Source organism: Pogona vitticeps, chromosome 4, assembly GCF_051106095.1.
Source record: "Pogona vitticeps strain Pit_001003342236 chromosome 4, PviZW2.1, whole genome shotgun sequence".
NCBI classification, from domain to species: Eukaryota; Metazoa; Chordata; class Lepidosauria; order Squamata; family Agamidae; genus Pogona; species Pogona vitticeps.
The window spans coordinates 24,377,356-24,449,444 of record NC_135786.1 but is presented as its reverse complement, the minus strand read 5'-3'; the positions used below and the strand labels follow the sequence as shown (position 1 = coordinate 24,449,444).

The window sequence follows — 72,089 nt, the reverse complement described above, 5'->3', positions numbered from 1 at the left end:
TCAATCAATAAAAATTAACATCCAATAGATACATTTTCAGTATCCTGGCATGGCAACTCCACATGGTGGTTGGGGAGGATACTGTGTGCGTGTATGTAAAAGAATAAACTATTTATGCTTTGTAGTCACGTTTTGGGGGACATAAGAGTTAAACACGGACTTTGAACGACATAGGGGTCTGGCACCCCTGAGCCCAGTGTTGTTGAAGGGGGAAATGAAGAACTTCCTCAGTTCTAGCTAGCATGTCTTGAACTTCTGCAGAAGGGAACAATCCTCATAAGTAGTTTTTACTGCTGAATATAATAAATATTCTAGTATATATATATTCTACATACCCAGTTTTATAAAGATATCCTGAGTTCCTTTGTACGTGGTCAGCAATCCAGTTAATCTTCATTGTATTTTAGTATAATATAAAAAATCTTCAGATAAAACTCCAAGAGAAAAAGACAGAAACAACCAGGAAGACGTGTGTAAACCTGAAAATGGCTCAGGTTTATTGATAATGTCCGTGTTTCAATCGGGCTTGAAGGTGTATCCTAAATGGAAGTGTAGAATACATTCTCCTCCACAGCTGTCCAGTCTTTCCTCGGTGTTTGTGACACTGTGGAATTGAGGAAGACACGACCAATTGCAGTTGTTTCACAGATTGACTTCCAGACTGTAGGAACTTGTGATGATGACTTCAGTTTAAAAACCACCTCTAGGTATTAGAATGGATTGCTCACTATGAATAAGCACTGGCTCCTGGTGATGAATTTAGTCAGCTGATCCCCACTGATATTTGGTGAACAATTTGAATGTGTTATGCACTTTTGCTTGAGAAAATCAGCATTTAAAAACATAAGGCTTTGTGTGCCGTAGCAATAAGTGTGTGTGTGTGTGTGTGTGTGTGTGTGTGTGTGTGTGTGTGTGTGTGTGTGTGTGTGTGTGTGTGTGTGTGTGTGTGTGTGTGTGTGTGAGAGAGAGAGAGAGAGAGAGAGAGAGAGAGAGAGAGAGAGAGAGAGAGAGAGCTCACAGTGGAATACTTTAACAAGCAACTATGTTTGCTAAAGAACTATGACAACTCTCTAACTGCGTTTACGGTTTTGTTTGCTATATCCCTCCAAAAGGGATTGTAGAGCCAGGTTTGACAGCCTCTACACTGTACAGTTTCTCTGTGTTGTGACCAACTACTAGCCAAAATTTTGGGTGATGGCATTTTAAAAAGGCAGAATATTTCTGTCACCAACATGTCAAGCTACACCTGCTAACACTCTCTTTCCCACACAACTATTAAAGGTAGAAGATCCAGGAGCTCTTTTTCTCTCACATGGCCACCCTACCCCAATTTCAAAGAATACTCATAGACTAGAAGTAGTTTTTGAGCATAGACAGAGAGCTGACTCCCCCACAGGGGTACCTGCAGCACTTGGAGATGTTAGGTTTTTGAACTACAGCTCCCCAAATCCCACGGTCAGTGGGAATGTAAGTCTGGGAAACTATGAAGACGCACTTTTCAAGGTGAAAGTGCTTAAATCAAAATGGGCAAAATTTTGTCTGTCTTTTACATGGAACCCCACAAGCCCCACCCATTGTCACTTTGATTGAAAGATTTTGTGTCTATCAGAATGTTGGACACCTGGATGTTCCTGTGTTGCTCTATTTATTTATTTATTTATTTATTTATTTGTTTGTTTTATATCCTGTCCATCTGGTCTGGTCGACCAGTGTGACTGAGCAGCTGTTAGCAGTATAGGGTTAGACCATAATAATATTTTTTGAGACAAATCAGCTATCATATCATTTGCCTTAATGCTGGGGAATGGACACGTTTCGCCAAATAAATCATAGCTGAGAGGAAACATGGGCAATCATGTACTGTCAAGTCAATTCTGACTTATGGTGATCCTTTCCAGGGTTTTTTTTAAAGCATCCTGGGGCTGTGCAGCTTGTCCGTGGCTTACACAGGCTGACTCTTCTCTCTGGAGGCACAGTGGGGAATTGAACTCCCAGCCTCTGGCTCTGCAGTCAGATACCTAATTCAATGAGTGATCCAGCCGGCGAGTCTATTTAGCTTTTTATCTCTGCCATGGCCACAGCCAAAATCCTCTCTTCCAAAGCTAATACAGTACAGTACGTATTTGCATTTCAAGAGAAGCTCCCACTGATGCCAAGGAAGACTCTCTTTGAAATGCAAACAGCAGGTCTGGAGACAAAAAATTTTTTTGTCATGACCAAAGCAAGAAAAAAAAAAGAATTAAGTTTCTCCTCTCCCTCCACTGTCTAGAAGACTGCCTGTCTATTTAACTCCCCAGAATGGACATGTTAAAATAATATGTAGTTTGGACACTTCGTTTGGCAGCCTGGGCATTAAAAAAACAAAAAAACTAGCTAGTGTTCAAAATCATGCCAGTGGCAACCTTGGATATGAACAGATATTAAAAAACTAGAATTTTTAAAAAATGACTCTGGCATAGCGGGAAAGCATTTACTGTTGTCCATCTGGGCAGGAGCAGCTGTTCCCCCCCCAGGTTATTTTTGTGTGCATTAGGCTGAGATATTCATTCCACCAGTGAGCCAATAACTTGCTTTTAACCCAAAGCCAAAAAGATGAATGACTCAGGAACACATGGAAGAAGTACACAGATAGTCACTGAGTGGGTGGTATTAGTTATCAATACTGCAAGGATGTTACTTGATGCAACCATTACATATTTGGAAACTGGTTCTCCAGAATTGTTGATTTCATTTTACCTCAGCAACCAAAGAGACACCAGAGTTATTTCCTCTTTCTCTGAGTGGAAAGAAAAATAAATTTATTTCTTATTGGGGAAACCTGCTACCTTCTTTTTCTTTAAAAATGTCCTTAAAGAATATATATATAATTGGGTGTGGGAATGGAAGGAATGAAAGGGGATGTGGCTAGTGTTGTGTTTCTAAATGCCTCAACTTCTACATTTATTCAGCTGCCTGTCTCTTGTTAAAAAAAACCATGAGAACATCTGAAGTGTAGTTCTTGTTATACTAGATAGGTCTCTGGGCACCAACTAAAGTCTTGAAGAATTTCTGTGATGCCCTGGTTCTGTAGGCAGAGTTGAGGCAATCACAGAGCAGAGCAAAGAGGCCAGAGGAACATATGGAGTGAACTAGCAACTCATACAGATCCTTATTATTAGATATTGTACTTGTCAGATCAAAAATGTTAAAATTAAAAAGATACCACATGATTAAAAGTGGCGAAAGGGGAATTAAAATTGGAATGCCTCAATCTCAGGCCGAGTAGCACAGAAGAGGGGAAGCTGATTTTTGTCTGTGAGAGATGCCTTTAAAGCTTTTAAATATTTTAATTTTGCCTTTTTAATTATGTAAGATGCCTTGGGGCCTTCTTAGGGAGAAAGACAGAAAAAAATATTATAAACAAGCAAGCAAACAAACAAAGCCTGGACACATATTTCCATCTATTCCCATCAGGCACCAGCGTTTCCTGATTCATCTTGGAGGTATTTTTATGCAATTGCAAAGTTTGGTTTTAGGCAACACCTTTATTGGATCACTAAAAAGAAAAAAAACCTTACACATTCAATCGCACAGAATTCACCATCAAGTGAAACGGTACCAAACTTGCATGCATGCACATGCATGAGCGTGCACACACATGCACGTGCACCCATACACACGTAAGCTGGGTACTCAGTTTACTGACCTCAGAAGGATGGAAGGCTGAGTCATCCTGAGCCAGCTCTCTGAGGTCAGGATCGAACTCAGGTCATGATCTGAGTCTCGACTGCAGTACTGCAATTTAACCAGTGTGCCATGTGATAGAATGGCCACATCTGATGCAGTTATTGTTTTGTGTGTGGTGTTGGTGCACTGTTGGTGCACCCAAAATCAGGGATGATGGAAGGATATAAGGAGGCATCCATTCAGAGAAAGGCACCCAGCAATTCCAGTCCAGGCAGTAGACTCCCACGAGGCAGCTACCAGAGCTGGTAGGGTGCTATGATAAAGGGTGAACCATCACCCTCACCCTGTATAGCCTAGTCCTAAGTTTGCTAAATTTTTATGGCTTATGTATTTTTATGGCTTATGCGTATTAAGTTAATTAAAATTATTCTGCCTACTCTAATGGCCATAACTGTTAGGAGTTGCAGTCCAAAAACACCTGAGTAACCCAAGGTTAAGAACCACTGCTCTACAAGCCTCCTTCCCCTATTCATTCTCTTACCTTGCAGTGGTAGTAAAAAGTCTCAGTGTAAATTTGTGTTGAGGCCTGCCTATCACCTCCTCAATTCAGTTTCCTCAAGGCCTGGGTGCCAGGTACTGCTGTGAATGTAGATTTCCTAGGTGCCCCAAAGCTACAAAAGATAATATGACCTAGGAAAACTGTTGTTATGATGCTGTTGTTGCAATAGTCCAGAAAATATGGGCAGAGCCTTCTTGTAGATCTCTCCAGTGAGAATTTCTCCCTTGTTTATAGCAGATAAATAAGGAAGAAGGAGCTGATGGAGGTTTGCAATAAGAAAGGTGAAGATAATGGCTGTCTTTCTCATTAGAATGGAAAACATGGCTATCCCTATTTAAGCAATTGTTTCTAAATTTGCCTCTGTGTATCTGAAGTAGCATCTACAAATCCATGCTGTTTCCTTCCTTCTTTCCTTCTTTCCTTCTTTCCTTCTTTCCTTCCTTCCTTCCTTCCTTCCTTCCTTCCTTCCTTCCTTCCTTCCTTCCTTCCTCTATTGAAAGAGGGAGGCAAGAAAAGAGAATTAGGCTCTAGCTTCAGTCTGAGCCAATCTATAGACAAATGTTATTATTTGCTATGGCTCTCTTGGGCTTATATCCAATGGTGTCATTGCACTAGTGCAAGGTCCATTGTACTGGTGGACATACGTACGTTTGCAGAGATGATGCAAGAATAGCACCCACTACACTTTTTGTTGTATAAGCATTTGCGCAACAGCGTAAGAGATGTGCCACTATTCACATTTCACTAATCTGACATTGGACGTAAGCTTTAAGAATAAAGGGCATTTCATTCATATAATTTTATGGGATTGCCTATGAAGTACCAAACAGTTGTCTCTTTAACATCAATTCTTCTATCAAATGTGTCTCCTGGCTTTGTGATTTCAAATCCCAGTGGTGCTATATGTTACAAGCGAATTACGGATCACTCATGAGCCTTACTAAATGTGGGGTGGTTTGTGCGTGTGTGTATTCATGACTTGCTATTTTATCTGTTCATATACTTTGCCTAGCTGGTTTGTTCTGAGCACATTCCTTTACAATGTCTTTGGGCATAAATCATCTTCCTCTGCCCTTGCACTGCATCCAGGTAAATATAAGCAAAAAGGTTTGTCAGACAAGACAGGTTGGTGCACCTGAGCCCCAGAGCCTGCTATTAGTGACAGTCCCTGTAACACATGGGGTGACAACCATGAAAAAGAGACTCTTAACATGTACAGAGCATTGTTGTTGTTTAGTCATTTAGTCGCGTCTGACTCTTCATGACCCCATGGACCAGAGCATGCTAGGTCCTCCTGTCTTCCACTGTCTCCCGGATCACGTTAGTAGCTTCGCTGACACTGTTCAACCATCTCAGCCTCTGTCGTCCCCTTCTCCTCTTTCCTTCACACCTTCCTCTTTCCTTCACACATGTTAGCATCAGGGTCTTTTCCAGGGAGATTTCTCTTCTCATGAGATGGCCAAAGTATTGGAGCCTCAGCTTCAGGATCTGCCCTTCCAGTGAGCACTCAGAGTTGATTTCCTTTAGAATGGATAGGTTTGATCTCCTTGGAGCTACTTGTACTTGTCCTCCGCTCTTCCTCAGTAGCATGTTGGACGCCTTCTGACCTGAGGGGCCCATCTTCCAGCATCATATCTTTTAGCCTTTTGTTTCTGTTCATGGAGTTTTCTTGACAAAGATACTGGAGTGGCATTGCCAATTCCTACTCCATGTGGATTACATTTAGCCGGAACTCTCCACTATGACCTGACCATCTTGGGTGTCCCTGCACGGCATAGCCCATAACTTCTCTGAGTGACTGAAGCCCCCTTGCCACAACAAGGCAGCAATCCATGAAGAGGGTACAGATCATGCATGATTCATTACTAGGAAACTATAGATAAGCCCTCCATAGAAGTGAGATTAGAAATGAGGCTATATGATCTTATCACTTTAATTTTTGGGATAGATTTGAATCCCAGACCTCCTCTGATAAGAAATTAACTTATATGGGCAAAACTCAGGCTGTAAGGGTCAACAGCTACAAAATGGCAAAATAAATTGATTTGTACTTTCACTCTCCTTATTACTTTCTCTTTTAAAGGCGGACAACTACTGATGGTTCTCCAACAGATTGCAAAATGTTAATAATTCTGGCAGGGTAAAAGTGCATCATTTTAAGGGAACATTGGAAAAGCATTGGGTCAGCTTGTCCCAGGTCTGGTAATGTGAGTTTCTAGGACGACAATGCTTGCAAGGAAATTCTGAGAATTGTAGCCAGTAAGGTTTTCTGAGCTCCGAGCTTAATGACTGAGAACATACTTTGCATCCGGAAGGTTGCATATTAAATCTCCCCACTCTAACTTAACATCTACTTGAAGGACAGGAGAGAACATGGAACTGCTGCAAGGTTGCTGGCGGTGGCAAGGAGAACTCATCACTCTAGCACTATCTGGCAGTGGCTTGCCAAGGATTCAGGTAGAGATCTCGCTAATGATCCAGAACCTGCCACCTTGTATGTAGAAGACACACCATGCCTTACCACTAAACCACAACCCTCCCCCAGTGATACCGAGCCAGGTGTGCCAATGGTCTGATGGTCCTATATTCCAAGAGTCCATCAAAAAACCTCCAGCATGTGTCATACTGGACCCCACCAGTGTTTCCCCAGCTCACTAGAACAGTAGTTGAAGAGGCACCAGCAGGAGGGAAGGAAGAACTGAATATATCCCCTCTGCTCTTTTCCTTTGGTCAGGGCTGGCTCTGCTGCGAGGCAGAGGGAGGCAGCCTCCCAGTCAGCAGATACTGATGGGCCTGGAATGGCTAGTGCTGTTGTTTACCTTGTAATCTGCTCCGTGCTCCTACTGACAGGCCACCCTTCTGTGCCGAGGTGCTGTGCAAGATGACTTTGTCTGATAAAACAGTGTCAGTGGTCCATCTGGTCAGCTTTCATACACACCCTGAAGCAGTAAAATGTTTGGGACCAGCCCCCTCTCTAGCACAAGAATTCCATGGATCACCACTCTGAATGCACCTAAATATTGTAGATTACATTCAGATTATTTTATTGTTGATCATGCAGCAACAATTCCACACACACACCAGCCAATCATTGCATACTTCACTTTATTGCACCAAGATTATTGTTTCCTCCAAGATCAGGTAAGTGTACTGTAAGGTATCAGGTGTGCAAGCTAAATCAATACGCTCTGTGATAGATGTATTCAGTGCACAAGTCTTCTGCTCTGATGAACTGATGTATTCACACTCCTGGAGATGACTAACATAAAAGTTTGTACAGAAGACATCTAGGGAATTTGGAAGATATTAATCAAGTTTTCCCACTAGGGCCTTTACAGAAAGACACAGAGTACAAAACCTTCCATTTTAATACCCTCCATTTTAATACTGCAACCCTTCCTCTCATAAGGAACCCACAAGCCTTCTGTGACTGATCCCGGCTTTCTGGAATCTCTCGTGCATGTGAATGAATCGTTTATCAACAACAGAATTTATTAACCACCTGTATGAATCTATGCTGACTCCTGGTGGCTAAATGCTGTTATGTCATGCCTGCACCACCTGTTACTGAACGCAATGAAAGAAATCAAGTCAGAATCTAGAAGAAAAGACTTGCAAAGGAATTCCCAAAGGATCTTCCACTCCTGATGCAATGTCTGATAGACACAGGGAGATGGCTCCTTTCAAAGGAATGATTGCTATGGAAATCCAATACTGTGGCAACTATAGACAATGCAGCATGTGAAAGGGGAATTGGGATAATAGAATCATAAATAGTTAAGTTGGAAGGGGCCTATAAGGCCATCAAGCCCAACCCCCTGCTTGATGCAGGAATACAAATCAAAGGATATCTGCCAGGTGGTTGTCTAAGTTTCTCTTGAATGCCTCCAGTGTTGGATCACTTGCCACTTCTCAAGGTAATTGGTTCCATTGTCGTACTGCTCCAACAGTTAGGATGTTTTCCCTGATATTCAATCAAAATGTGGCTTTCTGCAATTTGAGTCCAGGATCAGGCCTGCTCCACAAACAAAAGAATCCATCCACACAGAAGCCTACACGTTTGTATGTTTTTAACAATCACAATCTAAGCCTACCCTCCTTTACTACTCTAAGGGCATTTGCACATTTTTACAATATTCCAGCAGCAAGATCAAGGAGGGAAACAAACAACTGACGAGTATCTAAATAGGGTAGATGAACAAAACCAGATAGGCATTGAAACCTTGCAGCATCCCATTTTTGAAATTAAAATAATAGCTCCTGCTTTCTTTTTTTTTTTCCCCACCTGAGGTCACTTTCAGTGTTAGAATCCTGGATAAAACCATCCAGTTCCACAGAACATGTCATTCAGTCTTCACCTTTTTAACTCAACTTGGCAGAGTGTTTACTTTGTCTGGAACAACATCAAACACATCTGCTCTAGGGATCCTCTGGAAAGTTAAAGACGACTTCTGGGGAAATGACAAAGGTGTTAACTTTACTTGTATTGTGCAACCTGCATTCATTCTCAGTGGTGGAAGCGCCATGATAGAATGTGCTGTACAACAGTGGTCCCCAACCTTGGGCCTCCAGATGTTCTTGGACTTCAACTCCCAGAAATCCTGGCCAGCAGAAGTGGTGGTGAAGGCTTCTGGGAGTTGTATTCTAAGAACATCTGGAGGCCCAAGGTTGGGGACCACTGCTGTACAACACCAAACAGTAATTATCTGTGTGTGCTTTTGGAGTCACGGCAATGATAACAACTGCAAGCTGGCATTTCCATTAAAATGAAACATGTCCATCAGCAAGCACCTTATACAGTCATCTCAAATCGCACCTATGACTATGGGTAAACAAGGCTGAATCTATTACATAAATTTTGGTGCATTTAATAATAACTTTCAGTTGTCCTCACCATAATTCCTAGATTGTAATATTAACAAAAGGACAAGACTTGGTGAGATAACTGTTGCATGTCAAATCCTCTTCCTTGACCTCCTTTTCTCTCTCCCTAATTATGAGGTACTCCAGTAATCATGGGTTTAGTAGATCTAAAGACCCATTCAATTGATTTAGACAGATGAAGTCCCAAGGAAAAACTAACAAGTAGAGCAACAGCAAAAGTAGTTCAAGGGTGTGCTATTGGTGTGCTTATGTTCATTGGCTCAGACTAACACTGCAACAGTACACAATTGCTAATACCACTGTGTAAATGGGCAAGGAGTATTTCCAAAACAGTCCCACTGACAGTTACTATGCAAGAGCAAAATAGGTACCATCATATCTATTTTGCTCTTGTATAGTAACTGTCAGTGGGACTGTTTTGGTACCAAAATAGGTACCAGTAGGCACACCATACAGCTAGTATGATGGTACCTATTTTGCTCTTGTGGCCACAATGAATTCTTAAAACATTTCTCCGAGTTACTCTATAACCACAATGCAATAGGTGCAAGACCCCTGAAACAACAGGTGTGGGAAGCCAAACAAATAGGAATTGCACTGCTACTTCTACTTAATCACAGCATGACAGCTCAAAATTAAGTACACCATTAATTTTCTACTATACATACATTTGTATCTGGAAAAGTTGTACCTATTAAATTTCTGTGTATTAGGCTGTTGTCCAGTGCATACAAGCAGGGCTGGTCAAAGGAATATGATGAGCTTGAATAGTTTAGGCTTGATAATTTGTCCTAAATGAATCTGGCCTTCATTCCAAGAGAAAAATCCACTCACTAGTGGTCCTCCAGAAGCTGCTAGAGAGTTTTCTTTTAAAAGAAAGGCACTTGATGTGTTTAATCTGCCTCTGCCTTTTAAAATAGTTCCTTGCTGATGCTCTGCTGTTTTCTGTGTTATTTTTGTGTTTTATTGGTTGAAATCCTTTTGGAAGGAGTGATCTTTGGACACGAAATGCCTCAAGTTAAGAAATGCCTTTAGGTGTTATCTGTTGTGCAACAGATAACATCTATGGAGTCTTCTTAACTTGAGTCAATTTACTAAGGAGTAATCCTATTACTAATAGGAAGGAGTAATTATCTAGAGAAGAGTTGGCTAGATAGCTTGGTAAAATGGGTATTTGGCTGTGGAGCAAAACGTTTGATTCTCACTGTGCTTCCTGCGAGTAGATCCAGCCTATGCAACCTTAGGCAAGCTGCACAGTCAACAGGATGCCCCAAGAAGAAGGGAATGGTAAACCACTTCTCTCTACCTAGAAATACTTGAAAAAATACAAGTCAGAATTGACTTGGTAGTAGGCAATTACGATTAACTATCCAGAGGGGGCACCAAATTAAGGAAAGCTGTTGTACAGGAAAAGAACAGAATGCAATTTCCTAACAGGTGAGAATCTATCATTCAGAATTCTGTAGCTAGCAGTGGCACTGTCACCCTAATCCAAGAATCTCAATGGTTTTCTGAGCAATCAGCCGAAGTCCATGTTTATCCAGAGGTTTTATAGTCCTTGTGCCCATCATATCTCCACAGAATGGGAACCTAAGTTGATCACTGGGGATATATTTCCATTCAACACAACTGCTTCTTGTTTTATTGTGTCTTTTTCATTCATGTTGGAAGCAATTCAGTAGTGCTTCCAGAACAGAAGGATCAGGCGAAGAGCACTGTTGTTGCCCAGGGGGTATTCAAATGGGTTCACAGTCTTCATTTTCAGGGAGACTTCCTTCACGTCTTCCAGTTCATTGCATGGAAACTAGTGAATCACTCTACTTGTGCAATGACAATATGTGCAAGAGAGGAAACTCAAGTGCCACCCTTTGCCTGTGACTCACATATACGTATAGGACACAACACAGTGCAAATAAGGGTAACGAGTACATTGTATCTTTAGTTGTCACAGCCATTCAAACGGCTTTTCACATTACATAGCTCTGGCTACATTTGCATCAGTGATACAATTTTAATGCTGTTTTCATAGCAATTGAAACTATGAGTAAAAAGAAAGGGAAACAGAGATGTGTTTAATGGCTGTATTTTCCAGGCACACTCCAGGAGCAGATCCTGAATAAGACAAGGTAAGCAGAGAATTACAAAGTCACTGACTTCCTATTTTGCATCATAGCAAAAATCCACTTTCATCTCATCCCCCTAGTATTGTATCTTTCCAAGTATTTTTTCAATTGGAATATCTTCAAATTTTTTATACACATGCATAACGTTAACAAAATCTGAATTACAATGGTGATTACAATCACTGTCCATGTACAAACACTTTCATTGAAAGTACTCAGATAATTTATATGAAAAGAAACTAAAGATTTCACTGCTTTAATAACTGCCATTAATTTTGACTTATTTATTACATTTATTCGCACCTTTCTGAAAATGAGCCCAAGGAGGACCCCACCTGGTCCTCACAACAGCCCTGTGAGGTTGGTTATGCTGAAATACTTATGTCTGTTATCAAAAATCTAGATTTATAAAGTATGCACTGTTAGGATCAACTGGGAAGAGATCTTCTGAGAGTGTGTAATATGATCATTCAACGGTATAATTTTGCACCTCTCTAGGTAAAGGTAAAGGTTCCCCTTGACAATTTTTGTCCAGTCGTGTTCGACTCTAGGGGGCGGTGCTCATCCCCCTTTCTAGGCCATAGAGCCAGCGTTTTGTCCGAAGACAATCTTCCGTGGTCACATAGCCAGTGCGACTTAGACACGGAACGCTGTAACCTTCCCACCGAGGTGGTCCCTATTTATCTACTCGCATTTGCATGCTTTCGAACTGCTAGGTTGGCGGGAGCTGGGACAAGCAATGGGTGCTCACTCCATCATGTGGATTCGATCTTACAGCTGCAGATCTATAGCCCTTACAGCACAGGGGCTTCTGCAGTTTAACCCACAGCGCCACCACTCTAGCCAGTGCTAAAAGCTTTGTACCATAATCTTCCCATCAGCATGTAGGAGTCATCCATCACTTCTCTAACCCTTTATATGTTTACAGTCCTTACATCACTTTTTTTCACAACAACCCTTTGAAGTGGATCACTGTATTCAATGGGCTGAGACAGTGACTTTTCTCAGGCTATTGAGACTGAACACATGGGGCTAATTTGAAAATTTCCTCCTTTCTTTGGTGTGAACATATATTTTCTATGCAGGGCGACATGTTTTGAGTTTCCAGAATGGTTCAGTTTTGAACTTGGGAAAGATTATTGTTGAAGGCACCTCTTGGCTAGCATTCTCATGTACTGAGCTTTGGAAAGTTATCCTTTTGGAACTACAACTCCCATAATCCCTCAGCAAGCATGACTATAGGCTGTCTAGCCATGGCAGCAGGAAGATTTTGGGAAATACAGTCCAAGAAAAAAGATTTCCACCCCCCCCCCAAGTTCTGCTGGTGTCATCCATATACATAATATTCACACATAATCTCTCAAGTACTTCTGCAATAGTTATAAAAGTGTACACTTTTTTAAAAAAAATTGAAGCTTGGATATACATGTCTAAGCAAACCTCCTTTTTAAGAATAAAGCCAATTTTAAACCAGTGGGCCTCCAGATGTTGCTAAACACCATTTCCCACCAGGCTAACAAACATGGCTAATGACCAAAGTATAGTGGTTCCCAGCCATGAGTCCCCAGAAGGTCTTGGACTACAACTCCCAGAAATCCTGGCTAGCACAGCTAGTGGTGAAGGCTTTTGGGAGTTTTTGTCCAAGAACATCTGGGGAGCAAAGGTTGGGAACCATTAGTGTAGTATGATGGGAGCGGCAGCTCCTCAAGAACTGGAAAGCCCTCATATTTGTTGTAAAGTCTGGGTCACCAGGTGAAGGATCAGCTGTGATCACTTAAAAACCACTTAAATTTGTCTTCACTCCCAATGAGTTAACTTCTGAAGATGATTTAAACTCTTTTAAGTCACATACTTGACACACCAGCTGTCAAGTCATCTTCATATTTGAAAAGTTCAAAGCTAGTGAGAATGACTTGCAATAGCAATATCCATACTGTGCTTCAAAACTAGTGGCATATTGGCAAAATTAAAGGGATATTGTCTAAAATAATATCTGTAGCCAGTAAAGGTAAGGCTGAGCTAGATGTATCAATGGTGTTACTCAGCTTGAGGCATCTTCCTATGTTCTATTAAGCTCCTATGTAGTCCCTACTATCTCATACAATATCTTACTGTTTGCATATCGTCTCCTGGGAATCTCACTCAAACAAATTTCTAGGTCACTCAAGAAGTACAAAATTAGGTATGATTTGTCAGCTTGGGAGTTTTATGCCATCCCTCTCCCAGAACACATTCCTGGCCTTCATCCTTCTCCACATCCTCTTTTGTCTTTATATGTTTGTGTGTGATTTTTTTTTATAAAAAAAAACATCATTGGGACACTTCATTCACCTAGCCATCTTGTTAACAACAACTGGTAACAGACACTAAATGATTACCTATTTCATAATCCAATTTCAAGGCCTCCTTTTGTGCCATCTTCTTTGTTCTTAGTAAATTATATAAATAGTCATGGTGCATAGGGATTTGGCCACAATTGTAAACTTTCAGTGCTTATTGAGAACGTCATTAAAAACCCCACCGCATGGCCTGGGGGTGGGGCCTAGGGGGTGGGACTTTCTGCTTTAAAAGAGCGTGTCCCAGAACCACGCGCCTAATGGCGCACGAAGCTCTCAAATTCCCTGACTGTATCTCAGGCCCTAATATGGTAAATAGGAAAGCCAATTAGATTTGCATACACCAGGGAGGCAGGAAAGTTGTAAAGGTTGGATCATACTTCTGCACTATTAAAGAGCAGGCTGGGTAGGTGGGGCTCGTCAGCCATGGAAGGCAGCCCATCTAGGAGAAGGAAAACTCCGATTTCAAACCTCCACTGCCTTGTGGCTATATCCATTCATGGAAAAGGCTTCAGGAGTTAACCTAGAGGCAAAATCCGGAGCTGCAGTCCCGAAGGCAGTTCTTGTCATTCTGCCAACTCCTGCGACGTTGCCGGAACCAGTCGTATTGGCTCTTGCCTTTCCATTGGACCATTTCAGCAACGTGGAGAGGGGGGATCTGCTGCTTGGGTAACAGCCTATCCTCCATATTACTTTACCCAGGCTTCATGCTCTGGAGGGGACACTCCTCAATTCAGAGCATGTTACCATAGTCTTTCGAGACTGAAGGATGCCTATACTTTTTGGAGAAGGATGTGCATCTGATTAAGGAAAATGCACAAAATCAGATTTCTAGCAGCAAAGGAGAAATGTGAAAAATCAACAGGACAAGAGCACTTGTGTGGACATATCCTTAATACTCTGAGCTTCTACTCATTCTGTCACCTATATGGGTGAATCCTGCTTCCCACCCACCCACCTACAAAAGAATACCAGCTGAAACACATCAAGTATTCAAGAGATGAAGCCTAAGAGGTCATAAGACCATTCAGCCGATAGGAACGCTGCTCCGCTCCCAACTGATGTGGCTGCTCGGCTGCTGCATTTTCCAAATTAATCCCCAGGCTTCCACATATTATTTTATAATGCCTAATACCTACTGTATAAATTCCTCTATTTACAAGGCATTTATGAATCTCAAGTAGAGCAAGACCAGGATAAATGTCTAATTGTTACATTTTTATTTCCACTCCCCATACTGCTGCTTCTAAATGCCTTTCATCCTGAAATCTCTCCAAAAAAAGCAGCCACTCACCTTTTAGAGTGTCCATTATGTGTAAGCTTATCAACACAATTTGTTTCAGGATTCTCCTTTCAAAGCAAGGGTAAGGATTCTGCAACTCTGGCCTGTCCCACCCTGCATAGGGGTTATATGAGTTATAGGCTTGTACCTCTGGGAGGCAAAAGATTTCCTATTTCATCTTCTAAGAGCAGCAGATACAGCCAGCCAGCAATCCCCCGGGACTAATGACATTGTTAAGACCTCTTCTTATTTTTGCTTTGTAAACCTGCATTTGGTGAAGGATATGTAACTCACAATGATTACAAGATCTTCTGGTCCAAGAAAAAACATGTTACATTTGCTCATCCTTTTTTTCTATAATGCTTCAATATTTAGATTATTAATCCCTTAGATACAAAAAGGAAGAAAATTCCCTTTGTTTCTACGAAAGAGATGGGAAACAGCCTACCAGGCCCAGCAATTAATGCCACCTTGACTGAAAGACTAAACTTACCCAGAAATGATTGATGGGTGTCTACACAAAGCCTTCGGAGACACAAAATGATTATTATCCAGTGAGCGTTCACCAGTATGTATACAAGTCAAGCAAAAAAGAATGGTCATATGCTGTTGGGTATCAACATTGCCATAACTGTGCATAATTGTACTTTATATCGATCTAATTCAGTGCTCAGATTTCCAGGAAGTTGTCCTCTCTTTGCCAAACAAGGTTGTTATATTCTTAATTTACTCATAATGAGTTCAAGGTGATGTTTTGCACATCTATCAGCAGATCAGTTGTATTTTCAGCATGGATGTTCGCCCAAGCAGGGTAGGTCCCCATCTGAAAGATGCTCATGCCCCATGTGTTGATAGCAAGGCTCAGAAGTAAAACTCCCATCAAATTCATCAGCAGGCCAGTTCTTGCCTGTAGAAGGAAACCAAAGGTTTGAAATATTCTTGATTCAGACAGTGTCTTCTGATTTACTATAGAGTCACACAACTGGAAAGGGACTGTGCATTTACAAAATATTACCTGGTAATGTTAGATGTGGAAGATGGCCTCAAAGGCTAAATCTCATCCTTGTGTCTCAACTACATTGTCACTACAGGCTCCCGACTGACCACTGCTTTCTATGTCCATTGAAACTAGTGAAACCACTCCTTAAATGTCTCATTTACTATAAGTTGCTATAAGTCAGTTCTGACTTGATGGCACATAACAACAAACAAATTAGATTTACAACCATGTGCTTTGCACAAGGCTTCAATTAAAAAGTTTCCAGAAACATCAGCTGTGAAGGGACATTAGGAAGAACAACCTTCAGAACACGGCCAAAGAGCCCGAAAAACCCACCACCATTAGATCCCAGCCGTGAAAGCCTTCACGAATACATCGGACTGGTAAATACTTGTTCTTAGAGCCAGGTCATATGAGGACTACAACATCTGAACTGGCTTCCAATGCATTTTTGATCACAGTGTTGTGTTGTCCATTGTCTTGTCACAGTGGAAGGAGGAGCGCATATTAACATTTCAAATGTAAACAAGCAATCTCAACATAGCAACTAATTTCAGGGCTGTCCAAGCCAAACCAATCCTGTCTGGGAAGGACTCTTGCTCTCACCAGTGGTTTTAGATAAGCAGCATGTAGGATCTGGCTTGAAGGGAAAGCGAGTGATCACAAATCTAATGAGACGCTCAAACACACATTTTCTCTACTTTTTTTTAATAATATCCTCCACATTTTGTCTGAGAGTGAGGGTGCTTCCACACAACACATTCATCTTTCAATTGCTCCACAGAATTTCCCATATTGTCTCCCGCCAGTGTTTTCCCCACTGCTGCTTCCATCTTTTAAATATTGGTGACCCCACCCCCCCCATTTAGGAAGAGAAAATAGCTGATAGGCAGGTAGCACAAGGAAGTCATCAATGTAAAGACACCTTAGGTGGCCAGTATGAACATTTGGAATCCAGGCTGCCCATCAGGCACAGGGCTTTCTGTGTGCTCAGACTGCATCCAACTCTAACATTATTGGAGCAATGGAACCAATCTGGAAGTGCATCCACAACATTCTCACCAGATGAACTACTTTTGCTCCAAGGGTAAGCTCAGTAAGGCTTGGTTCTATGACTCTGCAAACTCTTCACTGCCATAATCCATGAACTGTTTTGAAGAACTGAACTTGCTTCTCAGAGACTGGGAATGTTACCTTTGTTGGACTGCAATTCCCAGAGGCTCTCAGTAAAGTTCTGAGAACTGTTGTCTACCCTGTTGGGACTGCTCCCCATTTCCTCTTAGAAAGTGGACATGTTGGCTGGAGGTTTTGGACATTGTAGTAAAAGAAGTGTTTTCAGCTCTGGTATTACTTCCCACCTACTTTTAGGTGGCCCATTCTGAAGCTCTACAGTCTCCTCTCTTTTAAACCAGCGGTGAGCAACATGCCCATATGCAGCTCCGCAGCATTCCCTTACAACCTAATTTATTTCAAAAATACTGAAAAAGTCGCCTTGCATCCGCAAGACAGTGTGGGAGCAATTCTAACATGTTTTACTCAGTCGCCTTAATGCTGCCCCTACTCCATCCCCGTTTATTTGGTTCAGACATTGGCATAGATATACATAACTATATTACAAGGCACAAGGGCTTTGTTTTTAAAAAATGGTGGGCAGGGGTTGCAGGAACAGATGCAGCTTTCCAGTCTGGAGATGGGCAGCCTCCAGACTTCTGGAGATCACCTACTTGTGTTTAAACTCTTTCTACATGAAAACTGGTACTTACCATTGCTATAATTGCAATATTTTCAATAATTTCTGCCAAATCAGGGAAACTGAGACTATTTTAGTACAAAGACGAAGAATATAATGCTGTTTACAAATTTAATAAAGAAGAGGAGTTTAACCAACAAACGTACAAGTGCAGCATACATTTCATTCGTATCATCATCGATTTAGAACTGCAGAGCTGGAAGGGACTTGGGATCATCCAGTCTAGCCCCTGTCAAGGAGGCACGGTGGGGAATTGAACTCCCAACCAGATGCCTAAACCACTGAGCTATCTAGCAGTTAAGAAGAAGAATTGTTATATAAGCCACCAGGGACCTTTGGGTAGTGTGGGTGTCATATAAGTTGAATGAATGAATGAATGAATGAATGAATGAATGAATGAATGAATGAATGAATGAATGAATGAATGAATAAATAAATAAATAAATAAATAAATAAATAAATAAATAGTGAGGGTTCAAGTGTAACCTCAGGCTGGTTGGACACAAGGACTGGATGCTCAGTTTTTTTGAAAAACAGAACTAGGATTTATTGGAACATCAAACAAAGAAGTATCAACATTAAACTTGTCAGTGTTCTTTTCTTTCGTTGCCAATGGGTCGAACGAGGGTGTCCATAAATCTTGCAGGAAGGGGTTATAACTAGGGTCATACCAGGGACCCTTGGTGAAAGGATTAGTCTCAACCTGGTCTCTACTGTCAATGTCCACCTCAATCAGGGGTAGTGTCTCCTTGTCTCTTCCCTCCTGGTCAAAGGGGTCAACTCCCTCGACATAGGGGTCCCAAGGTCCTGTAAATATCTCCTCTGGCGAGCCTCCTCCAGACACCATACTCGCCTTTTGTGTTCTTCCCTTTCCACCACTTCCTTCTCCTAAGCGCCTCCGCCACTCTCTGGCTTCGGACTCTCCCCAATATGATGGCTTGGGAGGTAACCCCCTTCTTCTCCTATAATCAGCCTCTTCCCGAGGCACTCTCACTCTTTCGCATCTCCCTGTCCAGGGATCCTCGACCCATATCAATTTCCAACCCCCGGGGGGTATGGCGTCTCTTTCTCCCTTTATATCCCCATGTCCCGCCTCTACTAACGGTCTTTCCCTCCCTCCAGTTCCCGCCTTTTCTGTTCCTGTCTGAGTGGCCACCGAGAGTCTCATCAAACCCCGTTCCAATTCACGGGTGTCTATTCCCTGTGCCTGAGCACGACGCGGGGAGCTGTAGTCTCTGTTTGAGTCTCCTTTTCCTTTCTAAGGGAGGACAACACTCCGGCGAGAGCTTCCATCTCCTCACCTCTGGTCTCACATAAATAAATAAGAAGAGAAAGAGCTTTCTTGGATCCTGGAAAGTTCCTTCTGTGGATTCGAATTCTTAGGATCTCATAGTACAACCAACATCCATGCTTGCTGGGAGATTTCAGGAGCCCCAAAAATAACCTTCCCAGACTCTCTCTTTTTTGCAGCATTGGATGTAGTGGAGGAATTCAATTTCAACTTCCAGTAAATTTCTGTTTTCAGCCTCTTTGAAGACAAGGCTGGGATCAGCTTATGTCCTCAGGTCACACAAATTTGCAAACTAACAAGGTTTGACTAGGGTGATGGTGCAATTAGTTCCCTGGTGGCATTCTGTACTTTGGATCAAATAAATATGGATGGTTGCCAACAGGAGGATTAACTTTTCCAGTATTACATGTCTGAGCAAACTTTACTAAACCTGAAAAAGCAACAGTTTCGGCACTGCCTAAAGGCTCAGTTAATCAGCCCCAGTGAATCAAACTACTCTTTGTACTACTGTATAAATAAAACAGGACAGGTGGCTGCATGAGAGAGGGCTTTTCAGTGCTGGCACCCTAATTGTGGAATGTCCTCCTAGAGAGCCTTGGAGGGTGCCTGCATGATGACCTTTTTCACACTAAGAGAAGATGTTTTTATTGTCCCGGACATTCCGGGAGCTTATTTATTTTTAACACTTTGACATTGTCTTGCTTTATTTTGGCTGCTGGTTTTAGTTTCGATTTTGTGACATGCTGCTGCATTTCACTGAACATGTGGTATTATTTTATTCTTACTTTGTACTTTACGTTTTACTGTTTGTACCACTGTAACCAGATGGCTTCAAAATGTAATCAATACATAAACATATGCAGCAAGTACAAGTTTGTGGGCAAATTATTCCTAGGAGATACCACAGTTTATTGTTGTTGAAGCAGAATACAGTAAGTTGTTTGAGGGCAAATTTAAATTTTATTAAATTCTGTCCTCCAGAACATAGACTGTAGAATAAAGTGCACTTGTGTAGAAGAGCATCTCCTTGTGTATTCAGTATAAAGGAATACAATGTTAAGAAATAGCTATTGCCTTTATTCCATTCTTTGGGACAGAGCAGACAGAAAAAACAGAAGTTTATCCCACACAGAGGAATCAAAGTAGTAGTGATATTAATCACGGGGATGCCCTTAATGTGAATATTTTGTTGTTACCAGTGCTGTTATGTAAAAAACAGCCACTGAGAAATCAGAGCCTTTGTGAAGCTGCTACTTGCTCCTCAAGGAAAGCTCGGTTTAATTTTTCTCTCTGTCCATCATGTCCCCTCAGCTACTATTTAGAGAAGAAAAGCTCCCCATTAACCACTTTCACACAATTGAAATCAAGTCCAGATTGGCTCTGACTAGAGATGGCCTGAATTAATTTGTGCAAATTTGTATGAAGCAAGCTGCACAGAACCACAGGTGCTGTGTGGACCCTCCCCTCACTCCCCAGGCTGGCTGGCTGGCTCACTCACCAGCCATTGTGCCCCACCAGGGTCCTCCTCCTCTGGTGGTGCTTCAGTCTGGGCAGGAGCTAATGTTGCCTTTCCCTGCCTCCTCTAGCAGCTGACCATCTTTGGCTGCCCAGGGAGAATCCCTATCCTGAGTCCCAGACAGAGTGGTTGGCTGCTAGAGGAGGCAGAGAAGGACAGCACGAGCTCCTTCCTAGACTGGAGTGCCACCAGAGAAGGAGGCCCCTCATGGTGCACAACAGATGGTGATTGAGCTAGCCAGCTGAGAGGGTGGAAGGTGGGTCTGTGCGGCAACTGCTTGTTTTGTACAAAGCGGCACAAATTAACTTGTGCCCATCTCTAGCCTTGACACAGCAGCGGTCAACACTACAGCTACCCTGCTATTCTTTTTTTAAGTTGGGTGCAAGCAGGCTTCTATGTCCTGCAATGCACATTCACATACCAATCTGGGGAAAATCATGGATCCAATCCAGAAAATGAGGCATATTCAAGTCTTACAGAAATAATTTGTCTCTGCATTATCCTGAATGACAGCGCTTGTCTACCTAATCTCTATCTATTCCCTGGCAGGCACAGGTTTTTCCATTTTGTTGAGTGACTGCATCTCTAAGCAAGGCAGCTCAGCTTCCACCAGAAAACCTCAAATGCAAACAGAAAAATTTGCTGCTTTTGTGTTGAACCAAAGCTTGTTTTTCTTTAAAAATTTGTTAAAAGGAGGCTGGAAAACTTCATACCTGCCCAGAGGAAGGTTCTGATGACCATCCTCAACAAGAAGAAAATGAAAATACCTACTATCTAGAATGGAAATATGAATGAAACCCACCCCAAACTAAAAGACATTCTCACAAAAACAAAAAAAATCCTTCATTAAGTCCTATTTGCACATATCTTTTTGTTCTTGTTATTGTTAAATGCTGTCAAGTTGCCTCTGACTTAAAGCAACCTTATGAAAGAGCGATCTCCAAAATACTGTATCTTGTCCTCAACTGTCCTGCTCAGTTCTTGTAAATCATCCTTAAATTTCCAAAAATATCTGTATGCAAGATCTAGAAAATCTTTTATCACTGCCTACATCCAATTGGTATCATTTTGATTTAGGCAAATTTAACTGTACTGATGTTGTAATGATATTTCATTTGCTCATTGTAAACCATTCTCAATTTTCTATTATGCACAGCATGTAAATGGAATAGGAATAATGGTAATGGGAGATGCTGCAAATGAATTATGCTTCTATGCATAATGTCACTATATATATATGCTTTCTTCTTTTTTGGATAATTAAACTACCAGTAGTGCCTACTGTAAAAAAACCCAGCTTACCATATCTTTCACCATCAAGTGTCCTGAAGCAAAGGCAATTGAATTTGGTGGAGTGGAGACTGGAAGCATGAAAGCAAATGAGCATCCTATAGTTCCTGGTATCATTAAGTAGAGGGGATTCACTTTCAGACGAATAGCCTTAAAAGAACACAAAGAAGACAGGGTGCATGGGAGATTAGGCACTTTGATTTATTAGCTCAGTTGCAGGTGTCTAAGGAGGTTCTTGAAAGACCAGCTTGCAGAGTTTCTGGACATGCTTCCACAAGATGATTTCCCTTGAACCTTTAGCATAGTAAATTGTAACTAGAGTGGGTTTATTTGAATCAACAGAATTTATGGAGGAGTTGACTTACTAAATCCCCACTGATTCAATGGGGCTAAGCACCAGGATTTCACCCAATGTCAACTTCATTTGTACAAACAAAAAATCTGCACTGGTGCAGCGAAGCTACTGCTGTATGGTTGAAAGTAGGCATGTTTATCTTACCAGTTCTGCCAAGACAGGCAAAAAGATGATGATGGTGGCTGTGTTACTTGCGAATTCTGTGAACATGGCAATCACGATTGTGATAAGAATAACAGCAATAGGGGGAGGAAGGTTCTCCAGTGGGTCAAGGCGACCACCAATCCAGACAGATAAGCCAGACTCCTATAAGAGAGAAGAAAATCTAGAAAGTTACACAGAAGATTCTGTCATTGTTAAATCCTGCCTGGTCCCTTTACCTCTTGGAAAATGGGGGATAGACTGCCATGAAATGATTGTACAAGACACAACATGCGCACACTTGCCTCAGTCATCTCATGAGTAAAACAAGCACAAGGATCCTGAACCTTAGCAATAAGCACTCTCTAAAATTTCTCTTCTTTTCAAAGTCTTTCCTAAGAGAATTTATTTTCTACCAAATTGAAGGAGAATGGTTAAAACTCTTGTGACAGAAATTTTCAGCACAAGCACTAATTGACATGTCTCAGCAAACAACAACTACGGAAGTAATTTTCATCAAGACTGTGATGTTAGAGGATGGTTTCTAAAACTCTAGTCCTAATTTGGATTGGATTCTCCTTTGACTACATTTATGCATACCGTGTTGACTAGGCGATTCTGGGCCAAATAGTAAAAACAAAAAACACCAAACATTTCCCAGCTCTATAAAAATGCCAACAATGCTTTCAGAAAATCATTGCCTTTGGAAAACTGGGAACAAGGGACATTCAAACAGGCATACCTCACATCCCTTGGCCATAGCAAAACCCCCTCCAAGCAACAGGATTATATTCCAAGGTACACATTCTTGGGCTTTCCTCCAGGACAACAAGGGTTCATTCTCAGTGTTTGGGGCTAAACAAAGAGAGTTAAGAAAAAGAAGGATTAGCAATATTTGTGATAATAGTTTAAGAGCTGAACTCTTATGTTATTTTTCAACTAAGTACATTCATAATTGTTAGTTTGGTTTTAATCCATTGTATTGGTTTTGGAACAACTCATTGGACAGCCTAATACAAACTACCAAATGTTTTTTTTTTTATAAAAGTCAGTCTCACAAATTCCATTTTTTTCATATTTGTACATGAAGAGGTAAATATGGCTAATAAGAGCCACATTTGAGGATTTAGTATTTTTTAAATATATCAAATTAAAATTTGGATAAACCGAACAAATTCACTGGCTAATAAGACATTCTTGTGCAAGAGTATATCTTCCACTGCAGAAATTTACGACTTTTTGTTATGGGGTCCAGAAGCATGAACATGAAAATACAGAAGAGCATAGGTGCAGCACTCTGAGAGTTTATAGCTTGTTAAAAATGATCATGTTAACACCCAACAATTTTTTAAAAAATGAAGACAGAGATGTAAGTGCATAAGTGCATACATATGTTTAGAAAGCCACTAAGAAAGACAACAGATGAGGATCATGTAAGGTTCTAGGTTGGGGTTGCACATGTGTGAGCATACACACAAAAAAAACATTTCCCTCCATTCACTGACATATCTGCATAAACATCTTTGTGCATTGACATGGAATGGGTGGGATAGGAAGATTTAAGCCTCCTTACCTCCAGTGATTTAAAAAAATCACTACAAGGACAGGTTAGCACCTCCACCCCTCTTTGCAAACCCCTCCAAAATCTCTGGTTGGAGGCTGCTAATGGCAGTAGCCAGGGAACTTTCTTTTCCCTACCAACCAGCTGATGGCATGCTGGGCTGCAGGGGAAAGTGGGTGGCCCTCGTTGAAGTGCATGAATATCAGCCAGTGGCCAAATGCTAACCACACATCTTAAAACAGGGATCCTCAAACCCCGATCCACGGCCCGGTACCGGTCCGTGGGCTGCCTTGAACTGGGCCACGGACAGGGATCACCACCACACAGGGGGCGTGTCATGCTTGCTGGTGGGCGTGTTGAGCTTGTGCGCATGTGCGCAAGTGTGACATGCCCCTCATGCTCGCGCGTGACACACCTCTTGGGTGAGCCCGGCCTTGAGCGGAGGGAAGGCGGCTTCACCATGGCAGCCCGCTCGAGCCTGGAGGACCTCGAGCGGACTGGTGGAGCGCCAAAGCCAGGCCTTCTGGGACGAGGGCTTCTGTGCCTTCTTGGCCGAGTATGCAGCCAAGGTGGTGGTCCTGGAGCACCAGCGGGTGCTACAGACAAGCCAGGCCAGCCTCCACTGCTGCTACCTCAATCTCTGCAACCCTTCCACCTTGATCAAAGAGATCTGGTGGCAGTGGTCACCAGATCTCCCTGCAACCAGCAGCGTCTCAGCTCTCACAAAGCAGTGGTCCCTGCCACACTGCCTGGCCCCCAGCCGTGAAGAGCTGAGCCGCTGCTGGTTGCAGGGAAGGCGAGGAGGCGGTGGTGGTCATGAGCCTGGACTCATGAGGACACATCCACCTCTTGGTTGCCCAAGAGGTGGGTGTGTCACTCACGAGCACAAGGGGCATGTCACACATGCGCACAAGCTCAACATGCCCCTCCGCAAGTGCAACACGCCCACCTGTAAGCATGGGGGTGCCCCCACCCTCAACCAGGCCACGCAGGAAGCCAGCACCCCCTAACCGGTCCGCATTCCGAAAAAAGTTGGGGAATGCTGTCTTAAAATGAGACACTAATACAGAAAGACCCTGGCACAACTCCAAAGGATTAGCCCCTTGTAAAGCACAGCTGGACAACATACAAATGCAGGCCACCTGCACCCTATCCATCCCCTCTGCCATGTTTAAATTCTTTGATTCCTGCCTCAAAAGTAGCTTCATTTCACTATTAATGGCACAATTTTCTCCTCTGAACAAAGGTACATGCTCCCTGTGCACCATGGTCACCAGCATATTCATGCTCTAAGAAGCCTCAGAAACACTAGTCGACCAGTAAATAAGGTGCATGGGGAATATGCTCCTTGTTTTAAAGGTAAAATCTCTCTCTCTCTCTCTCTCTCTCTCTCTCTCTCTCTCTCTCTCTCTCTCTCTCTCTCTCTCTCTCTCTCTCTCTCTATCTATCCATCCATCCATCCATCCATCCATCCATCCATCCATCCATCCATCCATCCATCCATCCATCCATCCATCCATCCATCTATCTATCTATCTATCTATCTATCTATCTATCTATCTATCTATCTATCTATCTATCTATCTATCTATCTATCTATCTATCTATCTATCTATCAGTACATATTTGATAGCTGCAGGCAGTATGCAGCTCCCCAGTCCTAGGAAGTTGCTCATCTCTGATGTAAAGCATTGAAAAAAAGGACATGGAAATACGATGTATTAGAGCTTCGGCTACATAAAAAAACCAAATATCTATAAAACTATGGGTTGTAGCATATGAATTAACTGCCTACTGCAAAGGTAGAAAGAGAACTTTAACTGATTTGATATAACTAGTCTAGGAATGAAGAAAATGGGTATGTGTGTGTCTTGCCTGAACCCTTATAAGAGGTCTATAGTGACCCTGACAATAAAGCCTGCAGAACTGGTTTCTCACTAGTTTATGTATCTGCTTTTTGTCAAGTGTGTCAAACAACTCAGTATCTGTGAACATGTGTCACTTGAACATCGATCTGCTGACATTAGGTGGGCATTTCCCCCACACCTTTGCTTGGACTTTGGATCTGCAGTGTTAATTTTCTACCGACAGTTCAAAGATTGTAAGATTTATGGCAAAAAAAAGGGCTGAGATCTTATCCGTTAAAAAGCTCATAAATGGGTTTTTGCAAAGCAAGATATCCTATTGTGCAAGAGAGGTCCTATTAACAGGCAAAGGGAAGGACAGCATTGAACCTTGGCATTACTGAAGTCAGCAAGCTTTGTTGACCAAGGAACATGGAACATCATCTTGTAGGAATTAGACTCCATTATGTCATCTCTATACAAAAGTTCTGTCCAGTCAATTGCAAAGGGCCTGAGGGGAAGCTTTCCACTCTCATTATGAAAAATCCAAGCCAAACATTACCCAAAGTCCTCCCCCCCCCCCAATTCTTCATTGGACAGGGAGCTTGGGATAGGAGATATGGGTTTCTGCACCTCATTTGATTACCAGACCACAGTTCCTGGAGGCTTTGAGGAACTGAACATTACCTTTTCGACGATAAAAAATTCATTGCTTACTCCTGTCCGAAATCAAAGCATATGACTCCTGATTTGGTTTCTTTTTCCAAGCAAAGCCAGGATCAAAATCTTTGCTCTGCTTATGATATTTTACAAAGCATTACTCCTCTGCTTTAGGATCTTTTTGTAAGCCCTCTGCCTCATTTTGTAGGATATCAGAGGCTGCAAAACTAACCTTGGAAGACATTATATCGCCCCTGGGCTACAGCTGGCCCACTCTGATCTAGCTGTATGTGAGCACGTTGATCCATGTTGTACCCCAAAGTACTTTATAGCACTTGCAAAGAGGTACCATTAAGAAGTTACCACCAGAAAGGAATGACAGAGGAGGAGGTTACAAACTGTTAGAGCATCTGTGACCTTTGACGAGGGAGAAAACACTCCCAAAAAGATCTGTTTCCAAGGTAGAAATCTGAAGAGAAACTGTACCTTAAACAGATCTTGAAAAGGTTGTTGTTTAAAATAGAATTGTCATCCCTGAATTTCCCAGCAAGCATGGCCGCTGATCCCGAGATTGGCTGGTACTGTAAAAAATGATCTTTCTAAAGCTCTGCCAGTGCACAGTCGTGGTTCCCATCAGAGAAGCATCATCCAGCAGATCAACCCCTTTCTCCTCTGCTATCCCCCCATGTTTTCTGTTGAAAAATTCTTAGCCACCCCTAGGGGTGAATGGACCAGGAACTGCAACCTTGTCAGCTCATCCACAGTGTTTGTTGAAGCCTAGTTTTTGATTATCAGTTCCACAGAAACAGAAAACAAGAACTGAGTCCAAAGTTTGGTAGACCAGCAACTTACCTTTGAGGTCAAACCACCATTTAAGAGACGGCCTTTTTGATGGGAAAAAGAACAACACTGTCACAATTGACACCCCAGTAACAGCATCCGTCACAAACCTACCAGGAAAGAAAAAAGAATCCTGTGTAAGTGGTGGAAGGGAATAATGTTTTGTCAAAGGACATTATAATTGTACACCAAGCCACAGGAACACTTACTGAGAATGTTCTTAAATGTTTCCTGTAAATTAATAAATAATAATTGCCTGCCATCAAGTAGATTTAGACTTATGGCGATGTTTTTCAGGGTTTTCTAGTTAGAGACAACACAGAAGTGATTTGCCATTCCCTTCTTCTGGGGGCTTGCTTGTACTGTGCAGCTTGCCCAAGGCCTCACAGGCTGGCTCTACTTGCAGGAGGCTCAGTGGAGAATAGAACTCATGACCTCTGGCTCCTTAACCACATTTGCCCCAAGCCGAGAGGATCCACGAGTTACTCATAAAGAACTTAGAAGACAGTGAGCCTAACTGTAAAATGTTAATGGTGCAGACACATACAAATATTTGATTGAATTAGTGTAGATAGATATATGATGTGCCTTCTAGATAATCCTTGGTTTTCATTAAGCAAAAACATGTAAACACACTCTTATGGCTGTGCCAATGATTCATTCAAGTGCTGTTGCTTTCAGTTTTTGATACCAATTATGACCAAGAATGTCCCCCAAGGAATTGGGGGAGGCACAGAGCCACAAGGAAACTACACAACGGCATGCTAGCTTACTTTGTGTGCACATTGCACTCCAGCAGACACAATGGCAGGAGTCCTGCTGCTTAGCATTATGCAAATTTAGCCAGTAACAGGACTGGGACCAACAGTGGTGATTTTCAGGCCCTAAACAGTTCCCTCATCTGTTCCCTCATCTGTTTCCAAAAGCAGGATTATGGGGTTGTTTCTGGGAGTTCCATGAATACATGTGAACTGGAAGGCCATACACATTACCACTATGTCAGAATTGCCTTCGCTTGGCAGATAACCAATTAAAATGCCAAGAATGTCTGAACAGATGTGAAAGCATCTAATCTGATGGCTTCAACCTAGAGATTTTAGTCTAGTGGTTTCATCAATGCTGGGGAACACTGTGAAACAGTGTAAGTAATTAAATGTAGGCACCGGAAAAATACACCAGAAGAAAATTCTTACCCTGGAGTGAATAAACTTGCCCAGCCTGTAATGAATTTAGGGTCCCTGGAGAATAGCAGGATGGCAAATAAGCAGAAAAGAACAAATACTGCCTGTTCAGCAAACCTGCAGTGGAAAGAAATGCAGTGAGCCATTGAAATGTATATATTATTTTGTTCAGTAATGCTTGTGGGTAAGTTCAAGTTCAATCAATAGAAGCATGAGAAGATGAATAAAATTGAAGGTACTATGAATTGTGAATGGAAACTGACTGCATCAAACCAAAACACAGTCTTTGTCTTCTTCTTAAAGGAAGAGATGAGGAAAAGACACTCTATTTTTCTGTGTATAAAACAACATTTTTTTCCTTATATAATTAGACAAAAAATTGAGGGTCGTTTTATACACGGAAGGCAGCCGCTTTACTAAGCCCCGTAGTCATGAAAGGGCTTCAGGATCAAAGGTATGTGATCGTGCAGCCCTTTCATGGATGCATTACCCGAAGGGAGCCTTCCCTTCCTTTTTGCTAAGCCCCGTGGCTTCACGAAAGACAAGGAAAAGCGGCGGTCAAAGGGAGCCCTTTGATCCCTGCTTTTCCCTTCCTTTTGCTAAGCTCTGTGAGGATCAAACTTTCTAATTTTGGGTTAGAAAAGTTGGGTCGTCTTATACATTGGGTCGTCTTATAAATGGAAAAATACAGTACATGTTTTACAACTGAATAATACCATCTCTTCTATTATCAAAGGAGGAAATGTGGGCAGACATTGCCATGATGATCCTATTCAAGCTCCAGTGGGAATGGGGAAAATTTGTTTTACAATATCTCAGCATCAATGAAGGCAGAGTCTGGAGAAGTTACTTTTGCACAGTACAGATCCCAGAATCCCTGAGCCAAAGCTATAGCGCTAGCTGGGGGATTATGAGAGCTGTAGCTTAAAATGTTCTCCACAAACAATTACAACTTGAGCAAAATATATACTGCTACAGCATGCAATAGGAATATACACAAGGTTTACCAATAAATGTTTGTATATTTATTGCATTTTAAATGAATGCAATAAAAATGATCTATTGCTCAGGGCTAGTTTATGGACTGACACAGTAGAGAGCATCATCCTCAGATTTCTGAAGACTGATCCCCCTGCTCTAGTTTCAAACTGTCTATGGCAACAGCTACTGTTTTTCAGGCTCAAATCTGTATATGAACACAGTGAGCAGACAGGCCCTAAAGTTAACAAGAGTGAGAAAAATGCCTTGGGGGACAGATTTCAGACAACACCAGCATGTAGCTATAGAAACCCCTGGCTGTTCTACCTGAGATCTCAAGCCAACCCCCTTGTTTTGAGAACAGAAGTTGTATGTGCCAGATGGCCAGTTCTGTGTCCTATAAGCTAATGTGCCATCTTTGAGTGCGAGGAAAGATATTATCTCACCGGCAGATTAAAGTAAGATTTAACTGACCATCCAGCTGTTTCCTTATATGGAATTCAGAGGTACATCATCGTATTCTGTGCTTCAGGTGACAGAATGTGTTGACCTAGCACCAGCACTGAGAGTTTGTGAGGTAGAGCCTCCTCTCCTGATCTATGCTTCTTTATCTGAACCAAGCCCCCACTTGTACACAATTGGCACACAGAAGTTAATTTTATGCCATAAAGACAATTCCAACGTATGTTGACCCTTTGCAAGGGTTTTTTTAGGTATAAAATATTCAGACATAGTTTACCACTCCCTTCTCCTAGGGGTGTTCTGGGTCTCTGTTGTTTGCCCAAGGCCACACAGGCTGACTTTTTCCCCAGGAGGTACTCCAAACTTCTGATTCCACAGCCAGATACCTAACTCACTGAGCTGTTCAGCCAGCTCTACATCTGGCATATACAGGGTACCTAACTTCATGGACAGAATCGGTGTAGCAGAACACACAGGGGCTCTGTTCAGGCATTCAAGTAAATCTGTCCCCATGATTCATTGTACATGGGGGGAAATACCTGGAAATGGGTACTGTATATTTAGAGCATCCTCACTGATCTTGTCCCCAGCCTCCATGTGTTCATCAGCTGGGTGGATAACGAGCCTCTTGAAATGTAGTCAGAGATCCTGCATTTTATTGGTTTTCTATTTCCATGTGTAATCCTATACACTTATAGTATATAGCAGTCAGGCATTAGAAAGTGGGCTCAGCTCCCTTCCCCTTTCTCCATATTTAAACTCATCATTTCCAAAGGTGGAAAACGACATTTAACATGACTTTATTTATTTATTTATTTGATTTATACCCCGCCCATCTGGCCTATAAGACCACTCTAGGCAGCTTTAGAGTCTTCTGAAAACAAATTGGAATTCATATCAAGAATCATTGAAAATTTTAGTCTTTCAATATTGAAGAAAGGACCAGATGAGGAAATGCCTTGCAAGTGAATGCATTATGCTGTACTCTTCCCAAGCATTTGCATCTTGCAAAGATTGAGAGCATGTCACAGGCAAAGCCCCATCTCTGGATTTAAGGGAAGAGCGATACAAAAACCATTTGATAGAAATCTGGACCTTCTAATCAAATTGGCAGCAGCTGGGTTAATGGATTTTCTTTGCTCTTGGAATGAAAAAAGTCTTGGATTCTTCCAGCAACTATTTGCAGATTCCTGGGGTGTAATGACTGAAAGGGATAAGCAGCAAACTAATTTGTTTTATAACAATCTATGAACACTGATTTCCTTTAGAATTGATAGGTTTGTTCTCCTTGCAGTCCAGGGGACTCTCAAGAGCCTCCTCCAGCACCACAATTCAAAGGCATCAATTCTTCGGCGGTCTGCTTTCTTTATGGTCCAGCTCTCACTTCCATACATCACAACAGGAAAAACCATAGCTTTGACTATGCGGACTTTTGTTGGCAAGGTGACGTCTCTGCTTTTCACGATGCTGTCAAGATTTGTCATCGCTTTCCTCCCAAGAAGAAGGCGTCTTTTAATTTCGGGGCTGCTGTCTCCATCTGCAGTGATCATGGAGCCCAGGAAGATAAAATCTGACACTGCCTCCATATCTTCCCCTTCTATTTCCCAGGAGGTGATGGGACCAGTGGCCATGATCTTAGTTTTTTTGATGTTGAGTTTCAGACTGTTTTTTGCACTTTCCTCTTTCACCCTCATTGCAAGGTTCTTTAATTCCTCCTCACTTTCTGCCATCAGAGTGGTATCATCTGCATATCGGAGGTTGTTGATATTTCTTCCGGCAATCTTAATTCCGGTTTGGGATTGCTCCAGTCCAGCCTTCCGCATGATGTATTCTGCATATAAGTTAAATAAGCAGGGAGACAATATACAGCTGAGGCGCCAGTACTTTGGCCATCTCATGAGAAGAGAAGACTTCTTGGAAAAAACCTTGATGTTAGGAAAGTGCGACGGCAAGAGGAGAAGGGGACGACCGAAGATGAGATGGCTGGACAGTGTCTGCGAAGCAACCAACATGAATTTGACACAACTCCGGGAGGCAGTGGAAGATAGGAGGGCCTGGCGTGCTCTGGTCCATGGGGTCACGAAGAGTCGGACACGACTAAACGACGATGAACACTCAAAGCTTTATAAGTTGTTTTGTGGATATGTTCAGGCCCCACTGATTTTCTAGTTTCCCCCTCTTTATATCATCCTTCTTATATTACGTTTAAAATAAAGTCCAAAAGATAGGAATGTAAGCTAGAGCAATGTTTAAAATAGTACGCATGTGAAACCCAATTTATTTTATTCATTTCTGCACCACTGTCGCTGCAAACTGCACCACAGAATAACCAGCAGAAGTGATAGAAGAGGCAGCAGGAAGGAAGGAAGGAGGGAATGTGTGCTGGCAAAGTTGTTTGCAAAAAGCTTGGCTACTTCTGTCCCTTTAAGAATGCTTTTGCTGGCCTCTGAGAAGTGGAGAGAAGGGCAAGATTGATCAGCAAACAACAGTGATGGGCAGTGAGAAAAGGGAAGCCAAGCACTTTCTCCAGGCTCCTCAGGCAGGAGTGTGTGTGCACACACATGTGTACAGGTGTATCTGTGTGTGTGTGTGTGAGAGAGAGAGAGAGACAGAGAGAGACTGAAGGGGCATGAAGAGGAGGACAAGGGAGAGGAAAAGATGGGGGGAGAAGCACATCCCAACCAGAATGTCCCCTAGGATGCACCCTGTTTAGTATTTATTACTGACCTTTCTCTATGGTTTTTTCTGGGGGGGGTTTAGGGGGGATGAGACGCAAACACACAACCTCACACAGAGGCCACTGTTGCTGGCCATCTCCCAGGTGGAAATGCAAACAGCATTTCAAATAGTCATGGGATTTTAAATTGAATCCATTTAGAACAGAGCCTATGGGAGGACGTGCAAATGTAAATTTAGATAAGCCCTAATAGTTATGCAAGTGTTAGTGTTCATTGTGCTAAGACAATTTGTGCCCATTGCCAGTTGCAACTACTACTATTCCAGCCCATGTAATTTATCATGACAAGAAACTGCCCATTTCCTTTTCCCACTGAGAAGCAAAAATGACACACTCCAGATGTCATTAAGTTGGTGCCATTTGTGGAGTAGGCATTGGAATTCTCAGTGGGTTCAAGAAATGCAATGCATGTAACATCAAACTCTCCTTATAATTCTAAACCCCATCCCTCTGCTGGACCTACTGCTAACCCTTTATATACTGAAATTCTCATGGGTTTAGAAAAATCCCCCACAATTTACCTAATACAAGGTTTTTGTTTGTTCACTCTGGTTGAATGAAGACTAATGAAAACACTAGCTACCCACAACCACTGTTAATGAGAGTACAGATTTAATATGGAGCCTTTTCAGCATGTCTTTGCCAACCTACATTTTGGTGTGTACTGACAAATACATATTCTCAAATATAAAAAGGGAACTACTAGCTGTTGAAGGTGTATTTTTAAGAATTCGGCTAACTATGAAAGGAAAAGGCCTGATCTACAATGAATAATTTATGAAGCCAAATCCTCTTAATTTCTGTACAAAACTTTTTTTTCTGGCTCTCATAATCATACAATTATTCATGAAGTTCTGTGGCCGTCATTTACTTGTCTGCAGGACGCTTCAGGAGCACACTGCACTTACACATTTTCAAAACTCAGTGGACTGGCTAATTAGAGAATGATTCTGCTCCTTGCTTAAATAATTTACGAAAGGTAATTAGACGACACACAGTAAACTGCAAAGTTACAACTTGATGTAGCAGTTTGAAATCTGCTCCAAGGGTATACTTTGAGCTAAATTTTCTTGAGTTGTATTCGAGCAACTGTGTAGCATTTTTTAAAAAATGAAAGAAGGAATTCAACTAGAATTTGGAAAAATTACTGTCTTCAGGCTACAATTCCCTGAATGCCTCAGAGTTTAAATCCAAAATAGTAATATTTCTAAGCTCTACACTGGAGGTTGTGATGATTCTCGTTCTACAGAGGCAAACTCACCCAGGTAACAATTGCAGTTCTCCCTCCCTCCCCCACCACACCAATTATTTCTGCATTGTGATATCCAGTTTGTTGTTATGTTGCATTATTACACTATGTCATGTGGTATATTGAATGTATGATCATGCTCCTGGTCTGCCCTGCCCCCCTGCTTCAAGATAAAAACATTTTAGCCTTTCTCATTGGTTTCCTATACAATATTCAGTCTAAAAGACCTGTGCTACTACTTGTGCCTGAAATATATATATATATATATTTATTTAATTAACAATTTAGGATAAGGTAGGGGATACAGAAGGTAAAGGGGGTATATGGGGGGGGGAAATAGGGGGAGGAGAACACAAACTGTACTGCCATCCAATCTATTCATATTGCCACATCAACTCAACATTCCACTTTTCTACTATATGATTGCCCTCCAGGTTATAACTTACATTTACATGCTAGTTTTAATCTATGTTATTCAAGTACTATCTGGTGCTTCAAGCCATTTATATAATAAACCCCATCAATCAGTTGCCTTTTGTATTGGACAGTCCTTCACCACTTCTGATAAGATATCCATTTCTGCCGCTTCCCGTATCTTCTCAATAAGTTCCTCTTGTTCCGGTATCACCGATTTCTGCCAATTCTTGGCATAAAGAATTCTGGCTGCAGTGACTATGTATATAACTAAGTATTTCTTTGTCTTATCTATATTGTCTGGTATAATACTCAATAGAATTGTGCCTGAAATATTAGCCTTCACAGGATGTTTGAATCTTTTTACTGCTCTTGCTGACTTAAGGCTCTTACTCTGGTCAATTTCAACACCACCAACTGAAAGGGACCAACGTAAGAAACTGAAATTGACAAAAGCAACAAAGAGACACAAAGATCATTTGATGCATAATACTTCCAACACAATCAGCTCTGGACTTTCAAACTGAATATTGTGCAGGAATCAAAAAGGAGAATGGCTCAGGATTTTTCTCTTCCTATTAGAAAGAGCTAGAAACATCCCAAGCCCATCTAAGAAATACTTGAAAGGGATTTAACCATCTGCCAGTGATATAGTTACATCCAGGCTGCTTTTCTTTGGCCAATTTACAGTGATTATTTTGTTCCTAAGCCTGAGGAACGGAGTAATAAATGGCACAAATTAATATCTGAAATTGAAGAAAAAACAATTTACATGTGGGGGAAACTAAGTACTGTATTAGAATCAAACTTTTTCAAGGCTTCTCATCCTTTTCTTGACAGAGGGCAAAGTGAAATGGGCTTCTGGTCTCACTTAGGTTGACCAGTCTTATATTACTAAGTGCAATGGAAGAATACACTAAAACTCTATCTTCTTGATAGAGTGTTGCTTCTTCCCTCCCTGATATTTTTATCTCTCTTGTTTGTTTCTTGCATTCTTGCATTCTTTTCACTATGACTTACTTTATTGGTCCCAGTTTCCGATAGTCCTCTGTTATTACTGCCTTGGCTCTGGCTTCTGCATCAGCTCTGATTTCTGGTTTCTTCTTTCTCCAGCTGTTTTGACAACATGAAAAGGGAGAGAAAATGTTTTGTTCACACGTTACCAAGTTCACATGCTTCCCTATCAAATAGTGTTGGCTCATTCACAATTTTGACTGAAACAGATTCCCTTGCCGAATTGTTTAGGAATGATAAACAGTATCTTATCAGTAGGATAAGGTCATTATTTTTAAGAGAAACGTTGACCTTGCAGTTCTTGATAGATGTGGTCCCTATGTTCTGTTTTCACAGATGTTTAAAGTTTTAAGGTTGATTGTATTGTTTTCATGAAATTACATTTTTGTTTTTATCTTTAGGAGCCACTGGTTAGGAAGTGAGATATACTGTATAGCTAAGGTTTCAAAAGGCTCTATGGTTGTTGATTAATTCGGAAAATTCTAGAAATATCCTAAATAAATTAATGAAATGAAATGAATACATAACAAACCAAAGGTAAATGGCTGAATCCAATGTTAGTCCCCACTAGACAGACCTACTAGCTGCAATACTGTTTCTTATCATAGTATCAACTATTGTTTAATTGAATCAGTGGGAAATAGTTGAGTCAACTCATCCATAAGTTCCAGTGATTCAAAGGGCCTACTCTAGTCGCAACATATTACACTAAGCAACAGGATTTCTGCCACTGAAATGTATGGACCATGATAGGCACAAATAGCATATGTTCCATTGATTTCAATAGTTCTACTTTTGTTGAACTAACATTAGATTTAGCCCAAGGATGAAAATAAATCCAAAGAGTTCAAAGACAGAAAAACATGACTTTTAAAATGAATGCAGATGCAATACAAATCCCTACAAATCCAATTTCTGTTTCTATCATATACTGCCTTATAGTGTTTAAAGCTCTTTTTGAGCGGTTTACAATTATGTAGGTTACACATTGTCCCCTCCTAGTGAGCTTGTACCAACCTTGGAGGAATGGAAGACTGAGTCAGCCTTGAGCCGGCTACATGAATGAGCTCATGTTGTGAGCAGTCTTCACTGCAGCACTGCAGTTTAATCACTATGCCACAAAGCTTGGCTATCTAAAGGGCCACCTGATTCACAAAATCTGTCCAAGAATCTTAGAGAATAACATAATCATCTTGAGAATGACATTGCCTGGCATGGACTGCTTGATGAGCACATAAGGATGCATTATTCTGCTATGATCTAGATTGCAGCCTTGAAGTTGTGATTAGTTCAAATGGTAGGAAAAAGTAAGGATTTCTATATGATCACACATTTGCTCATATTGATATTGTTTTGCAAATTTGAAAGGAGGTTTCAGAATGTCAGAGATATGTATTAACAAAATAAGAGGCTAATGTGCACATAGAAACAAATTATCTATGTCTATAAACTAAAACAAACAAACAAAACTGGCTGTACAAGTCTAACAGTTAATCGGCAGTGCCTCTGATTACAACAAAAGAATCCACAGAGACTAAGAGGACGTAAGTATGCACATTAGCAATATATTTACAATAAAACAATGTTACAGCTCAGTTACCAATTAACACATTGTGTAATGAGATCACTGAAGTGTGATCCTTGTCAAATGTAACATGTTCCAAAATAAATTTCCAAAACACATTTACAACTCAAACTGTAAAAGAAATGCAGCATGAACACAATCCCTGGAAAGCAATAAACACTGTGCCTTCCCCGGAACATTTGATTCTACAGTTGCCTGCTTGCAAGGAACTTCTGTGAGAATAACATATGCAGTTCAAATAGACAACGAGTGCTTTTAAAAAAGGAAACCTTATCTTCGAACACATCTTATTGCAGGAAATTGGTTAAATTCTGAAGACTACTGCAGAATACTTGTGGGGTAGTGTAATAAAAATCAACCAAATTTCAGGAAGAATGTCTGTTTTGTAGATAAGATTGAAAAGATTCATGAAAACGTCTAAGTCATCATTTTATATTAGATTTGATTCTTCTGCAAAAACACCACTGAGTTCAGGAGCTTTGCTGTATTTGACAGCCAGATTGCCTTTCAGATTTCCAGCTCAGTATTGACATTTAGTACAATGCACTCTGTTACTTCTAAAGAGCAATCTTCTGCAGTAATTCCACACTATGGCTTACCCTTGAAGTCAACTATCAGGGAATTACTACCATTTATCAGCAGCAGGCATTGCCATTTTTAATATGCCTGGTACCTCCTTGATTTCTTATGCACATCAAAGGTTTTGCAAATATTTTCTATTTCTGCAGAAATACTTTTTCTATTTCTGCACAATTTACAGACTATTATTTTCCTTTGGCTTCCCTAATTTTTGCTCCCACATGTTTATTCTTATAGAGGTTGAAATCCACACAGCAAGTAAGTCAGAAATAAAAGTACCTTAAGCTAATGCATCCATAAAGGAAGGAGATCCAGAGCCAGCCAACAAAAAGGAAGAGCACCATCAAAGGACATGCAAACACGAACCAAGATCCAAAATTCACAACATCACATCCTGGAAAAAAGCTTCAAGAAAGAGAAAGGTTCCTGATTAATCATGTAAGACAGGGAAATGATCTAGACATCCAAACAACAACCAAGGGCAACATGTCACACAATCATTCCAGATATACTGTCGAGAAGCTCTTAATATGTATCAGCAAAAATGATGAAATAAACTGTAATTAATTAAAAAAATTAATAGGAATTTTTCCCAAATCTGAGCAAGTTTGCAGGGAAACTTTATTATATACACACATGTTTGTGTATGAAAAAACCCTACTGTACTATATAAATGAATTATCAATGTCATTTTACTTTCCTTCCTGTTCTTAGTCCTACCTTCTTGCTCCTGTTTAGACCATTAAATTGCTAATTTCCTCCACTCACAGATTCCTAGACATATTGGAAAATAATAAAACTACAATAAGATTCTGTTGAGTCCTTAGCATACATAAGCTTCAGGCCTTATATGCCTGAACGGCACCTTCCAGATGCCTTGGGCTACAAATTCCACAATTATTGGCTAGATATGATTTGAGATACAGTCAAACACACCTGGAAAATATTGCCCTAAACAATAATCTAAGAACTGAAAAGGTTAATAAAGAAAGGAATGTTTAGTTAGCTAGAGCACTGGTTCTTAACCTTTGTTACTCAGATGTTTTTGGACTGCAGCTCCCAGAAGCCTTGACCATCAGCTCTGCTGGCTGGGGTTTCTGGGAGTTGCAGTTCAAAAACACCTGAGTAACAAAGGTTAAGAACCACTGAGCTAGAGGACTTGAGAGCGACAATTGATGGCTGGTAAATCAAGCACGGAGAACCTTTAATCAGAAATATTTTGATTGCATCTGACCACATGGAGACCTTTTTTCTGCTCTACCTCATAAATGCATCTCCACCCACTTAAAATCAAGAAGTATGACACACAGAGATCAACAGAAGAGTACATATTTTGCATACAGGAGCCACAAATCCCAAGCTGAATCTTGCACATGCTTGAATGCATGCGTGCATGCACACACAGGGAGAGACAGAGACAGACACACACTGAATAAGTATGAACAATCATGAAAAAACATATCTTAAGACTATGTTGCTATAATCTGTTCTTCCTCTTCTCCTTATTCTGGCTGCTCTGATTTTTTGGATGCCTAATTAATAAAAATGCTTTAAATTTAAAAGTGTTTAAACTTAAATAAACTTTAAACTTTAATACATTAATTAGGATCTAATTAAACTAAGTTGCTATTATATTTGCACTTGGCCCTTTTACAAAATTAATCTAATAATTTTTTTAACTGTATATTGCAAAGTCTGATTAAAATCCCCACTGGTTACTTCCTCCATACCTCTTTAGCTGTCCTAAGAGAATGAGATTGGGTGCAGTTCCAGTTAGTGTTGCTGTTCCACCAATACTGGCAGCGTAAGGAATTGAAATGAGGAATCCTTTCCACACATTTGTCTTATATTCTTCCTCCTTCTTTGTGTCTGAGGATACTTCAATTGTGACTTCTTTCTCTTCAGTCAAGTCTTTCCTTTAGAACATTCCAGAAAAGGGCAACTATGACAGTGACTGTCTACAAATCGCATAGGTTTCGTTTCTTTACATTCAGTTCTATAGCTAAGTACATCTCGTGTCACTTTAAACACAAAACAGAAGCCTGGACTTGGACATGAGTCAGTAGCAAAGCACATGTTTGACTTGCAAAGGGTCCCATGTTCAGTCCCAGATTTTGGTTAAAAACAAGAAGGCTTGGCAGAAGACTTCAATACATTGGCTGGAACTCTGTCGCACAGATCAGCATGCACAATGGGATGAAATCATTATCAGAGAAAAAATGCAGATGTCAAAATATGGTTTTGGATGCATACAACTTGTATACAATATAACAAAATCAATTTCTGGGTGCATGAAACTTTGTTGCATTGTATACAAGTTAATCAGAGTGATTTGCAGCTACCAATGACATAATCACTGTTGCACACTAGGATCTGCACAACAGGATTTCAGTGACTGAATGACAAAAGCAGGAAGTTCAATAAAACATATTCGTTGGTATAGCTTAGACGTGTGAGTTACAACTTCCACTTGTGCAGTACAGTGCAAAACGTAATTCTCCTGGCTCTGTTCCCAAATCAACAGCCTTAGTTTCACATTCCTGATAGAAAGAAAGTATAATCTTTGATTATCACTCTCCTTATTTTCCAAATCTTCAATAGAAATGTTAGGGTTTACTTACTCATCAACATTTGCTAGAAGTTGCATATCAGTTGGCACCATATGAAGTTTATTCTGTTGCACAGAAGCTAGAAAAAAGAGATTTTCACAGAATTTAAATGTACGGGGGAACTATCTAAACCATATTTTCAGATGGTCAGGCTGCTTTTCGAAAACAATGCAATTAAATGTCCAGCTACATGTAATTTGTTGTTTTGTGCTGTCAAGTTGAAATTGACGTATAGTGAGCGTAATAGGGTTTTCAATGTAAGCAAGATATTTAAGGAGCGGGTTTTACCAGGTTCACTTCTCCCAATAAGTTTCCATGACTGAGTGAGGATTTGAACCCTAGTCTCCAGAGTCCTAGTTTGTCACTCTATCCACTACACCACACTTCTGTGACAAAATGAAACAGGTAGCAAAGTATAACATGTTGAGGATGTTGATGTTTGCCAATGTCCAGAATAAATAAATACATGGCTTTTTTCAAATTGCTACAGTTAGAGAAACAATACATGCTTCCCTAACTGCAGTTTCAAGATATCTTAATTGTCTTCGCTCGATAACAGTCAAGAAAAACACTTAAGGCTACAACTGCATAGATGTGAAAAAGTCTTCTGTCTCCTTCTATACTATTTTTCCCCATTTACCTCTGCCTATTTGAGAATGTGGAGCTGGAACACTTTCACAAAATCTCCAAAGCAATTTGCTGGTCTAGTTTTTTTAAAAGTCTTGTTTAATGTGATTTATTTACCAGATGATATCAAAAGCTCTATCAGTTTAAAAGTGTTGAACTACATTGAAAGCTAAGGCTGTAAAGACAAGATAAAGCAGTAGAGTGGATTCAAAAGCAACAGAGTGATAAATCAATCCAAATGTTATTAAGCTATGGGTATGGCTCATATTGGAGAAATTGCCAGGTGGATCGGCCGCTGAGTCTGCTAGAACATCCAACACTGACAGCTGCCATGTTCTCTTGAGAAAATAGCATCTGAGCCTACAAAAAAGAAAAGAATCAACAGGACATGTGCATCCCAATGGTGTCCTCAATTCCATGAATGTCGAAATTTGTCTGTATCAATGAACTAAGAAAGATTTTGCCACTGCCCCCAAACCTACCAAGACATACCAACAAATAAGGTAAAGGTTCCCTTTGACATTTAGTCCAGTCGGGTCTGACTCTAGGGGGCAGTGCTCATCCCCATTTTCCAAGCCGTAGAGCCAGCGTTTGTCCGTAGACAGTTTCCGTGGTCACATGGCCAGTGTGACTAGATGCGGAACACCGTTATCTTCCCACCATGGTGGTACCTATTTATCTACTTGCATTTACATGCTTTCGAACTGCTAGGTTGGCACAAGCTGGGACAAACTACGGGAGCTCACTCCGTTGTGTGGATTCGATCTTACAACTGCTGGTCTTCCGACCTTGCAGCACAGAGGCTTCTGCGGTTTAACCGGCAGTGCCACCACGTTATACCAACAAGTATTTGACATCTAAATGTAATTTTCAGATATCACGAGTACACATCCAAAAGTTAAGGAAGACACATGTGTTTTCAGTAAGGTAGCCACTTACATCTTACTGAAAAGAAGCACAAAAAACACTTCTTGTTCTTCTCCTACTAGAGGTCCAACATCATCATGACTCATTTGACTTTGGACATGGCATTCCTAAACAATAATGTTATGCTCCATTTAAGACAGCCTCCCAATAAATATTTCACCTTCCTCTACCTTTATCCCTCATTTAGTTTTACTCTGAATGCACAACTGTAATAATTGGCACTTTTGGTTTCTTATTACATGACTGATGTATTCCAGCTTTATGCACTTTATTCATTTTATGACTTGTTAGTCTTTATTCATTTGGTTTAGTTGTTTGTCATTGTCCACTCTCTTAATTCTGAGGACTGTTATAAATCCACATTTCAAGCACATCTGTCTTTTCTTATCCTCAGCTGCCTGTGTAATAGTTCATGATTCCATTCCATACAAAACAAATGAGAATACACAGCCTACACAATGTGCCTTATCAAAGCCAATGTTATATTCTTGTTGTATATTACATTTTTTTACCTTAAGAAAGCTGCTCCAGACCATCTCTATTATGATGTTTATTGTATAGTCTGATTTCACTGTTAGTTCAAATTTGTAAATACACTCTTCAAATCTGAATATTTAACTAAAATTTTGGGGTTGCTTGCTATTTACTGATTGCCATGAACTCAATTTTATTAAGGTTCATTTTTAGACCATGTTAATTATTTACTTCACTGACTTTACTGAGCCACCTTTACAGGCATCAACACCATATTATCTCCATATAGGATATTGTTGATAATTTATTCACTGACTAAAATACCATAACTGAAACATTTTCACCTTTCTTCCATTATATTTCTTCTATCACCTCCTTCTTTTTAAAAAAACTTAAATTAACATGTTTACTTTTAAAGCTGTTCTTGGTAGCATCTATTAATATCTCTATCATTTTACAGCAAGTAGTACTGACATTTGAGCTGAGCAGATAATCTTTTTGATGCCTTCATGAATCCCCTCCTGAATTTATGATTGGATAATGTAGTTGCTTCATTTCTATGCTGTTTCTGCTTTTTGCTCTTTTAACAGGATTGTGATATGAATTTATGCCAGCTCTGGGATAAATTTTTACAGACTTAACACTTTTTTGGTACCTCAAATTAACTAAGCTATAACTAGTTCCATTCTATTCGGCACTGTAGGTCTCATCTTGAGTACTGTGTTCATTTATGGACACTATACTTCAAGAGGGATGCTGACAAATTGGAACAAGTTCAGAGAAAGGCAACAAGAATGATCAGGGGGCTGGAAACCAAGCCTGATGAGGAAAGACTGAAAGAACTGGGCATGTTTAGCCTTGAGAAAAAAGGACTGAGGGGAGATATGATAGCACTTTTCAAATACTTGAAGGACTGTCATACAGGATCTGTTCTTGATAATTCCAGAGTGCAGGACACATAACAATGGGCTCAAATTACAGGAAGGCAGATTTCGGTTGAATATCAGGAAAAACACCTTATATATATCAGGGTTTTTAAAACTTATGTAAAATGTCTCTCAGGTCCTTCCCTTTCTGTGTATATACACACAGAACAAGCACAGAAGGAGTTCCTAATTATTAGGAAAGATGAAAACATCCACTTAGTGCAATGGATTCTTAAATAAAGCAGCATTTGTGGTGATTCCCAGAATTGCACATATTGCAAAGTAGTGTAAAATAATGGCAGATTTTGTGCAAAAATTGCATTTTTTTCACATCATCTTTCACCATTATGGGATCTCTATCAAGAGTTCCAGGAAACTCTTTGGCATACTTGCTACCAAAGAACACTGGAACTCCTTGCATTTGTAAGGGAGGGTAAAATAAGCAAGGATATGCATTGTTACAGGGCAGATATTTTAAAAAAAGTCATATCTGCCATAAATAAAGGTATGTGTGTGGGGGGGAATTAAAGGATGTTTCTGAGAAGCTTCTAAAGAAATAACCTATTTCCTTGACTATTTTGTTCACAAGGGAATAATTCTCCAGCTACGGTGAAATTGAGATACCTGGGACATGAGATTTCTTCTATGAAACTCCCACATCAACAGTGATTTCAGCAAAATGGTAAATATTTCAGGTTTCAAAATTAGTAGACATTGTAGAGTTTTTCTCCCTTTGCACCCAGAAAATTACCAAGTTTCATTTACAGATGTCATGTCTTACTGAAATGTTTTGCCTCCACCAACCTCCTATTATTGCATTTTAGTTGAGAGCCAGGATTAGGATAATTAAACACTGGAATGCCCTTTTGGTCCTTGATCTAAATTAAATGACTGCTCTTGAATGACTGTGACCGTGGATGTCACAGTATAAATTTTTCCATTCGCAAAAGTTGCCTACTCTGTCCATTTCCCCACATTAAGACAAGTCAGAACATTACAAGGAAAAGCAAGTTCACTGCGGCCAAAGTCTACTCCGCTGCAGAAGGCATGTAAGTCTGTAACTGCTCAGCGAACCAGTGACTTTTGCAATGTCATATTTTACACTTCACTAACCCAGTAAGACTGACCTCATTTCTCATTGAAGAAATGTGAATCTGATTCAGTTCTGCGACACCAATAATAAAATGGAAAGAAGTGAAAGGGGGGAAAAAAGAATATGGACATATATAGATTCAGTCTTCTCTTTCATGCATGTCTCAGGTTCTACACAAGTGGGTACAATATAGTCACTGTTGCTCATTCTTAATTTCCAGTGGGTTTTCTGCTGAAACAGAGAGACAAAATACAGTACCATCCATTCACCCTTAATGCTATTCGGAAGCCACTGAAATTCTAATGAATGAGATACAGAATGAGCAAATCACTGGTCCTAATGTGAGAGGGGAAAACAGCCACAGGGTGCTGGATGCCTACAAAATGTCCCTCAATTCAAATAACCTGAACAGACTCACTAACAGCCTCCTGTCCTGCCTAAGTTTAAAATGTTCTTGCATAATGTCAGGTCAGTGAATGGGAAAGTAACCACCTTCTAGGATTCGATCATGCACTCTCAGTAGCTGGGAGTACATTTGCACAGTTAAACAAAGTGTGCCGGCTGTGCCCATTCCTACAAAATCTAGTAGGGACACCTGCTTTGTAATATCCTGTTTGGATTACTTTAACACTATGTAGGAAATTGTTGGAAACTCCAGCAGGTCCAAATGCTGCAGCCAGACTGTTGATTGCAGCCAGTTATAGTCAGGACAGAAATCATTTGCCCCCAAACCTTCCGTGATCTATTTCTAGGCTTTGTTCAAAGTGCTGATTGACATGCAAAGCCTTGTATGGCTCCACTCCAGGCTATATGAAAGACTCTCTGCCATCAAGTACAAAGGTACATTTGACAAGGATATAAGAGTGCACCTTCTCCATCACTGCTCTCAGGCAACTGGATCCCTTCTCAGCTCTCCTTCTATTGGCAGGCTAAGAGATTTGTTTATCATTCAAGCCTTTGGCTTCTCTTTGGCTAAGGAGGAGGGATGTTTTAATTATGGGTATTGTACACCTTCGTTTGTTTTAAAATGGCTTTTAAATCATGCTAATTCAGTACTTTTTAATTTGGTAATTTATTATGGTTTCTTTCTGTTGTATTCACTGTCATTGACTGAAATCCCGTTACTTAGCAAAGTAAGTCACACAAAAGTAGGCCTAGTGACTCAATGGAGATTTGGTGAATCAAGCCCATTGTATGTTTCACTGATTCAAATGTGCTTACTCTAGTGGTGACTTACTACACCAAGCAACAGGATTTCAGCTTCCGTTTTTTTTTTTAAATATTAATGATTAAGCCATTTTAGTCCTGCAAGGGAGAAAGCTGGGTTTTAACTAAATGAACAGCCACTATTGCATGACCTTGGGGAAACAACTGTTCCTAGTATGTTGATATCTATTTTATTGTCCACTTCTTTAGGAACCCTGGTGTTCAAAAACATTGGTTAATTAATACTTTAAATAAATAGTTTCTGCAGTACTTCAGAAATCTGCCTTACCATATCCCTAAATATTCAAAACTTCTGCATGTGAATGCATGCAGTTGCCCCAGCTCACAGAAAGCATTTTGCTTGAAGTTATATATTTAAGGAATATTATGGTGGAGAAAAAGCTCACTCATCTGTCTCCTGCTAAATACTAGAAATGGGGTGGGGCTGTGCTATGTGGTCATCCAGAAATTGCCAGACCCCTAATTACATCAGCCCCACTCAGCATTGGGCTTGCAGAGAGATTATTTATTTATTTATTTTACTCATTTATTTTATTTATATCCCGCCTATCTAGTCGGTTAAGACCACTCTAGGCAGCTTACAACATAGAAATACACAATGAATATATATATATATAATGGTTTTTACATAATAAAAACATGTCGACAAAATAGGGGCAAACAATATGGTGATAAGTCTTAGGATCTGCAAGACCACAACTTGGAGACTATCAACTCTCCACTCCCATGTTACAGAATATGTTTCCTGATCCTGTGCCTTTTACTAAGACTTACAAAAGCAGATTTAATAGCCAAGTTTTCAATCAGAGTAGTCGTATTAACAGCATCCACCCAAATATACAATTCACCATGGAAAAAGAAATAGAGGGCCAAATCACTTTCTTAGATGTTATGGTCATACACAAACCTGACTTCCTACTGGGACACAAGGTCTACAGAAAACCCATCCACACAGACTGGTACCTACCCAAAAACTCCAACCACCACCCACAACAGAAAAAAGGCATAATCAAAACACTGGTAGACCATGCAAATCGGAACTGTGAAGCTCAATTTCTCAGCACTGAACTCAACCATCTGAACTGGGTCCTACAGGCAAATGGCTATTCCAAGAATGAAATCACAAGAGCCATCAAACCAAGAAAATAACACCAAACTAAAGAGGAAAAACAGCCACACACAAATAAAGTATTTCTTCCATACATCAAAGTGGTCACGGACCGCATGGAAAAGAATTTGAAAAAACACAACCTACAAACAGGATTCAGGCCCACCACAAAAATGCAACAAATGTTATGGTCAGCAAAGGACAAAAGTGACCCCCTCACCACTGCCGGAGTATACCTTGCAGTTGTGGCCAGGTATATTTTGGAACCACAAAACACAGCATCCATACCAGAATCAAAGAACATGAGAGACACTGCAGACTAAAACAACCGAAAAAATCAGCAGTAGCTGAACATGCCCTGAAACAAGCTGGACATGAAATTCTATTTCAAAACACAGAAGTACTGGACAACACCAAATCATTATTATGTTAGACTGCACAGGGATGCCATTAAAATCCACAAACACCAGCAGAGCTTCAACAAAAAAGAAGAAAGTCTAAAACTCAACAAAGCCTGGCTCCGAGCGCTGAAAAATACAGCCTGCAAAAGGTCAACAAACTCTACCCAGCCACAAGGACCGGTGATCACTGCACAAAAAAGACCAGCTGACAACACCCATCAATCACACTGACAGATCATCTCTCCCCCTTATCACAACAATACACCCACAACAAAAAACATGCTGATCACCATAATCACCCAATCTCCTGAAAAAGACAAAAGCTGATCCCACAGCTATAAATACTCAAGTATCCCACAAAACTGCACCAGAGCACAGAGTTCTGACTCCTGTCCACTGAAGATGCCGGCCACAGAGACTGCCGAAACGTTAGGAAGAACAACCTTTAGGACATGGCCAAACAGCCCGAAAAACCTACAACAACCACACATTATATTAACAGTTTATTATCATATCCATCAATACAAGAATATATGTGCTACATCAGAGTGGTTCGCTCAGAGGAAGGTGACTCTTGGATCTGGATGACCAGATCCCCAAGCATGCTCCCTTTGTTCCCCAACATCTCACCCCAGCCCTTGTGGCCCCTCCCTTTCTGTCTATGTTCTCTATCGTACCTCCCCATTTACCCTCCTCCCTGGTTTCAACAACCATCATACACTGTCAGTGTCACAACATCATAAAAGCTACTTTTCTACCTATTTCACTGTATCCCAGTCCTCCAGAAAACACATGGGAGGGGGAAGTATTGCTGTTATTGATTCTCAGTTTTCCACCATGTGTCAAAAAGAAGGAGGTAAAAGGGGGGAAAGGAGAAACAGATTTTTTTTAGTTATAGATGCCAACCAGAATCGTACTGGTGTTCACCTTAGGTTTGTATAATTTGCTCCAGCGAATCATGATTAGCTGGAGTGAATTATATGAATCTTATGTTATGCTTTATCTCATGATCAATAGTACAAAAGAGATAAGCCCCAATATTGTACCTTATCAATTAGTGACAATTAGCCATTGGATGTTATACAAACCTTACATAAACACCAATAATATGTCAGCAACCATCCCTTTAAAAAAAAACCCTCTCGAACTATAAAGATGCCTAGCACAGAATTCTTTCTACTTTGGTGGGTTAATACACAGTATTTTTCAGTTTTTAAGAGAACTGGGTTGAATTTGCAAACCTAATAGCCTCTTTCGTATGAACGAAACCTGCCTCAGTTCAGACAAACAAATGATGTGTAGGCACATGTGGATGTGGCCTTCTGAAATCTCGGGAGTGTGTGGTGCCCATATCTCTGGAAGTTCTCCATATCTGCTTTCTTGATTTGTATTTGGGGGTTCATATAAAGCAAAATAAATAATGCAAAATCACCATATGTCTATCAAGAAAATGCAATTTTCCAGGAGTACATGCTTTTACAAGTGGAATGTCCTTAGAATCTTTTATTAAACCCTTAAGAACCAATCAGTTTTTATATTTGCCTAGATAGATAGATAGATAGACAGATAGACAGATAGACAGACAGACAGGCAGGCAGGCAGACAGACAGGCAGGCAGGCAGGCAGGCAGGCAGGCAGGCAGGCAGGCAGACAGATAGACAGATAGACAGATAGATAGATAGATCGATAGATCGATAGATCGATAGATCGATAGATAGATAGATAGATAGATAGATAGATAGATAGATAGATAGATAGATAGATAGATAGATAGATAGATAGATAGATAGATAGATAGATAGATAGATAGATAGATAGATGATAGATAGATAGATAGATAGATAGATAGATAGATAGATAAACCTTACTAGTGAACTTAGAATAAGCCAAGGAGGCCTACCTTTGTTTTCCTCTTTTTCCCTGCTGAGATCCCGGGATGCTTCTTTCTCTCCAAAGAGATTCTTCAGAACAGCCATTGCAATAGGTAACATCATTGCTGTAGAGGCTGTGTTACTCAGCCACATAGAAAGGAATGAGGTTGTCAGCATCATTCCTAGAATAAGCCTATTAAGAAAGAAAGAAAGAAAGAAAGAAAGAAAGAAAGAAAGAAAGAAAGAAAGAAAGAAAGAAAGAAAGAAAGAAAGAAGGAAGGAAGGAAGGAAGGAAGGAAGGAAGGAAGGAAGGAAGGAAGGAAGAAGAAAGAAAGAAAGAAAGAAAGAAAGAAAGAAAGAAAGAAAGAAAGAAAGAAAGAAAGAAAGAAAGAAAGAAAGAAAGAAAGAAAGAAAGAAAGAGTTTTTTACAGGGTCAGTTTTTGTTCTTGTTCGAACTAACCAGGGTCTCAGAAGATTAATAAGGACAAAGCTATCTCAGTCATATTGTTTAAGAAATCCAAATCTGTACAACTGGGATAAATGTTAATCTGAAACAGTTTTCATTTATCTCTTAGTAACTAAGGGGAAAAAGTTAGAAACTTTCCACATGCTTTTAAAGAAAGCTTAGAAAAGTACTTTTTTTGCACTACGGTGCCAGAATCTTCCACACAAGGTGACTGATAGCCATAGTGGGCTAGAAGATTTTGGAAGCTGTAGCCAAAAATAAGTTACTTGTCCAAGTCCCCAGTCATCTCTGTGGTTTAGTATTTGAAATGTTATGCTTAATGATCTCCAATAATTTTTCTGTTTTACTACCAGAAGTCAGTTAAGAATAAAGATGCTTTCAGAGCCAGCCTGTGTGGCTTTGGGCAAACTACATGGTCTCAGCGTGCCCCTAGAAGAAAAGAATGGTAAATTACTTCTGTGACTATCTGCCTAGAAACCCCTGAAAAGGGTCACCTAAGTTAGAATTGACTTGACAGCACACAAATATAATTATGAGTAACTCAATTAGATAAGCTCTGCTTTTTTAATATACTGTATATATATTTCTCCCCTTACCACTCTATTTGCATTACTCTTGACCTCCATTAGAAACACTAACCTCTGGAAAGATTATACAATTACAACGAATTATTGTGTGTTTTTATATATATAGAAAACTCAAAAATTGATGTGGAGGTAGCATAATGTTAGGCCTGTGATCAGCCATATGTCTATTTCTGGCTTTGTAGATGAACAGTGATTTTTAAAATATTATTATTATTTTTAACAGTTACAGTAAAGCTTGCTGTTACTTCTGCAGTACTGTATAACCCTCCTACAACTCTTCTGTAAATCAGACTAATTTAGTGAGAAAGGGAAGATTTGGCCTTCATGTTCAACAGAGGTGAGCAGCTCTGCTTTACAGCCTGGGAAGAACTTTTCAACTCAGTAAGCTATTGCAGTAGGACTTATCCCTGTGATGACATGCACATAACTGAAGTCTGCTGTGCAAAAATCAAATATTAAAATTTGTAAAAAAAATTACATTTGGCATAAACTGCCTCATAGCAAAGCTGCCTACTGTTGGAATGTGGCCTCTGAAACTCTTCCTTAATTGGAATTCAAGCCCGCAAGCTAAAATAATTTCCTCATTGTTAGTGACAAAGTCAAATTAACCCAATTAATTTGTCTTCTTGAAGAAATGCTGATTCCCAGGAATCTTCTTCCCATTTTCAGAAAGAAGAGAAATGGTTCATACTAAGTGCTGAAAATGAATTGGCATGACCCCTTGAAGTTTGCCTGCTTATATATTTTTAGCAATTTGCTTCAATAGCAGTCTATGACTTTACTGTACATTTATGCTGTACCACCATTCAATAATGTAACAGAGATACAAAAATGTCCTTGTAGACCAGTGGTTCCCAACCTTGGTTAACCCATGTGTTCTTGGACTGCAATTCCCAGAAGCCTTCACCACCAGCTGTGCTCTCTGTGGTTTCTGGGAACTGCAATCCAAGAACACTTGGGTTAACTAAGGTTGGGAACCACTGTAAAGTCACAACTCTTTCTACAGTTTTTCATTGAGAAAAAGGAAACAGTAACATCCTCCCCTTCTCATAGGTTGAGGTGTATGTATACTGTATGTTCTTTCTCTTAGAGCAGTGGTCCCCAACCTTGGGCCTCCAGATGTTCTTTGACTACAACTCCCAGGAGCCTTCACCACCACCTCTGCTGGCCACGATTTCTGGGAGTTGAAGTACAAGAACATCTGGAGGCTCAAGGTTGGGGACCACTGTCTTAGAGAACTCATAAATATCCTATATCATCAGGATGGGAATTAATTCATCAACAAGGTGACCATTCCATAGTGTCAAATTTTCCCAGAAGTTTCTTTATCAAATTAAATATGTGTAGGACTCAACTTGTCTAACTTGTAGGCCTCAGACCAATATAAGCCATACTACTAGTTTGCACATGGTCACTAAAACTACCAGATCATGGAATGTTAGCAACAGCTTTGCTTTCCTGTGTCTCCCTGTAGAGAGAGGATTTCTCAAATCCTTCTTAGATACATATTATACTCATTTGCCTTGTTGTCTATTTTGTTAATACAAAGCCAAGCGCAAGCTTACTTGTTTGATCAGTTACCTTGCTGGCTGGACTCCCACAAACATAAGGATTCTCAGTGCAATCCTGCGATGCAGATTCCACTCTTCAATGGCGGCTGCCATGATTAGGCCACTCAAGAAGAGGAAATTGGTGTCTAAAAAGTACTGAGGACAAACCTTGCTTGCTGGAAGGACCCCAAGGAAGGGAAAGAGAACAATGGGAAGGAGGGCAGTCACAGATAATGGCAGGGCTTCGGTACACCAGTACATGGCCATCAACAGAATGACATAGAGACATTTTCCTTCCTGCAACAAAATCAAAGAAGGAAAAAAGTGAAAGAAAAATATTATAAATGATTTGTACTTGGGGGCAAACAAAGTCCTTTATCATCATTGTTGTCATTTAGCAATCTTATTACAACATCAATCCTACAGAGAAGATTGTCAATTTTATTTTTATTGTTTTAACAGACAGAGATGGGGTTGGCACAATGTACTTGTTCAAGCATCATTCCGCTTATTTATTTGAATTTGCAATCAGCTTACATCTAGGGATTAAGATAAGTTTTTTAAAAAATTGAAAGTAGATATGAAGATATTCAGCTATCAGAGGACAAGGGAATTCTCTTATTGGCAGGTAGCCAGAACATCCAATTGAGAGCTTGGAAAAGTTAGGGTTTTTTGGTCTATAATGCCCATGCTAGCTGGTTGGCTGGATGATCCCAAGAGCTATTATTATTAGGCTCTAAACCAGGCTTGTCCAACCTGTGGCCTGAGGGCCACATGCGTCCCAGGTCGGCTCATAATGCGTCCCAGTGCAATTTTTTATTTTTAAAGAAATTCCAAAGTTTCAAGTTACACTGCCGGCACTTGCGGCTGGAATGCGGCTGGGGCATATCACAATGGTAGAGGGGGAGAGAGGGAAGGAAGGAAGGAGTGGGAGGGGAGGGGGGCTGCGTGACTGCATTGCGCCATCCCCGTCAATAGGTGGAGCCCCTCCCGGCCCTATAAAGCCACCAGAGTCGAAGCTGGCAGCCTCTGCTGTCTGAGATCGTAGCTGCCGGTAAGCACGCTTGGAGTGGGGCTGCAGAGGATGGCTAGGGCTGCCCCCCCATGCGGCCCAAACCAAATTTATGTGCGGCCCAAACCAAATTTTCATCTTCTAATGTGGCCCAGGGAAGGTGAAAGGTTGGACACCCCTGCTCTAAACTATCTTTATCAATTCACACAACCAGAAATGCAGACCCTAGAATATATAAGCAAGAGAATCAAACCCAATGCCTCATGTGTCAGAACTTCCTACTTTTCCAGAGGCCTACAGGAATAACCTAATAGGTACAAGCAAGCTACCAGTGATTTATTAAGTCTGCAATCTCCATCTTGTGGATGACTGCAGAATTCACAGCCACAACATCTGGTCAAGTTTTGAGGGTTTTACAATTTCTTCTGCCTTTTCCCCTTGTACAACCAAACCTGATGAAATACTCTGAATAACTTAAAACCCTGAAGATATTTATGGCATCGTAACCCAGTTTTGATATTGTAACTGAAAATTTGGACTACTCTTTATAACCAGACAGTGTTCTCCATTGCTATTAGCAATTTCTAAGAATACCCATGTTGCGTTTAGGGGCTTACAGAAAATATTAATGGGTTACGGATCACATTTAGTTTCCTCAAACATGGGACAGAGAGTATCTGAGCACACATTATCTGGTCTAAATATATGCTAGGTGCAAACTGGATCAGAAGCTAGGGAGACGCAACAGAATAACTATTTTTGTACTTAAAAAAAAACCAAATGCTGTTTTTTACACTATATTGGAACTAATACAGATACTCACATCTTTTCTTCTGTTAATTGAGATACATGGTTTTATATGAAAAAAATTATATGAATTTATATTCATATAAAATTTTATATGAAAAGATTGATTTTATATGAAAAATTTCATGCAAAGAAAATGTAAATACCTCTACCTGTCCTCTTTTCCTTACGGAAATTTCCAATCTAGACTTGAGCTTTCTGCAGCTGCTTTGTTAAAATAAAAAACAAAACAAAACCTCCATAATATCTGTGCAACGGACAGTGCAAAACTATGTCTGCTTACTCAGAGGTAAACCCATGTAGACTTGCAGACTACAGCATTATGAATAGTTTGTCACTTGGAACTGTTGACTATCTTTACAACGTCACCAGTTGTAAAGACTAGCTTTTTACAACAAGCCTCTGTAAAGCAAGGCTCTGACTCTCATGCTCAACTACACCAGATGGGATATTAAACTTCGCAATGTCCAATAAAATACTTCATGCCACATTGCCACATGCAAACAACATAGGTGAAGCACTATAAACATTTAAAAAAACATAAAAGTCATGTGCTATTCAGATCCGAGTGATCCATATAATTCTGTGATTACTCAACAAGCTTCTTTCTTTGGACTAAGGCAATCCTAAAACCTTTAAATCCAAGCTCTAGCTCAGGCATATGAAACTGATTTCTTAATCAACCATGAAAAACCATGAATTAGAGAGTCAAACTAGATGCTTAGCATCTTCCTAAAAAAGGTACCACCTTGAGAGGCGACAGACACCACTTTGCCACAGCATGAGATCTTGTTCAGTTACATGTCTTACATTTAGTATGATTTGCTTTAAGGTTGATTACCAGAAGTTAAAAACAGGCTTAATGCGCAAATGTGATTGGTGAGTCACACATCTCTGATTAAATCCTGTTGTTGGAGGGAATGACAGCAGGCAGGAAATTAGAGGGAAGCATTACAAGACAGAAGAAAATCTCTCTTTAGAGCTCTTGCATATGCATGTTGGAAATAACGTAGCTGAGAAACTAAACGTGCAGAGGAAAGCTATGTAGCAAATAGGAACAAACTCTTTCTTCGCTATTTGATGCCATTTTGTAGACTATATTAATAAAGATGGACAAAACAGATCAAAATCAAAGATGGACAGCACAGAAAATCAAAAGGTATCATTTGCCATGTGAATTTGAAGGTCTTTAAATAGAAGGCCTCCAAATTCATGTAGCAAGCTATAGAAAGGCTACATTTTGAGCAGAACGTTGGATCAAATAAACTTTTCTGTCTGATTCAGCAGATCTCCTCTAATGATACCAAACTGATAGGTGGCAAGAAAAGAATTCCATGGAATAATCTATGCAAAATTAAAGACATAGAAATTGGGCTGGCCATGGGATTTGGAGGAGGCTATATTTCCCTTAGCAACATTGCTTTGGTATGTAGCAACACTTTTCAAATTCAAATGATATCACATACTCTGCAGGAAAGTGAAATTTATTTATTTCTAATATTTTTATCCGGCTTTTCTCCTTAAAAAGAACCCTTAAACCATCAATATCGATATTCAAATGTAGATGTGAGAGATCCCTCAAACCATCAGCTTATATAGGTGAAACAAAATATGCCCTATCCATACCCAACTTTTACAGGGCTAGCTATACAGACATATCCCAGGCAATCCAAACAATGGATTTTTGGAGCAATTTAAACAAAACCCCACTGATGTAGATTCCTGTCTTGATCCAGCTTTGGATTTTCAAATATAGATCTATCAAAGCCACCTGATTTTTCATCACTCATTTTGAAAGTGAGGCTCTAGATAAGCAAAGTCCATTTTCTATGTGTGTATATGGTGAATATGGTCAAAGTGCACCAGCTCCCAGGGCAATGAAAGAAAGATGTAGAAATAGTATCTTTGACCACCCCTCCCTTCTTCCCTCTGTCCTGAGAAATCAGGTTCTACATTTACTTAACTTGGATCCATGGCAGCTATCAATCAATTTCAATCCAGTCTCTAAATTTCTGCAAGCAATTTATTGGAAAATAAATTATTATCTTGCTTGCTTAAAGTTCAGATCATTTTTGGTCAAAAATTCAGACTTTCTAATGAGTCTTGTGATTGAGTTAATTTTCTAACTGTGTAATGAGTGCCGCAAGAAGTTTTTCCTCAGTTACACAAGGCATTCTTTATGCCCTCACCATCATTACAACACAGAAGAAAGAAAACCTGGATATTATAGTTTCATCATGGACATGAAGCAATACTAGGAGAATTGCTTCCATAGCTTTAAATGTCTAAAGAACAAAGTGAAAATAAGGCTTCCTTTGTAGCTGACAACTATTGGGTAACGCCTACTTACGGGAACCACTGCCTGAAGGATAGTAAAATACCAATGACACAAAGAGCAGATTCTCTAAAGTACAGGATCCCCACAGAAATGAAAGGGAATCATGTAAGACAACAGTTGTACAGCTTCACCACAATTGATATACCTCAGACTAGTAGTTGTTGGCTTAGTACTCAGCAGGCCCCAAACTGGCTAAGTGTACCTACAAAGGATACAACACAAAACTATTTAGAGGGGGAAAAGTCCACAACTTTATTGGTTGCAACAGCCCCCCCCCACCTAGTATGGGGTGACTGGATCCACTGCATCAACAGACCCAAATGTCACCCCTGATAACCACCACCAACCACTTTAGGAGCCACTGTAGCTTCTACCAGGAGAGGGAGTTCTCTGGAGGCCATGTGGGTATATGCCACTCCATGACTCCTTGCCACCTGAAGGCAGTGCCAAGTCAACAGAGTCCCAAGCTAGGCTAGACCATGTCATTGCCCCATCTTCCCTTAAAGATATTCCTTTAACAACCCAGGTGAGCAGAGCCCAGCATGCCAGCCTCATACTGTCTGCATCCAACCCCAATGCCCCAAACTCATTTCACACCAAAGAACAGCAGCCACAAATCATCTGCTCTAGCCACACTGACATCTTCTAGCCATATATTTTGCCCCAGTTTGATAAGTTAACCCCCTCTGTCCAAAAGAGGTACATCCATTTAAATGAAATATTTAGGTGCTTAATCCAGCTGCCACCCCATGATACCATAATCTGACTACCCTGGTCACTGTTTGCCTTGCAACATCCACCTTGCAATGTCTGACCACATAATCTGAATGGTGGGGCAGCAGCTATGGCTCAGTTCCGTGCCCCCGTTGATACAAAGGGTTAGATCCAGTCCCTAGGATGTGGGCAAGTCAGTGCACCAACTCCCAGGGAAATGAAAGAAAGATGTAGAAATAGCACCCTTTCTCGACTATTCCTCCTTGTCTCCCATCTGAGAAAGCAGGTCCCACATTAAATTAACTTGAATCTATGGTAACTATCAATCAGTTTCAATCTAGCCTCTAAGTTATTGCAAGCAATTTATTGGAAAATAAATTATTTTCTTGCCTGATTAAAGTTCAGATCATTTTTGGTCACAAATTCAGACTTTCTAATGAACCTTGTGATTGAGTTAATTTTCCTACTGTGTAACAATTGTCAACACAAGATGTTTTTCCTGAGTTACATAAGACATTCTTTATGCAGTCACCCCCATTACAACGCAGAAGAGAGAATACCTAGCTATTATAGTTTCATCACGGACATTAAGCAATGTTAAGTGGATTTCTTCCATAGCTTGAAATGTCTAAAAAATAGTGTGATTGAGTGATTACCAGAAAGGGAACAATAAGAGGAAAGCACTAGTAAGCTAATATAAATAGCACATATACTTCTTTCCCATCACTTTTACCAGGCTACAGGGTCTATTGTTGTTTATAATACATATTAAACTTACCATGAAGAAACATGTCAAAAGTAATGATTGATTCTCTTAGCAGCTCATTTTTAAATTGCTTATTATTTGTTGTATTTTAAAAGTTTGCTTCTAATTGTATTTTAGGAATATATTTCTTTGTTTGAGGAATTCATCCTCCATCTTTTAGTAAAACTCCCAGAGAAGAAAAAGTGTGACACTAAGTTATTTTGCTGCAAACCAATCTGAGTGTGATTGGTTTCTCTAACAGTGAGATCAGATATGATAAGCTGCTGTATAATTTCAACATTTATAATTCCAGAAATTTATAAATAAATACTCCTCCCTCCCCTTGCAAATGTCCTTGTGAGGTACTTTGAGTCCAAATACTTCTGTAGGAGAAAATATCTACCATATTTTTCGCTCCATAAGATGCACCTTTCCATAAGATGCACCAATTTTTTAGGAGAAGAAAACAGGAAAATACAATCTGTTTTCTTCGCTCCATAAGACGCACAGACTTTCCACCCCCCTGTTTTGTGGGGAAAAAGTGTGTCTTATGGTGCGAAAAATACGGTAGTTAAGTTACACCTTAACATGCTTTAATCAACACATTTGCATTGCTCAATAACTGTTAAAATTGAAATTTATAATATGTAAGGTGTAAACTTATCCTCAAAGTATGCAATGTTTTTCCTAATACTTTAGAGTACAGTGGGGTCTCTACTTAAGAACGTCCCTACTTAAGAACAATTCCACTTAAGAACAGCTCCATTTGCTAAATTTTGCTTCTACTTGAGAACAAAAATCCAGATAAGAACAGGAAAAAAAAACTTTCCTGCTCTTTTTTTAACCTTAGGTCATCTTAGGTTAAAAAAAGTTCTCCCCCTAGTGGTAGAGTACATATTAACCAGCTTTGCATTAGTTCGTATAGGAACTAATGCTTCAATGTACGAACGCACCTCTGCATTAAAAAAACAGCCAGAACGGATTAATTGGTTTTCAGTCCATTGCTTCAAAATTAGCTTCGTCAGAAGTGCTTTTAACACTGTTCCCTGACCTAAGGGGAAAAAAAGAAAAAATCCCCCTCTAGTGGTAGAAGGCGGAATAGCAGCTTCCCATTAGTTTCTATGGACGGAAAAGAGCAGATACGGATTAAATGGTTTTCAATGCATTCCTATGGGAAATGCAGATTCTACATAAGAACTTTTCCACTTGAAAACCACCTTCCGATACGGATTAAGTTCTTAAGTAGAGACCCCACTGTAGCTCTTTTATTGAACTTGAATCCTTTAGCTAGCTGGCCTGTGTAAGCACTATCCACCCGGATCCTCAGAAGAGTATTTTTTAGAAACACATCTTCCAGAATCCTCCAGTCATCAAAGTCATTGCCCATAACATTTGAGAGATTCTCAAAGTGGTAATCAGAAAAGCTGTTTTTCCAAACTGCTGGATAGCTCAGTATGGTTGGAAGTCAGATTCCTCACTGTGCCTCCTTGACAGGGGCTGGACTCGATGGTCCATAGTGTCCCTTCCAGTTCTGCAGTTCTAAGATGAATCAAACTCTAGATGCATTTGTAGGGAAGAACTGCCTACAACACTCTCCTGCCAATTTTGAACTTCGGTACCAGTGACGGAGAGTTCATTAAAATCTGTAGTAACAAGCTTTTTGCACACCTCATTAAAAATGTCCTTGTGACCCTTCCAAGAACGCAACGGGTACCTGCCTCCTGCAAAGCCTCCTCCTCTTGCAATCATTTGCCACATACCGGAAGGGGCTAAAGGCTCCTTCTGCTCCAAAGTTAAGCATTCAACACTTTCTTACAGAGCCATGGGACAAAGCAAAGGTGTAAAACTGGCTAAAAGGGAAGACAAAGACACAATACACTTCTAAAAGAAGCTCTGAATTGCAGCATTTTATAAGAGAATGATATAGGAGCATAAATGACATAGGCCATGCTCCTATGGAGCTGATGCAACTGGTTGACATTCAAAACTAACGCAAGTCATTTTGCTGCCTGAGGTAAAGAACAAGATTGTGGCTCCCACATCCCCATTCTACATACAGCCCATCAAGTAGTTTAGTTATTTATTTACACAAAAGCATATACCCTGCTCTTTTACTATTTACACACCATTCAAATACAATAAAATACCAACAGAGTATACTAGTGATGAAAACAAACAAATATTATTGAGAAAATATTAAATAACATCTAATTAGGAAAAAAACACGTAACAGAGTTCTGAATAGGCACAAAACAAACCACAAAGCAAGCAAACAAAAAGCAAATTGGGCCATTTCACAATTTATTTCAGGGCACTTTAGTACAGTCCTCACATCCAAATGACATCTAGTAAAGATAAAGGCTCCCCTTGACATTTAGTCCAGTTGTGTCCGACTCTAGGGTGTGGTGCTCATCCCCGTTTCCAGGCCGTAGAGCCAGCGTATGTCCGTAAACAGTTTCTGTGGTCATGTGGCCAGCACGACTAGACACAGAATACCCTTATCTTCCCACTGTGGTGATATCTATTTATCTATTCACTTTTTTACATGCTTTTGAACTGCTAGGTTGGCAGGAGCTGGGACAAGCGACGGGAACTCGCTCCATCACATGGATTTGATCTTACAACTGCTGGTCTTCCGACCTTGCAGCACAGAAGCTTCTGCAGTTTAACCCATAGCGCCACCATGTCCCCCAAATGAAATATAGACCCCAAGCACCTCTAATTTATCCACTTTTTAAAAGTGTATATTAGATATGTATATTATGAGCGCTCTTGAAGAGAAGTGTATTAGGTAATACACCTCTTAAAGATCTGGTTGAGAGCCTGTGCCTGATGCAATCTAATAAACATGCCTAGTATTCAAATACACTTCTTTCTCTTGTCTTCAAAGGCTAGTCAAGAAACTGCCATGGTAGCATGTGGGCAGTTTCTTGACTAGCCCTGTTAATTAGCCAATATCCTGAATTGGCTCTTCAGGATACTGGCTAATAAATTCAGCCACTTCACAATATTGCCAAATCAAAAAAGGAAAACCTTTGGTTCATTCCCAGAGATCACATGCACTGGAAACAGACCAAAAGAGAGTAATCCAACCTGCACCTAAAAAGTAGAAGTTCCTGACAGAGGCCAGAAAATGTGAGTACGACTGCTCTGGGAGTGGGCTGGCTGGCTCCAGAAAATATGTTATCTGACCAGAGTCGTTAGAAAGCAAGCCAGCTTGTCCCTCCAGAAGACCAAACAACAGGCCAAATAGCAGACAAAATGCCAGCTTAGTCAGCCCCTCTGTTAGAGAATGCTTTAGCACTATGGGGCAATATACAAGTCAAAACAACAAGTAAAACCTATGTAAGTCTAATTTATTCAATACCAAAGCTGAGAAACATTACTTTAGGCCAATGGACCCAACACTGGGTTCTTCACTCTTCTTGGACTAAAGCTCCCCAAAGCATTTTCTACTAGCTGTGGTGGCCAGAATTTCTGAGAGTTGTAGTCCAAGAACAACTGTGGACTCAAGGTTGTGAACTGCTTTTATGCTATGCAGCTGGAGGAGATTCTGGGAGTTATAGCCCCCAAAAGTCAAATTTCAAAACCTTCATCAATGAATCTGCTCCAGTTGGTGCTCTGATCTCGTAAGATTGGGAGATACATTCTAATCCACGCCACCAGACGTTAAATTTGAAACCTATACCTCTGACCTGTGTTTGCAGCTCCCAATTTGCTTTTAACAAAGGAGCCTGACACATCCATTTGGCCATGATTTTTGAAACTTTTAGGGTTTTTTTGTGGCAAGCTCTGTGGTGCCCAGTCTGATAAAGAACTATATGGGATAGAAAGCTAGCTTACATTTCTGATTTTTGTGTGTATATCACTCATCATTGCCTTTAAATTACATGATCTAATTGAGAGTAACAACTGGGATGCAAAGTTTAAAAAGTTAAAGTTGAGCAGGGTTCTAATTCTAGCCAGCATGGCCTGAGACCACGTTGGCCAAATTTGGGGAATTGTAGCCCAGTAACAGCTTTTCCAAGCTCTGCACAAGATGTACCTTAATCATAAGAATTATGTGCCGTTAAGTCAATAGAAACCCTTTTCAGGGTTTTCTATGTAGAGATATACTAAGAAGTGGTTTGCCATTCCCTTCTTCTGGGGGCACTCTTGGACTGTGCAGCTTGCCCAAGATCACACAGGTTGGTTTCACTTACAAGAGTCACAGTATGGAATTAAATTTGCAACCTCTGGCTCTGCAGCCAGATACCTAAACCACTGAGCTATCCAGCCAGATCAGATGTGCCTTCGATGGAATTTAAACTCATTTAGATAAATCAATGGGCAGTCAGTTTTGCAATGGGTACCAGTCATGATAGCTATATGTATGTATATAACCTCCAGTTTTAGAAGCTGTCTCTGAATTGTTTATTGTTGGAAACAACATCATGACAAATCTATTATCTGCTTGTGGGCTACCTCCAGAGCCAGACAAGATAGCCTTTAGCCTGACTCTCCATGGCTGTTTTCAATTCCCCCCCCAAAAAAAATATACCCCAACTACCAATATAGATAGACACAGTAGTCCTGGATGTTTGGGGGGGTGGGGCTGCAATTCAAATAGCTTAATATTTCATACACAGAGTGAGAAAACCAGGACTTGCACATCTATTGGACAAAGTATGTTCTCTTTTTGTTTTTACTCCCACTGTGAAGTGGTCTTAGAACTCTGTTAGTTAATGGAAATTTTAGTATCCCATTTCTAACCAGACTTTGTTAAAACTCAGATATGCGTGCACGCAGCATAAACTTTTCTCCCTGTTGGTATGCGGCCTAGTATCCAACAACCGCATGAACCTCCTCTGCCCGCTGTGACTTCCCCTCTCCCAACCCCTTGGCATTTTCAGGACACAGTTAAAAATGTAACCTGTCCCGTCTGTTTTTACAGCAGCAGCAACCTGCTGGTTACAGCCAAGCAGAACAAACTCAAGCACAACTTCCAACATCAGAACTCAGCTGCACAAGGGCATAACACAACAAACATCTCTGGCAACACCAAATTCCCCAGTCAAAAGAAACCGGCTTATTCAGAGCACAAACAAAATTCTAGGCAAGCATGGGGCTCTGCTAAACAGTCTTCCACATTCTTGGCATGGCTGGACAACAGGCTCTTAGGGTCACCTGAATGCCAAAGCTCAACACAGAACCCAGATGCAAAAGGGGTAGGTGGGGGATTGAAACAAAATGTTACTACAAAGGACATAGCCAATAACTACGGTAGCAGTATATCATAAGCCCTACAAGACAACCTATACTGTATATGCTAGTTCAGATTTAGAACTGAGTTGCTAAAGGTCAGAGATTCCAGCACCCAGACTTAAGGATGCAAGGAAAAGCCATTTACTCACTTTCTCCATTTTCTGTTTGACCAGTTTCAAGTACATAACAGGACTTTTCCTCCAATTTCATTTATTATTATTATTATTATTATTATTATTATTATTATTATTATTATTATTATTATTATTATTATTATTATTATTATTATTATTATTATTATTATTATTATTATTATTATTATTAATTTATTTTACAAGATTTGTTTTTTTTTTAGCCACGCCATTACCAATGGTCTATGCCACATTTGCTCAGGGGTCTTTGAGGAGACACCTTGTCAAATGAATTTTACAGTTTCAGGTAAACAGCAGGTCGTCTCAACACCGTATGTAATGATATACATGTATAATTCATGGGGCTAAATCCTGTTGCTTGTCCTACCTAGAAGAGATCCATGAAATCAATTGAATTTATACAAATGTTGACTTCAGAAATTCCACTCTTGTAGTGGGTGTCCTCTAGATCAGTGGTCCCCAACCTTGGGCCTCCAGATGTTCTTGGACCACAACTCCCAGAAGCCTTCACCACCACCTCTGCTGGCCAGGATTTCTGGGAGTTGAAGTCCAAGAACAACTGGTGGCCCAAGATTGGGGACCACTGCTCTAGATGGAGAGCCAGTCTTTAAAACAGGAATGGATAAAGTGCATCCCACACATAGCCCACTCCCCACATCCCTCATGTGGACGGCCGGAAGCATTACAGCATAAAAGTGGGTTTTTCCACCAAAGTAGCTTTTGTTTAATCAGGTTTGGGTAGGGCACTAAGGCACCCTCAGAACAAAAAAATCAAAACAGAATTGGGCAAGCAGTTCTATTTTAGACATTACAACCCTGCATTTGAGGTTATTTTCTCCATGTCCATGATGCATACCTTTGCAAAAGCCATACTGATTTGTTTTTTAGCATAACCCACCCTTCTATATTGCTGATGATTTTATCTTCATCATTTTTACATCAACGTACATGGAACAGATGGTCAGCTAAGTAGGTTGCTGTTTCCTAAACTCTGCCAGTTTCCAAACTGTTGTTATATTAACCACTCTCCAGTCCACTGGTACAGAGGAATATGCTTCATTGTTTTTCTGAAATGTTCATATTTGAGATTTTTAAGAATTCTCAGTTATGACTTTACTGACACTGTCAACAGGATTTCAGCCTGTGATGAAGAAGAATGACAGAATACTGTAACATCTGAAAAAGTAAAAATTTAACAATAAATTTTGAAAACAACTAGGTATTACACCCAAATAATTTACATCTCAAAAGTAACAATTTTATTTATATTGTACTCTACACCAAAGTGCATTCCAATAAAATCAATAATGTATGAACAGGCAGCACATTTAACAACAATCTTAATTGTCTCTGTGTGTGCCTGTATATCAATACAAAACTCTTTAGAAAAAGCAATGATCAAGAACAATTAACCAACTGTTAAAAAAACAGCTAAAAACTTCAAATAAAATACCAATTGTCCATTATTCAAAAAAGTTATATTACAAGTAACAGTCACTACTACTAATTTTCAAACTCTGATCCTCAGATAAGAGTTATCTGGGGCAAAGTGATTTGTTCCTTTGCAATTACTCAATAGGTCTAAAATTTCATCACCTGTTACCATGATTTGCTCCAGACTTCCTGAATCATGATGCCACTTCAGGCATGGGTATCTATCACCTACATTTTCTGCAATGAAGACCAGATGGAAATAATTCATTCACCTTCTTTAACTCAAGTTGTTGTCCAACTGCCATCCCAGCTGGCTCCTGTATTTATGGCATTCTTCATTGCTGGTGTTACTAGTGGCATATTCCTCAAAAAAATAAAAATAAAATAATAAAAATAAGAATTTTACATCCTTAATTGGCTCTTTGCATTTTTAATGCAAATTTGTATTCCATTATGTCTACTTCATTCAGAGAAGATTTTACATCTCTGAAGTCTTCTTCTCCCCTCTGATAGCTTTCTTCCCACTACCTGTTAACCACGCTGCTGAAATTTTAGCCTCTGCAGCTTTCCTGATGTATGACATACATTTCAGTTGGTTTTTTTTATTCTGGTTTTGAGTAACCCCATTAAATTCTGTACTTGACTCTCTTGACATTTCTTTTTAACTTTCTTTTTGCTGTGTCTTTGATTCCGGGCTGGTTTATTTCTTTGTGAAATGAAAATGTGACTGTGTTGCAAATGTCGTAGTGTGACTCCTCTTTACATATATGTAAAATTTAACAGCACTACTGGTTTAATGAAATTAACACTTTGTGCTAAGGTGATTGAGCAGTTGCACAGCTTGCCTCTACAGCTCAGCTGCACTGCTATAACAACAACAACAACAACAACAACAACAACAACAACAACAACAACAACAACAACAACAACAACATGCTGTCAAGTCAATTATGAGTTATGGCAACTCCTTTTTTCAGGGTTTTCTAGGCAGACAATATGTAGAAGTGGTTTACCATTCTCTTCTTCTTGGGGGACCCTGGGACTATGCAGCTGGCCCAAGGTCAAACAGACTGGCTGTACTTTGGAAGAGGCATGGTGGGGAATCAAACTGCCAACTTGTGGCTCCAAACCACTTAATCTGGTCAAAATTTACACAGAAGTCTCCTTGTCTTTTGATACTTGTCTTTCATGAACAATTCTATTTGAACATGAATAAAATAATCCTGGTATTCACACTGTAATGAGAAATATTGTGGTGATTGTGAAGAACTACATAAGACTTAACAACTTTCCTGGACAAAAACCTATAGAGGAGTCTAGGAAAGAAATATATCTAACTCAAAGGCTGAAGAACAAACACATGCAAGGAAAGAAGAGGGGCCCATATTCTTTACAACAAAGCTAGAAAGTCAATAAATCCATAACCAATGACACTGAACAAAGTCCAGAGGCAAGAACACCCTTCCTGGAAACCTTTCTTCCAGCAGCCCCTTCTTAATAAAACCATGAGCCAACAAATACCTAGACTTAAATGCATGTCTTTTCATGCAGTATATAGGGATTTGATTTTTAAAAAATGCAATCTGCATCAACTGGATTCCATTACTTGACAGCTGGATTCTATTAATTAACAGTCATAGAGAAGAACATTAACATCTTCCTACCCTGTTGCAATCCTAAGATCTCTTTGAAAGAGATGTGTTCACTGGCACAAAGGGGACATTTCTCCCCAAAGCAAAAATCAGCATCATAAGAAGGATTTTAAAAAGGGTAGAATCATGTCTACTCTGATCCTACTGATTATTTTTCTTCATGCAGATATGCTATGTGGATTTTTTTAAAAAAACCTGCATACTAGAGGTAGTGGTGCATCCAGTCTAATTTGGCTCTGAGAACTGAATATAGATCAAGTAACCTACATTGCATCAATCACAGTGCTAAGGAATCATTATCATCATTATCTTAGAACTACACAGCTGGAAGGGGCTCTATAGATCAAGTCTAGCTCATGTCAAGGAGGCACAGTGGGGAATCGAACTCCTAACCTTTCTCTCTCCACAGCCAGATACCTAAACCACTGATCTAGAATAGGAATGCAAGATTTCATAAACAACACTGGAGAAAATGTAACACACTGCATTATTGGACAGGGCACGTGCAACCTTCAGGCATCCATGAACTGCAACTCCTATCATCCCTAACCAAGACAGCCAATAGTGAGGGATGGGGGAGCTGCAATCCTGCAATGCATGAGATCTAGCATTGGTCTTGGAGGCAGATCAGTCAGATTCAAACCCCACTTATATTCAAAAACATTATTTCTCTGGATGTTTTGAGGATTACATGAGTAAATAGCATAAGTTTGGAGGTTAGTTGTAGCACAAACATCAGAGACCTATAGCACTTTAAGGGTTAGTACAGTAATTTTTTCATTACACCGGGATTCATGGATTCTAGTGTATTCAACTTCTTGAAGTGTTATTCAGAATTTCAGGTACTATAGAAAGTGAGATCAGACAGAAAAAGCCAAAACTACCAATAGTGCAACTACATTAGTAGCATTGGCCATTCACCAAATTGTAGCTGATAATGCAAATGCTGGCCTCTGGTTAAACCAATTAACACATGTTGTGTGATATGAATCCATTTTCCCAATTCATCCTTCCGGCAATAGACTGAAACTTCCTAATGAATCTCCTAATGAAAGATTCAGCAGAGTTTGTTTCTAAACAGCATTGTGTAATTTTTCCTAATTTCGGACTACAGTATTGTGAAAAGAAATAAATACCCTGAGGCCTTTCTCCCCAACACATATGAGCATGGTATATTTACAAGCACATCCTTGTGTAAAGTAAAGGCAAGTCTTACCAAGAAAGCAAGGGAAAAGCTTCATAAAAATAAATAAATTTAGGAATGCTAAACCTGCTTTTCAATTGACTTGAGTTATATTGCAAGGATCAGTCCCAGAGAGTGTCAAACATTCTGCCAAGCAGGAGGAGCAAAGGGGATAAGACACAAATTGGTGGAAATCCTGATGCACAGTTATACAAATGACATCATCTTTACATACGAACTGCCATAAGTTAAAAAATCTCCATAGGCATCATCTGTTGCTCACTGAGTCATACAACTCAATGGGCAACAGAGAATGTCTACAGAGATTCCTTAAAGTACAACAATTCATGTCAAAAAGTTACACCATTTGTGTAACCGCAAAACAGAATTTCAGCCAATGCAAGGAAATAATAATTTAAGATGCAAGCTGGCAGCAACAATTCAATTTGCACCAAAGAAGGGGGAAGATTTCATCACTGGCTGGCCTATTTGATGGCCAGGGATGGACTTGAGCCATAGTGTAAAAATGTGACAGAACTACTTTAGAGGAATAATCAAGACACAAACATAGAGAGGGTAGCTTAGGAAACAGCAGTGGTGAATCCTATACCTGTGGACGATGCAATAAGAATCTTCATACATTTTCTGAGCTAAATTGACCTGGAAAAGATTTAGAGACTAAAGCTGCAGAAAGACAAAAAAGAATGACAGAGCTTGGAAAAATTACTTGCTGGGACTACAACTACCAGAATACCCCAGGAAACCTAGTAGCTATGGGCAAGCAATCTGGGAATTGTGATTTTAAAAAGTTACTTTTCCAGTCTCTGTAGAAAACATCCATATTACTGGAGAATGAGAACTGTGTGTCCCAGTTGCAAGTCACTTCTGTGCCAGCCAACACAATTCTGAAAAACGTTGACCCAGCTTTGGCAAGAGGAGAAAGGGAAGGTGGATGTACATGGCTAGAATTTGGAGGACAACTCTTACCACTACCCCTACATTACCCCACTGTTTATTTATACATTCAGTCCTCTACTGATACACTTTAAAAGTGTGCTACATCCAGATCTTACTTGAAACACCTTGTTTAAAAATCTCCAGTTAAACCCCATACTGTACCTCAATGCACCCTGGAGCACCAAGATTTAGAAAATGATTGGAAGAGTTACTTTAAAAGCTGTCTGAGCTCTTGTGTGTTTACCCAAAGAGACACCGGATGATAACCTTAACCTGCAATCCCATGATGGTTACCAATGAGCAAGCCCAGATGAGCAGAGCACAACTTCCTTGCGAGGAAACAGGCCAACAATTAACATCAAAAATTTTTGCAGCACCTTAAGGACTACAAAGTGGTGTCTGGCGTAGGTTTTCAAAAACTGTCACTGTGGAGATCCCTTCAAGGTCTTCACACCACTCACTTCATCAGATCACATCATGCAGCGCGCAAAAGCTTATACTGAATACATTTTATTCATCCTTAAGATGCTACAACACTCTTCCTCTGTGCTGCAACAGACTAATCACAGCCAGCTCGCTGAAATTTGTATATTGGATTGTGAAGTTATGTCACAGCTGAGTTTGCACGCGCACACAAAACACTTGCCATCAGAATATCTTTTTTGAACGAGGACCTATCAATAAGCTGTGATATGAAGTGCTCTGGAAGAAGAAGGCTGAAAATCAAGCAACAAAGAATGACCAAAAAGTCGTATTTTATTTGTCTGGGTAGCTTAAAGAACTGGAACTAAAAGTATGCCTGAAAGGGGCATTTGTAGGGGGAGAAGGGAACAAGCCCTGGGAATTTCTCCAGGAAAAAGAATTATTTCCTTGTGACATGAATGAAAAGGAGCTCTTGAAGCAGAGTACGAAGGTGACAATCTGGAACTGTGACTTCAGTGTTACAGAACAGAATGGTGCTTTTTTCTACTAATGTGGGATGCCCATGACTCTTCCATGGAAATATTTGGTGTCCTCAGGATTAAGGGACAGTCTCACAAAATAAGGGCACCTGGACAGTGGGATACATAAGCCAGGTAAGAGGGGAGTTAATTTCCTCGAATTAATTTTCCCAAAATTAATTTCAGGGAAAGTGAGTAAAATTCAACTACACCTGGCTGATTGGGGCAACTTTTCCTCAAAGCATGTTTCAAATGACAACCCTATACAGTACCTTTATTTGCAAATCCAGGGGAAGTGACACTTATTGTTGCTCTGGCTTAAGCAACAAACTACCTTGGACCAGCTGTGCTCAGAACCAAAAAGTGAGAGATGTGGGCTGCCCTAGGATTTTCTCTTTTATATAGTACTTTTTCATGGCAATGGGTATGGGCTTATCCAGCTGGAAAAAGCTATGGAGCTAACACAAGGGACTACAGAAGCAATATCTGTGCTGGAATGACCATCAGTAGGAGGCAACCTTGGATCTTGAGGAGCTCCTCTTTAGGAAGGACCATAAAGATTCCCTAAAGGTAGTCCAGGGGCAGCAAGCAAAAATTAATCCTGTGGACTATACGATGGGAATCTTGATACAGACAGGCAGCAACAAGAGAGGTTAGTTATTTCAAAGATACAAACTGGTGAGAATATGACATCAGGATATGTGAGTGACAGAGGATAAAAGCAATTCCAGCTAGTCTCTTGACTGATGCAAAGTGAAGGGATTTTTAAAGGCCTATTAAGGAAGATGTGCTGCTACCTATAAAGTTGTATGGGCTTAATAGTGGTAGTGGGAGAGGACACTTCAAGTGGGGGGGTCATTACTGTTAGGGTAGGAAAGTGGGTCTCACAAGAAGCAACTGGATAACAACAGGCAGGAAGTCAACAGATGAAGCCCAGCAGTGGGGGTGTGAAGCATCACCTGTCAAAGCTCTGGCTGTCACACAGTCATGAAAAGCAAAAGGGGGGGGGGGAGCAAAAAATATTTTATTTTTAAGGTCTGCAGCAGGAAGAATGAGATGAGAGGGGCCAGGTGGTTGCTCCACCAGCAGCAGGCGATGGAGAAAGTCTATCTTTGACTTGGGTCAAAGGAGGGAGACGGCGGGGCAGGAAGACGAAGCTCCTTACAAAGGCGTAAGGAGCCGGGATGTCTACCTCTGGAAGGGGGGGCAAAGGGTTACCTTGGGGGGCAGGCTGAAGAAGATGGGCAGCAGCACCAGCGGGGCGCAAAGAAGCACCAAGTAGCGGCGGATATTCCACACTTTCTTCACCAAGGCTCCCAGCGCTGCCATAACCCGACAAGGGCTCAAGGGGGCCGGCTGGAGGAAAGAGCGACACGGAGCCAGAGAGAGAGAGAGAAGGAGAGCGGGAGGGAGGGAGGGAAGGAGAGACCAGCTGCGGCGCCGGGGCCGCCGTTTTATCCCGGGCGAAGGAGGAGGGGAGGCGGGAAAGAGGCAGGGCTCTTACCTGGGGGCGGCAGCCGCGCGGAGGCCGGGGCACGACGACGACGCCGGCCAGGCCGGCCGACACCCACCTCTCCTTGCTCCATCCTCTCGCGCCCAGGGCGTGAGGAGAGGAAGCCGCCGCCGCCGCCTGCTCCTTGTCCTCGCCTCAGGAGGTGGCCCGGGGGCCCCCCTTCGGGGCGAGCGGTCGGTTCTGTCACTTCGGAGCCGGGGGCTCGCCTTTCACGGCCGCCGCCACGTGCTACGCAAAGCGGTCAAACTTAACTTTCGCGCTGGCCACCGGAGCGGGGAGGGCCGTCACAGAGATGGAAGATGGCAGGGTGGGGGGGACCCGAAAGGCCCGAAATGCAGAAGTACGGTTTTAAAAAAGAAAGGGGGGAAACACACAAGCACACACACAAACACACCCCGAAAGCATTTGTGTGCATAAAAAGGAGGTGGACAGCTACCAGCAGGTCTGAAGGAACACACACACACACACACACACACACACACACACACACACACACACACACACACACACACACACACACACACACACACACACACACACACACACACACACACACACACACACACACACACACACACACACCCAGCAGCCTCCACACATCCCCTTGGTGGACGGCGTCGTGTATGGTCATTTTCTAGCTGTGAAAACATTTCATTTGGAGCCGATCGCGTTGCTGTTGTTATCCTTTCTCGGAATATTCGAAGCATGACTTCTCCACCGAGTACTATTCCAAACACAGCAAAGATGGACGGCGTTCAGGGTTCTTTCTCCCTTTTCACTCCTGAAATGTTCTTACCTTCTTCTGAAAGAGGTCGCTTCCTTCTGAATCGTGTGAAAGAATTTAAATACTGTTTTCCAACTTTTTTTTAAAAAAAGTTTCATTTATATCAACCTTTTTTCTTAGATGACCTCAAACTGGCATGCAGAACTAGCTTCTTTCCCAATTCATCCTCACCACACTATTCATATGAGGCTGAGAAGGAGCACAATGTGACTAATGGACTAATGCCTGGATCTCCCAATCTCTAACTGCTACACCTCATTGCCCCTCAATTCAGAAGAATGCTGTTATTGTTGTGTGCCATCAAGTCGCCTCCCACTTACAGTGACCACATGAATGAAACATCTCCAAAATGTTATGTCCTCAACAGCCCTGTTCGGCTCCTGCAGCCTCACGGACATAGCTTCCTTTAGAGAGTCAATCCATCTTATATTTGGTCTTACTCTTGTTGTGTTCCCTTCAAACTTTTCCAGCATTATTGACTTCTCCAGAGAATCCTGCCTTCTTATGATGTGGCCAAATTAGGACATCCTCAGTTGTCTACTCAAACGAAATATGTGTAAATAGTGGGTTGCAAAACGAAAAAGAAAAGAAAAAGCCAGTGCATTCAAGTCTTCATTGACATAAGTGCATACCAAAGAAAGGAATCATCTCAGCCTATACCACTTTATTCAAGGTTGCAAAGTATTAGAGCCACTCAGTTTCTTCTGAGTTCGTTAATTCCAGAGAAAACATACAAAAAGAGACTGAAAATTAATACACTGCATTGGAGAAATTATGGCACATAATACAGTATAATAACGATATGCCAACAAGTTTATTCCGACTTATGGCAATACTTTCCAGGGTTTTCTAGGCATGTGGTATTCATTCCCTTTGGGGGGCATCTTGAGACTGTGCAGCTTATCCATGGCTACACGGGCTGGCTTTCCCTCAGGAGACATAGTGAGGAATCAAACACCAAAATTCTGGCTCCACTGCCAGATATCTAAACCACTGAACTATCCAGACACAGAAAGAAAGCCACAGATGGAAGACTATGTTAATTAAACAGATTCAAATGTTGAATTAAAGTGTATGTTCATATTGATGAAAAGGTCATGGCTGTAGAATTACTTTTTTTCCCATTTCATTTTCTTCTCTCCCCCCCCCTTTTTCCCTTTTCTTTTCATTTTACTGTGGCACCATACAGCTTGAACTAACATTTACCAAGGGCAGGGACAATGCTGTTACTAGCAGAGCGAGGAGGAGGATCTGGAGGGAGAGTTAAGAGGGATCGCCTGCTCTGTTGTCTCCCTGCTCAGGCTATCTTGTTATCCATTATTGTGGTTGTCCATAGTATTAAGTAAGATTAAACCACTAGTCCAGATGGCTTCTACACATAGGATAGGGGGGAGGAGGAGAGGTTACCATCCTACTCTTTGTCTCAGGTAACAGAATGTCATTAACAAAT

At 40.6% G+C, this 72,089-nt stretch overlaps 2 protein-coding genes across 5 annotated transcripts in view; both read right to left on the bottom strand.

Annotated features, from left to right (window-relative positions):
- The window catches only part of OCSTAMP (osteoclast stimulatory transmembrane protein), a 7,009-nt gene extending 6,350 nt beyond the window's left edge, over window positions 1-659 (bottom strand). Inside the window, exon 1 of the mRNA XM_020779552.3 lies at window positions 336-659. Within this exon, the coding sequence (XP_020635211.3) occupies window positions 336-397 (62 nt within the window). The 5' untranslated portion in view covers window positions 398-659. The remainder of the gene's footprint in view (window positions 1-335) is intronic.
- A 12,874-nt stretch (window positions 660-13,533) lies between these two features.
- SLC13A3 (solute carrier family 13 member 3) lies at window positions 13,534-69,927 on the bottom strand. 4 transcript variants are annotated; one of them, XM_072996910.2, is made up of 14 exons: window positions 69,561-69,692; window positions 63,882-63,973; window positions 51,195-51,460; window positions 48,590-48,753; window positions 39,919-39,985; window positions 39,028-39,213; window positions 37,577-37,702; window positions 35,140-35,232; window positions 28,292-28,396; window positions 27,111-27,208; window positions 22,936-23,048; window positions 22,197-22,358; window positions 21,710-21,847; window positions 13,534-15,757 (listed from the first exon to the last, which is right to left on the bottom strand). In XM_072996910.2, the coding sequence occupies exons 2-14, from the start codon at window positions 63,912-63,914 to the stop codon at window positions 15,581-15,583; spliced, it is 1,728 nt and encodes a 575-aa protein (XP_072853011.2). In that variant the 5' UTR covers window positions 63,915-63,973; window positions 69,561-69,692; the 3' UTR covers window positions 13,534-15,580. The 4 variants fall into 4 exon arrangements, with proteins under 4 accessions (XP_072853011.2, XP_072853013.2, XP_072853010.2 ...); XM_072996912.2 differs by lacking the exons at window positions 63,882-63,973; window positions 69,561-69,692 and adding an exon at window positions 69,847-69,927; XM_072996909.2 differs by lacking the exon at window positions 63,882-63,973 and having other exon boundaries at window positions 69,561-69,767.
- Between the last annotated feature and the right edge of the window lie 2,162 nt (window positions 69,928-72,089).

Excerpts from the sequence above, each read along its gene's own strand:
- SLC13A3 (XM_072996909.2), bottom strand. The coding sequence starts at position 69,671 with ATGGCAGCGCTGGGAGCCTTGGTGAAGAAAGTGTGGAATATCCGCCGC. Across the intron at positions 48,754-51,194 it reads GTGGGAGTCCAGCCAGCAAG|GCTTATTCTAGGAATGATGC; the intron begins GTAACTGATCAA and ends CTTTCTTAATAG. Across the intron at positions 27,209-28,291 it reads GCAAGTTTATTCACTCCAGG|GTTTGTGACGGATGCTGTTA; the intron begins GTAAGAATTTTC and ends CTTTCCTGGTAG.